At 36.7% G+C, this 72,089-nt stretch overlaps 4 protein-coding genes across 16 annotated transcripts in view; all 4 read left to right on the forward strand.

Moving 5' to 3' along the window:
- The first annotated feature begins 1,595 nt into the window (after positions 1-1,595).
- LOC148845370 (cytochrome b561 and DOMON domain-containing protein At3g61750-like) lies at positions 1,596-27,749 on the forward strand. Of its 7 annotated transcripts, none has more exons than XM_088952775.1 (6): positions 1,596-2,448; positions 2,962-3,028; positions 5,773-6,070; positions 6,645-7,038; positions 25,769-26,055; positions 27,339-27,749. In XM_088952775.1, exons 3-6 carry the CDS (start codon positions 5,894-5,896, stop codon positions 27,600-27,602), a joined length of 1,122 nt encoding a protein of 373 aa, XP_088808901.1. In that variant the 5' UTR covers positions 1,596-2,448; positions 2,962-3,028; positions 5,773-5,893; the 3' UTR covers positions 27,603-27,749. The 7 variants fall into 7 exon arrangements, with proteins under 7 accessions (XP_088808901.1, XP_088808907.1, XP_088808905.1 ...); XM_088952781.1 differs by having other exon boundaries at positions 25,769-25,904; XM_088952776.1 differs by having other exon boundaries at positions 1,624-2,453.
- Positions 27,750-39,495: 11,746 nt separating this feature from the next.
- LOC148845371 (disease resistance protein RPM1-like) lies at positions 39,496-51,872 on the forward strand. Of its 6 annotated transcripts, XM_088955703.1 has the most exons (7): positions 39,496-39,831; positions 39,933-40,387; positions 40,797-40,904; positions 41,004-41,092; positions 41,276-41,430; positions 48,157-51,327; positions 51,576-51,872. In XM_088955703.1, the coding sequence occupies exon 6, from the start codon at positions 48,526-48,528 to the stop codon at positions 51,265-51,267; it is 2,742 nt and encodes a 913-aa protein (XP_088811829.1). In that variant the 5' UTR covers positions 39,496-39,831; positions 39,933-40,387; positions 40,797-40,904; positions 41,004-41,092; positions 41,276-41,430; positions 48,157-48,525; the 3' UTR covers positions 51,268-51,327; positions 51,576-51,872. The 6 variants fall into 6 exon arrangements, with proteins under 6 accessions (XP_088811829.1, XP_088811826.1, XP_088811827.1 ...); XM_088955700.1 differs by having other exon boundaries at positions 39,933-40,904; XM_088955701.1 differs by lacking the exon at positions 41,276-41,430 and having other exon boundaries at positions 39,933-40,904; positions 48,157-48,347; positions 48,471-51,327.
- Positions 51,873-55,365: 3,493 nt separating this feature from the next.
- On the forward strand, positions 55,366-57,057 carry LOC148845372 (disease resistance protein RPM1-like). Its single transcript, XM_088955868.1, has one exon. It carries the CDS (start codon positions 55,366-55,368, stop codon positions 57,055-57,057), a length of 1,692 nt encoding a protein of 563 aa, XP_088811994.1.
- A 13,882-nt stretch (positions 57,058-70,939) lies between these two features.
- LOC148845373 (disease resistance protein RPM1-like) overlaps positions 70,940-72,089 on the forward strand; it is a 9,174-nt gene continuing 8,024 nt past the window's right edge. For both annotated transcript variants that reach the window (XM_088953363.1, XM_088953364.1), the window contains exon 1: positions 70,940-71,045. The gene's annotated coding sequence lies outside the window, so the exon portion shown is untranslated. The remainder of the gene's footprint in view (positions 71,046-72,089) is intronic.

A 72,089-nucleotide genomic window follows, 5' to 3' on the forward strand; every position in this document is an offset into this window, starting at 1 on the left:
GAAGCTATGCTAAGATAATAATTTTTTAAATATAAACAAATATAAAAAACTACAAATGTGTCAACATTTAAATATAAACAATTATTTTTATTAATCAAAATTTTAAATATAAACAAATATTTTTATTAGTCAAATTTAAAAAATAGTATAACAAACAATAATTATTTTTATTGATAATGAAATGAAATGATTAATCTAAAACTAACCAAAATGAAATTATTTTCTTGTTTGATGAAGATCAATAGTTCAATTTTGGGCCAAATGTGTCAACCTTTGATGTCATAATCAAATAATAAAAATTAATAAAATATAAACACACAAAAATGAAAAATACATAAATTTTACAAGAAAAAACATTTGGGCACATATACAATATCGTATATTTACCATATTAAACAAAAAACATTTTTACACACATAGAAACAAAAAACATTATAGAAAAAATTGAATAAATCTATAATTCTATATTTACAGTATTACTATTAAAAATATGAATAAGATTGTGAAACTTTCTTCTGACTAAAATATTTTTTTTTATTTTAATCCCCATTTAATTATTAGGTTTAAAATATAATTTGATCTATTAATTTTCACCTTATTCAATTCCTTCTCTTTAAATTTTACATTTTTTTTTGATAAATGAACAAAAGAAAATACACTAAGAAAATAAAACATTACAAAAAGAATAGTCCAATCAAATAGGTAGGCCTATCAATGATACCCAAAACTTTGCAGCATAATATGAGGTGTTTACTAATCGGATTTAGATTTTGCTATTTGCATTCAATTAATAATAAAAAACAAAAAATATAAAAACAAAAAAGATAAAAAATACATGAATTTTGTATAAATTTTAGATATATTCACATGTAAAGTACATGCACACCTACTAATATATATAATATACCAAGATAGGGTTATTAGGCTCATAGATAAGTTCACTATGCTGGAGCTCAACTTAGCAAATCAACCTATATACCAGACTCGAACTTATCTCAAAGCTCGACCTTTTCATAAACTGAACTCGAATAAATGATAGAAAGTTTCAGTTTTCACCCCTATTTGTGTATTGATATTATTCAATAGACGGACGTTGGAGATTGGGACGTGCCTGTGAGGTCGGTGTGAGGTACGCTCGTGAGTAAATCCCAACACCGAACATGGAGCAACTGAAGTGATGGAGACTGTCGTCAACGGCCAACCTCCTTCTTTGCCCTGCGACAATAACCGTTTTGTCAACCAAAAAAAGGGATAATAACCGTTTTTTTAAGCCATGAGACCCTAATCGTTCAACCAGAAGCTTTTATAACAAAAATTATAAAATGTCTTAAATACTCTTAAAATTAATCTTAATTACTAAATTACCCCTATCACTCTGGCTAATACACACGACAAAGAGGGGAAGGGAGGCTGGGAGGGGCCGAACCGCCGAAGGGAGGATTGGAGGAACCCTCCTATTTAACCGGTAAAACCGAACCCATCGATAGTATTGAAAAGTAAAAAAAATAAATTAATTAATTAATAAAAACGTAGGAAAAAGGCGGTTTTCTTCTCCACGAGGCTGCGAGCGCAGGGGGGGGGGTCTTATTCTTCTCGACCGGAACGAACGCCCATCGCCATTACCGACGAGCGATCACCCCCATTTCTCTCTCTCTCTCTCTCTCTCTCTCTCTCTCTCCCCTTCTTAGTATTCTTTCCATACTCTGTTTTCTCCAACCGAAACAAGGTGACGAACCAGCTCACCGCCGGTCTCTCCCTCCTTTTCTTCGTCATCCCCTCTCTTCTCCTTCTCTCCTTTTTCTTCCTTCGTCTTTTATTCTCTCTTTCTCCATTCTCTTCCCTTTTGACCGAACGAATCAGAGGAGGTAACAACCAGTCACCGTCGGCATCTCTGCCCTGTTTTCCCTTCCTTTCTTCTGTTCCTTTCTCTTTCATCTCCTACTCTTTTCTTCTTCCTTTCGCTTTCCCTCTTTCTTTCTCTTTCTCCTCCCTCTCCATTTCTTCTCCTTTGGTCTCTTCTTCTCCTTCTACCATTTCTCGGCTCCTTTGTCTCCTCTCTCCTCTCTCTCCTCTCCTTCTCTCCTTCTCTCTCTCTCTCTCTCTCCCTCTCTCTCTCTCTCTCTCTCTCTCTCTCTCTCGTTTCAGTTCGTCTCTGCCATCAATCAGGACTGAGACCATCATCACCGAACATAACCCCTGCTTCGGTTTCATTGCTGTTTCATTGAAACCAATCCAAACCCGACCTGCCCGTCCGTGTCTTGGTTGGATGCCAGTTCCTTGCGCACTGATCAAGTTCGTACGTAAAACCCAAACTATTGCAGTCCTGTGGTGTCTCTCACCCAGCCATAGACGAAAAGGCAACATGAAGGGGTGTATCAGCCACCCTATCTTTCTTTTTTGTGGAAGCCTCCTCCAACGAATCGACTAGTTGGTTCTTTTTTCACTCTAGTTCGGTATTCCTTATCCTAATATCCTTCTATTCCTAGTTATCTCATTTTATTTTATTTTATTTTATTTTATTTGAAAAGAGGTAAAGTATCAATTCATTAAAAAAGACAAGAAAAAAGACCCATGTACAACCAGAGGCTGTACAATGGGAGAATGCATGATACATAAGACCATTATCCCATTTGTGTTTACAAAAAGGTTTTCCAACTGAAGGCAAGAAGCCAAGAACCAAAGAGAATACTCTCTACGGATAGCTGTGCAGATGACCAGGATAACAGCTTCCCAACTATTTTCTGCCACAATTCCTCCTCTTGACAGCATTTGCTTCGGAAGAGCCTTGAGTTTCTTTCCTGCCATATCGACCAGAAAACTGCTCCTGGGACCAATTGCCATAGGATTTTCGCTTTCTTGTTTAGACCTTTAATCCACCAACCTTTTACAAAAGCTTCCACTGATGCTGGGCAGCAACTTTTGATGGCAAAAATTCTGAAAAATTTCACCTAAATGTTGTAGGTGAAACTGCAATGCAGCAGCAGGTGGTCACCTGATTCTTCTATTCTGTTCCATAATACACATTCAGGTGAGTCAATCATCATTCCCCTCCTAATCGAATTTTCTTTTGTAAGAATCTTGTTCAGATAGGCAGACCAAACAAAGCAAGCCCCTTTAGACTTGTCTAGATTACATACCAAGGAAAATCCTGTTCGTCCTCTGGAGCCACACCCTTCTGTCCTCTGAGTTAAAATCAATTTGCATGCTGTACAGCTTCTGGAGTGGCCTTCCAAAAGGTTCAATCTCCCAATCATTGAAAGCTCTTATAAACTGTGAGCTCCAGACATGATCCCCATTCTGGAACTGCACACAGTCAGCCACTTTTGCCTCCTTATCAACTGCGACTGCAAAGACTTCTGGGAAATCATCCTTCAACAAATTGCTTCCACACCAGCAATCCATCCAGGATCTAATCCTGGTTCCTTTCCCTACTTCAAAACTTGACTTCCTTGCTAAAAAAACTGTAGCTCTTTTCTATTCCTTTCCAAACCAAGCAACCAAACGACTGATTTTTTTTTTTCTCCTGGATCCTACCCCTCGTTTTTTTGTACCATACTTTGCTTGAACTACTCTTTTCCACAGACAACTCCCTTGTTGTTCAGACCTCCAGAACCACTTACCAAGCAATTCTAAGTTTAATTCTCTAAGTCTTCTTATACCCAATCCCCCATTCTTCTTTTGTTTAAACACCTTTCCCCAGTGCACCAAATGAACTTTTTTACCATCCTTCCAGCCTCTCCATAAGAATTCTCCCATTCTTCTCTCAATTTGAGAGACCATCCCTACTGGATTGGTAAAGTGTTAATAAGTAGACAGGTAAAGAAGACAGAACACTCTTTATTAGAGTGAGCTTACCCCATTTGATAGTTACCTAGCTTTCCATCCAGCCAGCCTTTTCTCAATCCTTTCCACAATTAGTTCCCATTTGATAGTTCTCTCATTTTATTTGAATCTGTTTTTATTGAATATAGATTCATGGTTTCCATGTCTTCTTTGTTTTTCTTTCATATCAGTTTATTCAAAATTTTACAAAGTTGTTGAATTTCACTTATGTGATATCTTGAGTACATTCGTCTTGTTAATATATGGCAAAACTGAGATTAGATTAGTATGACCATGCCTTCTTATGTCTAGACCAGGTTAATGTAATTATTGGGTTGAGTTAATAGTGAGTTATATAATTTTCTAGGTTGCATAAATATCTAGAATAGATTAATATGGTTAAATCCTCATCTTAATCCATTTTGTCATACATGATGAGTTGTACAGATTATTGAAGTAGGTTATTCCTAGTTTATGCCCTCTTTTCATATCCCCCCTGAATCCCTTTAATATGATTTGTCCATGGTTGCATTTCATTTTATTTTATGCAATTTTCTTTTAGAAGTTGACATGAGTTATCTAAATTAGGGTAGTTAATCCTCATCTTTCTCAGAATTTAATTAAACTTAGTTTAGTCTGATAGGTTTCCCAAGTTATTTTGTCCTATTCCACTCTGTATTTCTACAGGCCATTTGAACAAGCAGATTAACTAACCCTCCTCCTTTTCCTTTTATATTTTTTTTTAGATTTATTTTATATGCTGACTATTTTATTGATTTATATACTACCAATTATTACAGTAAACTAATTTCCTTAACCCCCTTTTTTATTTTATTTTGAGATTTAGCAATTGTACTTTGTCCCTGCCTTAATGGTTTTGTTTTATATAGCATTTGATCATCATTAGTATTTTTTTTGAAGGTAAATAAAAAAATGTTAAAACAAAACAGAAAGTACAAGAAAGGTGACCAGCAGTCACTAAAGAGAAGAGAAAGCAAAACTACTTCCTCCACAACCTGACTCCAAACTTTCACACACTATTGACAGCAAACCTAAAAAACAAACTCCCTTCTTCTATCATAAACCTAAAATAGAAACAAATACAACCCGAACCCCCGATTCCTACTGACCATAAAATTACTACCCCCTGACTAACAGTAAAACCAAGCTTTAAATTGACAAGATTCCACCACAACAAAAAGGACTCAACTCCACTATTTAGTCTTATCAACAACTTGAACAGCAACGTCTCTGCTTCTCTTTAAGTATTTCTTTGATCTTTTAACCTTCTTGATGGGACCCACACCAAATAAGCCCCCTTTCAGCCTTGTGAAATCTTGGAAAACTGCATCAGTTGAGTATTTTTCTGCTTTCTGAAGTGTCTTACATCATTAGGAAATTTCTCAAAATCTCTAACCTTCTTAGGACTTGCATTGATTCTCTCCATCTCCAAAACCACATGCTTCTTAAAGATCTTCTCTGCCTCTTCTCACCTTCCTCATTATCAATATTTTTTGCCCCTTCAAATGATCGAAATCCCTTGAGAGACTTATCCACCCCTGCATTGACCCATCATTAGTATAAACAAGTGCACTTAATCCTCATTGGCATGCCACTTCCTCATTCTTGTATTTATGGCCTATCCATATTCTTTGTGGCTACTTTGGCTGATATGTTGTGAATCAATATAGAATCTATTAATCCATATCAATATTTTACTTCATATGCTCTTGTCCATATCTACTTTCATTTTTATTTTTTTTACTTTCTATTTTAAGTCTCATCAAATCTCATTTACCACTATTCTCAATATGATTACATATCACTTTTTATGTAATCACTGTGCCTATTAGTACAAGCTATTTGATTTGGTATCCTTTTTTATATTAATAATTCTCATATTGGCTCTTTAAAACAATTCCTAGAGCATCAGTATTCTTAATTTTGCAGGTTGCTAAGATGGAAAAACAACAGCTATTAGTTGTGTTTACAATTCTTGCTTGATTTATATGGGAATGGGATGAAACATTGCAAGGAATGAAAAATCTTTGCACAAAAACAATCTGATCCAATGCCAGTGCTTGTATTCATAGTGTTGGGTCTCTTTGCTGTGGCGACTTCTGTTGAAGAGGACCCACTGTTGCTATCGGATGCTTGTGGTCGAGATATAAGTACCCTTCTTCCTCCTCCTTATAGCAATTCTTCTTTCTTTACCTGCGCATCTGTTTGGAATACTTTCATTTTGAGAGTAAGTCTTATTTTCCTTCCAAATTTAGTTTCCTATTGGTTTTCATGGTGCTAAGATGAAAACTTTTGAATTTCTCCAGCATTTATTTTGAGAAGTCCAATCCATCACAATTTCTTGGAGCATAGGACATTGAATTTATATCTCTAGATGCATTATGAATGGTTTGATCATTAGGTTGTTGTTTTTTTCAATTATTATTTTGTCAAATATCCCCATCCCCGCCAGCCAATTTCTTGTTTAAGTAGAGAACTGATTGTAGTATTTTTCTGGTTTACATGCTACAAAAGTATTTCGCCATATTTTATGCACTATGCAAAGAATCCGTGGTTGGAGATAACTTTAGGAGTTAAATGAACTGAATTTTAACCCATTCAATTTGTGCGCTCAAGCATTACATAATGACTTGTAACTGTCTTAATATGTACACCACTACACTGTCAAAGTTTTAGCTAATAATACAAAAGTTATTGTCCATCCAGTTGAATGGTTCGTAGCAAGGAAGCAAAGCATTTTTTGCTCTTGCCAATAAAAAAGTTATATTTCTGATATATTTATTTTGTCTGTTCTGTTGCAGCATTCTCAGAGCGATAACATCCTGACTATTATAGTATCTGCTGTATATACTAGCGGGTGGATTGGATTGGGATTTTCTAAGGATGGAATGATGGTTGGTTCAAGTGCAATGGTGGGTTGGATTGATGAATTTGGTCGAGCAATATGCAAACAGTACTACCTGCAGGGCTTAACCCAATCTGAAGTCATACCAGACAAGGGAGAGTTGCATCTTACTGATGTTCCAACTGTTGCCATTCTTCATGGAGCCACCGTTTACATGGCGTTTCAACTGAAGCTTGCAGGTCGTCTTTCTCGTCAACAAATACTACTGGCTTTTGGTAGTGAATATCCAGTCCAGAACCAGCTATGTCATCATGATGATAAAACAACCATTGTATTCGACTTCTCTGCAGGTTTTTTCTTTCCTTGTGCTTTCTCAAGAAAAGGCGCTGTTTATTATATGTTTTTGGTATCATGTGAAATTTTTATATGTGGTATGCTGATCAATATAGTTAGGATATAAGGGAACAGTTCAGTTATCATGCTTTCAATGTGGCACTATGGTATACAAATGCATTGGGCCCAAGAGCAACATGTGAAAGATGGAATTGCTTTGGTGGCATCAACCTTTTGATTTGGAACTTTCTATGTGTTTTATCTAATCAACATAGTTAGGATATAAAGGAATGCTTCAGTTAACATACTTTCTGTAGAGTGAGTTAGCATGTTATTTATGTTGCTGTTAGCATGTTAGTAGTGTTAGAAAGTTAGTTATTTCATTTACGTTAGCTGCTGTTTATTTGACCCAAAGCACCTGGCCCAGATGGCTTCACAATGGCATTTTATCAGGACTGCTGGGATGTGGTAAAAGAAGATCTTATCGAGGTGTTTCAGGGGTATGCAGATACGAAAAGGGTAAGCCTTGGAGTTAATGCCACCTTCTTAGCCCTAATCCCAAAAAAGATAGATACGAAGGACCCTAAGGAGTACAGGCCGATTAGTCTAGTTACAAGCGTCTATAAAATTCTGGCCAAAGTGTTGTCCTTAAGAATTTGAGTAGTACTACCCTCCATCATTAGTCAAGCACAAGGTGCTTTCGTGCAGGGAAGGCAAATAACAAATCAGATCCTAATAGCAAATGAGTGTGTGGATGACATGAGAAAGTCAGGGAATCAAGGTTTTGTATGTAAGTTAGACTTGGAGAAGGCTTATGATCTTGTGGACTGGAGTTTTTTATTAGAGGTCTTTGGGTGCTGTGGTTTTGGAGATAGATGGTGCAACTGGGTAAAGGGTTGTATTAGCTCCTGTCATTACTCAGTCTTGGTGAATGGGGTGGTCAAAGATTTTTTTCCCTGCCTGTAGAGGCCTTAGACAAGGTGACCCTCTCTCCCCATTTCTTTTCACCTTAGTTGCAGATGTTTTCAGTAGATTAATCTCTAAGGCAGACAGGGAAGAGGAAGCGAGTGGTTGAAAGATAGGAAGGAATAACATTAGGGTAACCCACCTACACTTTGCTAATGATATCACAATTTTTTGTGAAGGGGGTGACAAGAAAAAAGTGAGGAATCTTAGAGCATTGATACAACACTTTGAGGAGGTATCAAATTTGACAATAAACATGGAGAAAAGTTGTGTGGTAGGTATGAATATGAATGAGGGGATCATTTAGACTATGGCAGATTGCTTAGGTTGTCCCGTCACTACTTGGCCTCTACAGTACTTAGGTCTCCCTCTAGGGGCTAATCTAAAAGAGAGTAGTTTCTAGACCCCAGCGTTGGAAAAGTTTGAGAAAAGATTAACTTCTTGGAAAAAGAACTACATCTCTATAGGGGGTAGAGTGACTTTATTAAGAGCTACTCTAGCAAATCTACCGGTCTATTTTCTCTCCGTTTTCAGGATTCTTAATAGGGAAGCTAAGAAGTTGGAAAGATTAATGAGAAATTTCCTTTGGGAGCTAGGGGAGGAAAAGAAAGACCACCTAATTAATTGGGAAATGGTTTGTAAGAGTAAAGAGGAAGGTAGCTTGGAACTAGGAAGGTTAACTCTCAAGAACAAAGCTCTCTTAGGAAAGTGGTTGTGGAGATGGCCTAGAGAAAGGGAGAGGTTGTGGCATAAAATGGTAGCTAGGATACATGGTAGACTAGAAATTGGTTGGGGTGTGGGTGTATCACGTCAAGCTACGTTGGCTTCCCCATGGAAAGCAATCCAGAGTATCCTCCCTTAGTTTCTCAACTTTATCAGGTATGATGTTAATTCTGGTACATCTGTTTTATTTTGGGAAGACACTTGCGTGGGTAATGTTGCCCTAAAGGACCAATTTCCCTCTCTTTATTCCATTTCCCTTTACAAGGAAAAGGTTATTTCTCTTTTTCTCCCATCTCGTTTTTCACCCCCCTCCTTAAGTTGGGACTTTGGCTTCCGGAGAGGCTTGAGGGATGACGAACTTAACAGTGTTCCAGATCTGTTGTCCCTTCTTGGTTGTGTCTTCTTGGACCCCCGTAGTTTGGATGTGGGGTTATGGTTCCCTCACCCAAAAGGTTACTTTACTTGTGCTTCCTTTTTCAAATCCCTTTGTTCTTCCCAGGGACAGTGGGGTTTTCCAACCAAGGAGATTTGGTCTAGACCGGTTCCAACTAAAGTTATTATTTTCTGTTGGGAGGCATTTTATAGAAAGATTAGTACCCTGGACTGTTTGCAGAGGAAAAGGCCTTCTTTGTGTTTGTCCCCTAACTGGTGTGTACTTTGCAGGGCTAGTGGTGAGGATTGCTCTCACTTACTTGTATCTTGTTCCTTTTGTAGTGCTATTTGGAGTTGGATTTTCTCTTTGTTTGGGTGCAGGTGGAATCTGTCCACAGATTTAAATCAGCTATTCGATCCTTCATTTTTTTGTGGCCTACAAAAAAAGGAAAAATAATGTGGAGATGTATTAGAGCAGCCACCTTGTGGACAATATGGGAAGAAAGGAATGCAAGGGTAATTAAGGAGGAAAGAAGCACTCAAGCTGTTGAGGACTGTATATTAACTAGGGCCATTCATTGGTTGAGAACTATGGACCTATTTTTATATGTTCTCCTTTGATGATTTTTGGAGAAGCTGGTTAGCGGTGGCTAACAGCCATACAAGGAAGGACAGGAATTCTGTTGTGTGGATGCCTCCACCTGAAGGATGGGTAAAGCTGAATTTTGATGGAAGCAGCCAAGGAAGCCCAGGCCCTTCCCGGATAGGAGGGGAGCTGAGAGATAATGAAAGCAAAATATTAGCATTGTTTTCAAGCCTGTGGGAATAGGAGACTCCAATAGAGCTGAGTTATTAGCGGCAGTACAAGGTATTCAGATTGCAGAACAGTTAGGAGTCCAGCACTTGGTAGTTGAAGGGGACTCTGAGATTGTTGTGGGATGGCAGATAGAACCAGCTTCAGCTATGCGGCGACATAGAGGTATGCTAAGGAAAGTCAACTGGATCACAAAAGACATGGCTGTTACCTTTCATTGGGTGAGAAGATCAGCAAATGCCTTAGCGGATGGGTTAGCTAAGCAAGGGGCCTCAAGGGAACATTTATTTTGGGCTGCTTTTTAATTTTAGTTCTGGTTAATTCTGGTCAATTCTGCTTTAGTTTGATGTAATATTTGTTAGAAGAGGTAACTACTCATGCTCCTCTTGGGTCTACTGTATTGCCTCATATTTCTGTTTTAATAAATTATATTCGTTCATCAAAAAAAAAATATATTGTAAGTCTACTATGTTTTAAGTATTAATATAAATAGCAACTGAGTGGGGCAGCAATCATCAACTGACCCACTTTTTTTTTGAAATCTCCTCTCTACGATTGCTCTCTTCTTCTTCTTCTTCTTCTCTCTCTCTCTCTCTCTCTCCTTTCTCTTCTATTTTCTGAATTTTCTCTTGTTGAATTCTCATCTACAGTAGGACTGATTAGTCTATACAACACAAGTTGGTATCAGAGCCAACCTAGGGTTTCTCGTATGAGTCCAATCAGGTCGACTGCATGAGAACTTCCTAGGGTTGGAAGTTTTAGCAAAATAGTCCACCAGCTGGTTCTTGGAGATCACTGATAGAGTGCAGCAGCTTTTCAAGAAGTTGTAGAGCCTTGGAATGTGTTCGGTGATCAGGAAGAATCAGAAGAAAGGAAAGATTTTCAAGAGTAGGTTCCAAACAAGGATTGGAAGTGGCGGTCAGGCTTTTCTGAGTAAGTCTCAGTTTATTTTTGAGATTCAGCCACCAGAAGTTGGTTTGAGTGATCTGGAAGGAGCGGCTGGTTTTCTCTTAATTTTTCTGGACTTTCTTTAAGGTTTTTTCAAACCTACGACCAGCTCTAGTTGGTTAAACCCTAACATCCTGACTGTTATTGAGTTTTGGTTAACAGTTAGGTTTGTTTTAGTATTCAGATTGACTGCTAATTACTTTTGAGAACTTGTTGGATCTGTTTCAACATTTCTGGGTGTTTGCTATACCTTTTTCAGCAGTCTAAGTGGGCTGTCAGCAATTTCTGGGTGATAATTCCTTGATAGAGATGACAGAAACTGAGTTAAAAACCCAAGGGGAAGGTGTGTTGGGAGATGGAAACATGACCGAAAATAATTTTCAGATTATTAATGTCAAATTTGATGGATCAAATTACTTGGAATGGGCTCAGTCAGCTATGATGGCTATTGGTGAAAGAGGAAAATTAGGTTATATGATGGGGGATGTAAAGAAACCAGCCAAGGAAAACCCATTATATGCCAAATGGGTTCAGGAGAACTATTTGGTCATGACTTGGTTGTGCAATTCCATGCAGTCTCATATTAGCTGAAATTACTTGTGGGCCAAAACTGCTAAGGAAATTTGGGACATCATGAAGAAACCTATTCCCAGCCACTTAATGTTGTTAGGTTCTATGAGTTGAATTGTGGAGTCAATAATCTTAAGCAGAGAGAGAAATCAGTCTCAGTTTACTTCTCTACTTTGAAGTCTTTGTGGCATGAAATTGATCACTTAGAGACAATTGAGTGGGAAAGTCAAAAGGATGCACAAACATACAGAAAACAGGTTGAAACCAATAGAGTTTTTGAATTCCTAGTTGGTTTGAATCCAGAATATGATATTATGAGGCAACAACTTCTCACCAGGGAGAGTGTGACCTTGTCTCAGTCCTATTCCTCAGTGCACATTGAAGAAAGTAGGAGAAAGGTTATGCTACAATATCAACCTATGGAATCAGCCCTAGCAGCAGTGAAACCAAAGTTTGGGGGTGACAAGGAAAGGGACATGAAGAAAGAAGAAAAGAGGGAAGTAATTGTGATCATTGTGTTAGCGTAGGGGGGTATTTCTGTCTTTATACCTTGATTGATGTTGCTGATCTGTAATGTTGTGTTGAAACATGTGCTCTTAACTTAAGTAAGGGCACATGGGTCTTTTCAGTTATGTTTTAATAATAATATAAATACTTACTGGCCGACTGGGAGAAGTCATGTTGACTCTTTCAGTTTGAACCAGAATTCTCTCTTCTCTCTTTCTCTCTCTCTCTCTCTTTCTCTCTCTCTCTCTCTTTCTCTATCACTCTTTCTTCTTCTACACAACTAAACTCAGTCAGGCCGAACTCTAAGGCAGACCTGAATTCTAACATGGTATCAGAGCAGGTTAAATCTGCCTAGATTTCTACTTGCCTAGGGTTCATTCTCTGTGCACCCTATCTAGGGTTTTCCTCTTTTTTTTTTTTTTTTTTTCTGTGTTCGATTGGAGATAAGGGAAAGGGCTGAAAAGGAGTGATCGCCCTCTTCCCTTGGGGGTCTCTATGCCTCCAGTCAGGTCGTATGTGGTCGGTTGCTGTGATTTCTGAGATCGCCCTCTCCTAGTAGAGGAAGAATGGAGGGCCGAACTGTGTGTGGCTGTTGTATGTGGACTGCTCTCCTGCTCGCATGGGTGTTACTTCAGTGATAAGGTAAGAGATTTCAGTTCTTGATATCTGATGTAACCGTTTTCGGCCACGTACCAATGTTTTGTGATGTAAAATTTTTTGGCAAAGTACCTCGTTATTCGACCCGGTGGTGGCGTACCTTAGTGACCAGCTACTTGGTGGCGAACTGCCTGGTGGCGAACTGCTTTGGTGGCGAACTCCCTGGTGGCGAACTGCCTGGGGGCGAACTGCCTTGGTGGCGAACTGCCTGGGGGCGAACTCCCTGGTGGCGAACTGCCTGGGGGCGAACTGCCTTGGTGGCGAACTGCCTCGGGGCGAACTGCCTTGGTGGCGAACTGCCTGGTGGCGAACTCCCTGGTGGCGAACTGCCTGCGGGCGAACTGCCTTGGTGGCAAACTGCCTTGGTGGCGAACTGCCTGGGGGCGAACTGCCTGGGGGCGAACTCCCTGGTGGCGAACTGCTTGGGGGAGAACTGCCTTGGTGGCGAACTGCCTTGGTGGCGAACTGCCTGGTGGCGAACTCTCTACTAGGTGGTCGATGCCTTAGAGAATGTTGGAGCTCCCTGGTGCGGCGCAATCCGACTACCCTCAGCATGAGGTGGTCTTCTTTCCTTTGTAGGCTGCGGGAGATGAGGGACCTGCGAGAACTTCATCTTTTCCTTCTCTTTGTAGGTGGCGGGAGCTGAGAGACCTGTGAGAACTCCATCTTTTCCTCCTCTTTGTAGGTGGCGGGAGCTAAGGGACCTCCGAGAACTCCATCTTTTCCTCCTCCTTGTAGGTGGCGGGAGTTGAGGGACCTCCGAGAACTCCATCTCTTCCTCCTCCTTGTAGGTGGGGGGAGCTGAGGGACTTCCGAGAACTGCATCTTTTCCTCCTCTTTGTAGGCGGCGGGAGCTGAAGGACCTGCGAGAACTGAATCAGAGGTCCCGGGGGTACTTTCCCGGTGGGGGCTCTCCGATGCTTAAGTTAGCACTCTTATTGTAGAGAGCTTTGAAGATAATATGAGAGAGCTAGAGAGCAGGGTTACTTCCCTTTCTTTTCCCTCCCCTTCCCCTTTGGGGGGTGAGGTCTTTATATACCGGAGTCTTCGCGGGTTAGGTGGGTGAAAAGCCTCCAAACGGTAAGACTCGTTGCATCCGGTCAGAACCGGGGTACGGTGGTGAACTCCTCGAGGTCGTCAGGCTGGCGCTTGTGTCAGGCGGCCAGGTCGGCGCCTGGGCCGGGTTGTCAAGAGGAGTGCCTGCGTCAGTCGGCGGGTCAGTGTTTAGGCCAGGTTGTCAGGTCGGCGCCTGTGTCAGTCGGCGGGACAGTGCCTAGATCAGGTCGTCAAGCTGGCGCCTGTGTCAGTCGGCGGGTCAGTGTCTAGATCAGGTCATCAAGCTGACGCCTTGGCCGGATCATGCGCTTGGCTGGTCCAGGTCGGCCAGGTCGCGCAGGCCGTGCACAGTTCGTGCAGGCCGCGCGCTAGGCCGCGCGCAGTTCGCGCAGGCTGCGCGCGCGCCGCGCAGGCGCACGTCAGGCCGCGCGCACGTCGCGCCAGGCCGGCCAGACAGGTGCCCGGGTGGGTCACCAACTTCGTAAGTTTGTTGGCTGGGTGTTTTCCTAGTTGTCACGAGGTGCCACGTGTCACAATTTTACTGGAGGGCCAAATCTGCCCTCATCAATATCTATTATGGATTAAATAGGAGGTGTGTTTCAAACCATTTGCTAGTGTTTTGGCCAGTAAGTGCTAGGGTTTATGCTGGTTTCTTTGTGCGTGTTGAAGGAAGTGATATGATCATATAGTGGTGAGATTTCAGGTAGTTGTAGGAGCAGGGTTTGTGGTGTAAAGAGCACACATTCCAGCAACAATTAGCGCTGCAATCAGTGTGACAGGTGTGACCTAGTGGTGTGTAGTGTGCAGATCTCAGTGATAATAGAATTCACCAAGTGTGCAGAATTGGTGATAACATAATGGGAGACAGTAATGATTATAAACCTAGTGTGATGGTGCCTACAAACTACCTGAATGTTCAGATGACCTCCATTAAGTTAAATGGAGAGAATTATGTGCCTTGGGCTAAATCCGTTGAAGTCTTTCTAAAGGCAAAGAAGAAGGTAAAACATATCAGAGAGGAGAAACCTTCCTCTGACTCTCACGAGTATGAAGATTGGGAGCAAGAGGACGCTCAGATCATCACATGGTTGTGGAACAGTATGGAACCCAGGATTAGTGTGAACTTCATGTTCCTTGATACTGCCAAAGACGTGTGGGACCATGCGAAAAAATTGTATTCGGGGTAGGACAATACAACCAGAGTTTATCAGCTTTATCGAGAGTACTTTAATCTGCAACAGGGCAATCAGAGTCTTGAGGAGTACTATGCCAACATGAGGAACATACGTAATGAGTTGAATGTCTATCATCCTCTCACTTCTAATGCCAAGATTCAACAACAACAGAGAGAGCAGCTTGATGTGACTAGATTTTTGGTGGGACCAAAGTCTGAATATGAACCAGTACGGGCTCAGATATTAGGGGGATCAACTCTTCTGTCCCTAAAAGAGGTATTTGCTCAACTTCGGAGGATTTCTATCGGATCTACTGAGAACTTTAATATCTCAGATAGATCTGCCTTTGCTGCATCGAGAGGCCGTGGTGGTAGAGGTGGAGCTCGGGGAGCTCAGTCTGGCCGTGGTATTGGTAGTGGTTCTGCATATGGCCGAAGTGGCAATGGTGGGTCTACTTATAATCGTGGTGGTGGTTGTACTGGGAGCAGAGATTTAGGGGGAGCCCGTGGTAGAGGACGTAGCTCAGGCCCGAGGAAGTGCACTCATTATGGTATGGATGGACATACCATCAACTGTTGTTATGATTTACATGGTCCTCCCTCAACCTGGGCCAATCATGTCGCGACCGGTGACTCAAGTTCCAGCTTTAAACAGGAGAATCATTCATCTGACCAGTTGCCTCCTACATCCACAGATGGTTCCATAAAGGAGATGGTGAGTGTTCCCCGTGATGAATATGAGAGGTTTATCCAATCACAGCAGAACACGACGACTTTTGCTCACTCAGGTATGGCTTGCCTGGCATCTACACCCAATCCCTGGATCATTGACTCTGGAGCCTCCAATCACATGACTAGAACTCCAGGTGTGTTTTCCTCCTTATCTCATTGCTCAACATCACAATCTGTCACCCTTGCTAATGGTTCCACATCCTCAATTTGTGGTGTTGGTAATGTTGACCTAGATCCTGTATCCCTCTCATCAGTTCTGTATGTTCCTAAATTGCCTTTTAACCTTATGTCTGTTAGTAAGCTGACCAAATCACTTAACTGCTCCATTACCTTTTATCCTTCTATGTGTGTCTTTCAGGATCTCAAGACGGGGATGAAGATTGGTGGAGGGCATGAAGCAGGTGGATTGCATTATCTTGACGGTGGTGGTGGTAGAACTTCAACAGCTCTCCAGTCATCTCTTTCTCCTCTCCAATGGCACTGCCGATTTGGTCATCCGTCGCTCAAAGTCTTGAAGTCCTTGGTTCCGTCCTTGAGTCAGCTTTCTGTTTTGGATTGTGAGTCGTGTCAGTTTGGGAAACACCATTGTGTTCCCTTTACTTCTAGGGTTGATAACTGTGTGTCGAGTCCTTTTTCTTTAGTTCATTCAGATGTTTGGGGTCCTTATAAAGTAATGTCATATAATGGATACAGATATTTTGTCATTTTTGTGGATGATTTTTCAAGGATGACGTGGCTCTATTTAATGAAAGAAAGAAGTGAATTGTTTACCATTTTCCAAAAATTTTATGCTGAAATTCGTAACCAATTTGGTACCCACATCAAAATTTTTCGTTCTGATAATGGCCGCGAATATTTATCCTCATCATTTGAGGAATACTTGGACCAACATGGCATTATACATCAGACCCCGTGTACCTACACCCCACAACAAAATGGAGTGGCTGAGAGAAAGAATCGCCATCTCCTTGAAATAGCAAGATCCCTAATGCATCGCATGCATGTTCCCAAACCTTTTTGGAGTGATGCAGTGCTTACCTCTTGTTTTTTGATTAATCGGATGCCCACGTTCATCATTGATGGTCAGTCTCCGTTTCAGGTCTTGTTTCCCTCTCTGTCTCCGTTCTCTTACGCCGAGAGTTTTTGGGTGTGTCTGTTTTGTCCATAATCTGGGTCCTGGGAACGACAAGTTTGATGCCCGTTCTCTCAAGTGCATCTTCCTTGGCTATTCTTGGACCCAGAAAGGGTATAGGTGTTATCATCCTGGTTCTTGACGGTCCTTTGTGTGTGCTGATGTCAGTTTCTTTGAGTCTACTCCGTTCTTTTTGGGGTCTGGTGATGCTTCTTCCTCCTCATCACTTCCTCCCCTTCCACTTCCCGTTGTCGATCCTCCTCCCTTTGTTCCAGTTGTGACCAAATCCTTGCCTCCGGTGCCACCACCTGTTGACCGCCCACCTATCCGTCATGTGTATACACATCGCCCACATGCAACGGCTACTACTCCTTCGACTACATCTCCGTCGACGGATCCGGCACCAGAACCCCACTTGGCATTTGAGATTGATCTACTCATTGCTTTGCGGAAAGGTAAACGTACTTGCACCCTTCATCCCATTTCTAATTATGTTTCTCTTACTCACCTTTCCGCTTCCCATCGCCAATTTGTTACCTTGTTATCATCAGTTATTGTTCCTAAAGATGTCCAGGAAGCCCTTGCCTCTCCAGGGTGGTGTCGTGCCATGGAAGAAGAACTCTTAGCCCTTCATCATAATCATACTTGGGACCTCACTGCTCTTCCTCCTGGGAAGCAAGCTTTTGGTTGTAAGTGGGTTTATACGGTTAAGTATCTGCCTGATGGTAGTGTTGAACGCCTAAAAGCGCGATTAGTTGCAAAAGGGTACTCCCAAACCTATGGCATTGACTACACAGAGACCTTCTCACTGGTTGCTAAGATAGGGTCAGTTTGTGTTGTGATCTCTCTTGCAGCCATGTATGAGTGGCCACTATATCAGTTTGATATCAAGAATGCCTTTTTGCATGATGACTTACTCGAGGAGGTCTACATGGAGCAACCTCTAGGGTTTGTTGCTCAGGGGGAGGATGGTAAGGTGTGCAGACTAAGGAAGGCTATATATGGGCTTAAACAATCTCCTCGAGCATGGTTTGGTAGGTTCAGTGAGGTGTTCAAGAAGTTTGGCATGAAACATTGCAAAGTTGACCATTCTGTATTTAGTCATGACTCTCCGGGAGGAAAAATATTGTTGGTGGTGTATGTAGATGATATTATTATTACTGGGAATGATAACATTAGTATTGATAGGTTGAAGACTTATTTGCAGGATCACTTTCAGACAAAGGATCTGGGTAAACTGAAATACTTCTTGGGGATAGAGGTAGCGAGATCCAAGTATGGGATTAACCTGTGCTAGAGGAAGTATGTGCTTGATTTGCTGGAAGAAACAGGCTTGTTGGGTGCCAAACAAGCTGAAACACCCATGGACACAAATACCAAGCTAAGCAGTGATATGGGTGAAGTGTTTGAAGACCCTGGTAGATACCGACGACTTGTGGGCAAACTGAACTACCTAAACATTACCAGACCAGACATCTCATTTGCAGTTAGTGTGGTAAGCCAGTTCATGCAAAAACCTCTGACTCCTTATTGGAATGCGGTTCTGAGAATTGTGAAGTATCTAAAAGGGGCCCCAGGTCGCGGTCTGATATACAAGAGTGGGGGAAAACTTGAAATAGAAGGGTATTCTGATGTTGATTGGGCCGGTTCTATGTCTGATAGGCAGTCTACTACAGGCTATTGCACGTTTCTGGGAGGTAACCTGGTGACATGGAAAAGTAAGAAGCAGACGGTTGTGGCAAGAAGCAGTGCAGAGGCAGAATATAGGGCTATGGTGCATACCGCTTGTGAATTAGTGTGGCTAAGGAACGTTCTACAAGAAGTAGGGTACAACATTAACACTCCAATGAAGCTCTATTGTGATAATCAGGCTGCAGTTCATATCTCCTCTAGTCCTGTGTTTCATGAAAGAACCAAGCACATTGAGGTTGACTGTCACTTTGTGAGGGAGAAGGTGCTGAATGGAGAGCTAGACACTACACATGTTAATACAGGAAATCAGTGGGCTGACTTATTTACAAAAGGCTTGAGTCGGGGAAGAGTGGACTACATATGTAACAAGCTGGGAGTATATGATATATACTCACCAGCTTGAGGGGGAGTGTTAGCGTAGGGGTACTTCTGTCTTTATACCTTGATTGGTGTTGCTGATCTGTAATGTTGTGTTGAAACATGTGCTCTTAACTTAAGTAAGGGCACATAGGTCTTTTCAGTTATGTTTTAATAATAATATAAATACTTACTGGCCGACTGGGAGAAGTCATGTTGACTCTTTCAGTTCGAACCAGAATTCTCTCCTCTCTTTCTCTCTCTCTCTTTCTCTCTTTCTCTATCACTCTTTCTTCTTCTACATAACTGAACTCAGTCAGGCCGAACTCTAAGGCAGACCTGAACTCTAACACATTGCAAGAAATTGAAAAGCACACAAGGGGCACTTGTTGGAAGTTTGTATCCACATCTATTTAGCAAATTTCAGAAACAAAAAGGGGAATGCTAATGTGGAAATTGCTACTAATAGTGTATCATCCTCGAGCACAAGAGCCACATCTCTAGACACTTTAGATGTTGTTCGAGCTGCTCTAACTCAGTTGGAAAGTGAAGTTGGCACTTTAGCCCCATCTCGGTTACCTGCTACAACATCGGCTACTCCTACTTCAACATTCACTCATTCAGGTACAAGAGCTTCAACATATCATGCTTTAGCCCCAGGTAACAATGAACCTTGTTGGGTTATACATTCAGTTGCATCTGACCATATAACTGGCTTATCCTCATTGCTTATTACTTATTGCTTATCTTCTGGTAGAGACAAAGTGTCTATTGCCGATGGCTTCGTTGTTCCTTTCTTTGGAAAGGAAGACATTAGACTGTCTATTGGGCATTTCCTTGTCCTTAATTTTGCATGTTTCTAAACCTAATACTAACCTACTTTCAGTTAGTAGCATTACTAAAAATCAAAACTTCTCAGTGACTTCCTTTCCTGATCGATGTGTTTTTCAGGATTTGAAGACAAGGAAGGTGATTGGGATTGGCCTTGAGACGAATGGAATTTATTTGCTCGGAGGGCATTCACATGGGGAAGATAAAGAAGTGGGGAGGTCATTAGTTTTTTAGTCAATGAGTTAGGTTATGCTTTGGATGTACTTCATCAACTGAGTTTCTTCACGGGTCCTAGACATGAAAATTCCATTTAACCTATTATATCCCGATAAGGACCTATTTACTATTCCCCTTAAGACCTTTGGATGTACTTGCTCAAATTCTTGGGCCTCATCGCTCTAAATTTGATTCTAAAGCCTCAAAATGTATTTTTCTTGGGTATGCACAAAATCAAAAAGGATATTACTGCTATGAACCTATTTTTGGGAAATGTTTTGTGTCTATGGATGTCATGTTCTTTGAGGATGTATCCTATTATTCGTATAGTTTCTTTTGAGGGGGAGAGTAGTGAGATGTGGTCACGTTCATCAGAAATTCCATTACCTGTCCCAATCACTGAAGGGGAGTGTAGTGAAGAGGATTGCCAAAGATGTCGGGATTTGAGGGTGTATCACAGGCAGTGGAGGCATGTTGGTTTCAGGCATCAACAGTCCAGGCCAACTCCAATTTCCTTTGTGGCTCCAGATCCAGGTACCGCAGTCCCTTTATCTTCTACTACAGATGAGATACTCCCCATACCTCCCATTGTTGAGCCTTTTACTCCTTTGGATGATCTTGATCTTCTAATTGCAGTTCGTAAAGGGAAGTGTCATTGTACCTCATCTACAGTTCATTGTATTTCTCAGTTTCTGTCTTATGATCATTTATCCCCATCCTATAAGTCTTTTTTGGCTTCTATTATTGATATTCCCATTCCCAAAACAGTGCAAGAAGCTTTTTCAGTACTTGAGTGGAAGGATGCAATGCAGGTAGAGATGAATGCTCTTGTAAAGAACAATACATGGGAGTTAGTTGAGCAACCTGAAGGAACAAAAACCGATTGGGTGCAAATGGGTGTTTACAGTGAAACATAATGCTGATGGCATAGACTATTTGGAGACTTTTGTACTAGTGGCCAAGATGAATACCATCAGAGTTTTACTATCCCTTGCAGCAAATTTCTCATGGACATTGTTTTAGATGGATGCCAAAAATGCCTTCCTCAATGGTGATTTGCAGGAGGAGGTGTATATGGAGTTACCTCCTAGATTCTACAATATATAAGTAGGGGAGAAGGTCTGTTGGCTGAATAAAGCCTTATATGGATTGAAACAGTTTCCAAGAGCATGGTTTGACAAATTTAGACAAGCCGTTGAAAAGTTTGGCTATGTTCAAGCTCAATTAGATCACACCCTTTTCATTAAGAGAAAGGATTTCTCCTTAACCCCACTTGCTGCATATGTGGATGATATTGTGGTGATAGGAGTGATACATGTGAGATTGACTCTCTTAAGCATTTGCTTCACCAAGAATTTGAGGTCAAAGATGGGATTTCTTGGGCATTGAGGTAGCATAGTCTAAACATGGGATTTTTGTTTCCCAAAGAAAGTATGTTCTCGACCTTTTGCAAGAAGTTGGAAAACTAGGTGTTAAACCTGCTCACACACCTATTGAACAAAATCATAAGATAAGTGTAGATGGGGGAGAGCCCCTTGAAGACAAGGCTATGTTTCAACGATTGGTTGGAAATTCCTTTATCTTTGCCTCACACAAACGAACATTTCTTATGCAGTTAGTGTTGTTAGCCAGTATATGCATTTCCCTAGAACCACTCATCTTCTTGTAGTTGAGAAGATCCTTGCTTATCTGAAGAGATGTCTAGGCAGGGGAATACTCTTCAAAGATAATGGCCACATGAAAATAAAAGTCTACACAGATGCTAATTGGGTTGGGTGTGTTGATGATAGGAGATCCACCTCTAGGTATTGTGCTTTTGTAAGAGGAGATCTTGTCTCTTGGAGAATCAAAAAGCAAAGTGTTGTTGCTTGTTCCAGTGTTGAAGCTGGATATAGGGCAATGGCGAATGGTGTGGTTGAAGTATTATTGTTGAAATCCCTTTTTGAGGAACTAGCACTACTTATGAGAGGCCCCTAATGCTATATTGTGATAATCAGGCTGCTATTAACATCGCCCATTATCCAGTTCAACATGACATAAATAAACATATTGAAGTGGATTGACACTTTATCAAAAAGAGTTGCTTCTCAAGAAGTGTGTCTTCCATATATTTCCTCTGACATGCAGCTTGTTGATCTCTTCACTAAGACAGTGCCAAAGACCAAGTTGGAAACAAATGTACGCAAGTTGGGAATGATTAATATCTACTCCCAACTTGAGGGCTAGTGTAGAGTTAGTTAGCATGTTATTTATGTTGTTGTTAGCATGTTAGTAGTGTTAGAGAGTTAGTTAGCATGTTATATATATATATATAAGGCCTGTTTACCCCCTGAAACAGGTCAAACCCCAAAACAGTCCATATAATAGCGTATCATTGGATCACCGATACAATATGGATTGGCTGATATGGGCCAATACGTTGCGAAATTTTGATCCTTGATTATAATTACATATTTGAAGTGCTGTAAGCATGCCAATCTTTGAAAATGAAAAGGGAAACCTTTTTACCACATCCTGGGACACTTGAAAATTTGCTCCTCTGTGATGAATACTTGGATGTGTGTAGCTTAACATCTGGAAAAAAAAAAAAAAAGTGGAGTAGAACTCTTAGATAGATAACTTTGTTAAGCATTATACATGTAATCCTGTTGTGCTTGAAGAGTGAAGTTAGCTGTTTGTAAAAAAGAAATTACCTCAGTCAAATTCTGCACCCTCTACACACCCTTATACAAGAAAAAAACAACACCCCTGACCTTCCCACATTCTTTTTTACATTATGTTGTCCATTTGTGGCTGCCCGTGCCCCTTATCTGTCCCCAAGCAACTGGTTTCTGTGATTCTAGCAACCCACTTGTCTAGGCATCACAACTGCTAACCATTTGCTGACCTCTTTACCTGTTATTGTTAGGCTGATGATCTAACTCCATAAGGCTTCTTAGTTCTTACCTCTCTAAATATGAATCTGTATTGCCAAGTACCAGATCCTTCATTTACGTGACCATTATATAGTGATTTTTGAATCTCCTTCCACAATCTCATCTTTGTTTTCAGCTTTCCCAAATCTCATCTTGAAGCACAGCTAATAGCTTTGCCCAAACTAAGTTTGCAAAACCTATTGGACCGAGTGGAGTGCAATTATAGTACTTAAAAGGACTATTATCTTTTTTTGTTGCTTCTTTTTTTCCTTGTACATGATGTAAGAGCAGCTCAGTTCTAGTCCTTAGAGAATGTTGAATGGTCTTCTTTGATCAGAAATTTATGGCTGTTGGTGGTTGTAATGGATTCTTGAAGGAACAAGAAAGAAAATAGGGATAGAAAGAAGAGAGAAAATACCTAGAATCACTCATGAGGCACCTAGAAACCTAGAATCACTCTAGGGTATGGGAATCACTCACCATAATTATCATAAGCTAAAGAAAACTCAATAAACTTCATTGCTCTTTGTGTAAATGTACTTACATATTTTTAGATCCCAAAGCCATACAATCCTAGGGGTCAAACTATTAGACTCATAATAGTCCTAAGAGTCAAACTGTTAGACTCAATAATCCTAGTAGGGTTCAAACTAAGCTGTCATATCCTATTTCAAATTCAAAGAAGACTCAAGAACTCAAATCCTACTTAGAACGGCGACAACCTCTCGCTCCCCATCGGTGGAAGGATAACGAGTCAGTGCTCCAATGAGCCACTCATTGCCTTGGGGGCCGAGCCCAATCTGACGACCACTTTTTACAAAATCTCTCTCAAAAAAAAATCTAATCCTACTTATGCAATGACTGGAATTTTAAACATAAACGAACTATAAATTGACGATCAAACCCTATTATTGGACCCTATAGAAAAATTGTAAAATGGCAAAATTATTCTCAGTGTCCAGAAATACATGAATTTTCACAAAATTCCAAATTTGACTCTTGAGCTCCTACATCATTCTCCCCTAGTTCAAAAAAACTCTTCCTTGAGTTTTGAACTACTTGAGGATGAAAAGTTGGTATGCCCCAATGGAAAAAGGAGTAGGACTTTCCACAACCACATGCTTGGACTGTACAGTAGAGGCCACACACATAACTAGAAAAGGATCTTGCTTTTTTTTTTCTTTCTTTTATCAACAACTAGAAAAGGAGCTTGAAAGAAATGTATTTCTAAAACACTGCCTTCCATAACCATCTTTGTAAATCATCAATAACATTGGCTTCTTGAGCACTTAAATCATCAACCTGCCAAAACCTCAACTGCAACATTTGGAACTTTTCCTTCAATCTCTATCTTAGGAATTACCATCTCTGTATTGTGCTACCCTTGGGTATTCAACAAACTCTAGGACTTCTTCCATTATTGGCGTTGGTGGAACTTGTGCCATGCGAAGTTGTAATTCTTGAATTAGTTCTAGTTGAACTTGTAAGGTAAAGCTAGTTACTTCCTTCAATCTCTATCTTAGGAATGGCCATCTCTATGTTCTGCTCCCCTTGGTTCTTCAGTAAACTCTAGGACTTCTTTCATTGTTGGCATTGCTACATCCGTCAAAGTTTTAATGTTATTTGGTTCTATCTTAATGGTGTCCAATGGATCCCTTTCTCCACCATTAGTTGAGGGCAGGTTCAAAGATGATGCCACCAACTTCCACCCCTAGCCATGTCACTGGCTGGAAAGGGCAGGTTCAAGGTCTTCACACAATGTATTACGCTAATCATGACCAGCTCGAATATAACCTCTTTTGCCCTCCAACAACTATAGCATTTCTTTCCTCCTATATTCTTCACAAGCTCGCTGCCCTTGTACATCTCCATTGGATCTTTCCCTTTCTCTTAATAGGAGAGAAGAATGACTCTGAGAAAAGGTTTTGCACCTCAATCCACTTCCTTGCAATCAAATAGTGAGAAGAAAGCCTCCAAAATACTAGATATGAGAGAATAAGAGATTAGTAGATGATAAATAATTTCACCATTTGCATTACACAAGGGCATTTATGTGGTGTTAGACACCGCTTACGTCATTTCTTTAGGATTATCTCAGAGGTATTGCTCTTCAAGTGAAAAATCTCCAAGCAAAGTTCTTATTTTGGGTGGAATTGGACCCCACAACACTTTCCCACAAGAAAGGCCAAGTGAGGAGGTAGAGATTGAGGGGCTGTTTGATAACAGATGAAGGTGCTGAACTGAAAAACTTATTACTTTGTCTTTTAGTAAGTTTCTAAGGGGGTTGTGGACTCCTTAATGGCTGAAACTGAAATTGGGTAGATCACAGTACCCTTAAAAGTTTTATTTATTTAATTATTTTAACAACTAAAGACAAAGAAATAAGTCTTTCAGTTCTGAAGCTTTGCTGTTATCAAACAGCTTCTGCATTGGTTTCTGAAATAGGAACAAGTATACGGACTAGAAGAATTTAGAATCCAAATTCAGAACTCATTGTCTCCTTCAACAAGAGACCCCCCCCCCCCCGGGCTTCAACTAGTGCTATGCATCTTCATTCTTCTTAATATAAAAGATTTTTATTAAAAGCAAAGAAAAATGAGATTCCCTTCCCTTCCTCCTCATCCCCCTCCTTGTGTTTGGGAGGCTTACGCCTCTTACATCTGAACTATGCCTCATGCCTCTAGGTAGTGGAATGCCTCACGTCATGCATCTGTGTTTTAAAACATTGGGGTAGACTGGATATGGTCCTAATCTTTGGCTATTTGTTTTTTCTCCTGCACAAAGTATCTGTTTACTCAACCCTATGCTGTTTTCACACTTACCAGCCCAACAATTTACCATTGTACCAAGTGGAAATTATATGAATCTGGTTTACTTCATTTCTAAATATTATAGTGTCAGAACACTACTGCCATTATGTTAGTTGTAACTTGACATCCGCTGATTATTATTTTTCTGGAGGTCATTTTGTATGTTTTGTTTATGTGTTTGAGCCAAAAGCCTGTAAAAAATAACATACAGTGCTCAATGAAAATTTTCTATCATGTGCAAAATAATGCCTATTAATATAACTGTTTTCTTGAAGGCTACATGGCTAATGCTCCCATAAGCATTGACGATATGAAAAAGAATCATGGAGCACTGGGTATAATTGCATGGGGTGTGCTCCTTCCTGCTGGGGCAATTGCTGCAAGATATTTTAGACACCTGAATCCTAATTGGTATTATGCTCATATCTTTATTCAGTCGATGGGATTTATTATTGGACTTTCTGGAGTTTTGTCTGGGGTTCAACTACATGGAAAAATGCATGTAGATATACCAATACACAGAGGCATTGGATTATTTCTTCTTCTGCTTACTATGCTTCAGGTTCACAAATTCTCCCTTACCTAACATTTATTCTTGTATCCTGGAAAAACCCTGTCCATATGGGTGAAGCTGTTATGCAAGTTTCTGGGGTTCATGGCCCTTCCTTTTGCAAAATAAAATAAAATAAAATAATTGATAGATGTTTTAAATTGAAATTGATTCTATGTGAATTTTCATAGCAGATTGTTATCCAAAGATGTTAACCTTAAGAATATTTAAACTAAATTCCATTCTAGACATAAATTAAGGTTCTTAGAAGTAAAAATGATAACGAAGTGAATTCATGATGAATTCACTATATAAATTTAGTTTATAAATAAGGGGGTGTTTTAAATTGAAATTGATTCTATCAATTATCAAAAAAAAAATGAAATTGGTTTTGTTTCAATTTTCATATACCATTAACAAATTGTTATCCAAAGATGTTAACCTTCTTAAGAAGATTTAAACTAAATTCCATTATGGACATAAAGCTACAAAAATTAAGTTTTTCTTAGAAGTAAAAATAATAACAAAGTGAATTCATCATTTCATGCCATTTCAACTTTTGTAGTCCGTAGGCATATTGTTGGGCAAAAATTTTGGTCTTTTAGCATTTTAATTAAGATGGTACGCCTGGCACCCTATCATTCTTTGATCACTTTCTTTCTTCTTCCTCCTCTCCTTCCAAAATTGCCAAGTCGTCCTCTGGTCCTTCAATCAATTAGTAGCATGCATGCTATGTATATTCTTTCTGATTGTGGAAGCATCCTCAAAAATTACACGGTGCTGCCACCCCTCCAAATTGGTCTTGGGTACGTGTTCCCCATTTTCTCTGCTGAATTCCCCTTTTAAAAGTCTATGCAATGTTTTATTATTATTTCTTTTGTAATAACTTTTAAACTAGTCTATTTTGCCAGGTTTCTCCTCCATGTTTAATTATATACTGATTCAAAGTGTCCATGACACTCCTGAAGATAATTTTCCTCTGCTGCACTGATATATGCTGCATATCTATTAAAGACATGGGCCAGCAATTTCACAAATTCATTCAAAAAAAATTGTAGGTTGAATTAAACAGGAAACTATGTTTTCAATAGACTTCAAACACAGACACACAAGTGGAAAATGATTCTAGATGTAATCTGTTTCATTTGAGTCGATGCATACAAATGAAAATGCATGTTAATATTACATACTTTTATAAATTAAAACCAAATCCACATCTTTGTATATCTGGGATTTGATTATAGAGATTATATTATATTTCTAACCTAAATGTATATTCCACTTGGGTGCATCAGGTAATGGCATTCTTTCTACGCCCTAGTAAGGACAGCAAGTTTCGTAGATGCTGGAATTGCTACCATCATGTGGCTGGGAGGCTCACTTTATTCCTTGGAGCCCTGAATATTGCCCTGGGAATTCAAGATGGAAGTGCGGATTATTGCTGGAGCATAGCTTATGGGTTTATTCTTGCAATGGTTCTTATCACAGTTAGTGCACTAGAAGTATTACTGTGGACAAGAAGATGTGAGAGAAAAACTGAACCTCCAGCCTCCAAATGAATTCAATTTCATAGGCAATGATCATCGACTTAAAAGAGTCATCTCCTTGTTTTGTTTTCCTTCTACAGTTCTACATTTATCACAGATGAGCATTTCTTAACGGTTTTACATTGTTGAAATATACCAACAACTTCAGGTCTCCATTAATCTTGTGTTCAAAGAAAAAGTTATCAAGGGAAATTGTTCCTTGCAGCCTTTGGTTTTCTTAACAAGGCCATGCCATGTGGAGTGGATTTTGGTTTCAAATGATTTTGTTCACAAGCCCAAGAACACATTCTTGCAGTGGCTTGCCAACCTTGGTGTGGATGGTGTACAGTGAGGTGGGATCTGCTCCTCACACAGGGCGCCTCACAACGACCTCACAGGCATATCCCACCGTGCATTGAGAACATCTCCCGTAAATAATAACACCTAAGTATGGGAGATGTTTTCAATGCACAGTGGGTGCCTGTGACTCAACTGTCTGTCCTCTGCCAATGTATGTATATATTGTTTATATTAATCTATCTACTACGGGGCCGTGCCAATGAAGGTTTTTGATTGGTTTATATCTGAAACATAAAAAGTTAAAAACAGTATAAACAAAGGTTTTTGATAGGACCTCTTGGATCATTATGGCAATGGTAATGATAGTCGCCTTCTGTCAATCTCTTGATTTTGATTTTTCATAGGATCTCTTGGACTGCATGTTCAAAGGTCATAACATTTGGTTCTTAGTCCGTAGAAAGTTGGTGGAGGCTATATATATTGACCTCAGTTATAAATTTGTATGACCACTGTGTCTGCAACTTTCGAATGGTCTCGTATGTTTGTTGGACATACGTGGTGGGAAATCCAATTATTAATAAAACATGAAAAAAAGCACCCCCTCAATTTCAATGCTTGCAAGTCGCAAACATTCTATGTTTCTTTTGCATTCATTTGGTTTTGTCCTTGTGTGCTCATGGGTCAATTGTAACCCAGCCTTTAGTTTGGAGAATTGGGAAGTTGAGTTGGGTAAAATTGGTTTGGGCAGGATTATTCCACTAGTATAAGGATAAAAATATCGGGTGTATTGTATTGGTATTGATGGACCTGAAACACATGGATACATTGATACCGAAAAGGTTTGAAGGTTTTAAAAATGAGAGCATGTGCACCCCATGACCCAATCCATCCATGCATTGGGAACATCTCCCAAGGAGTGTTTGTGTGGCGCCCACACCGGGGAGCCACACATAGAGAATATCTCATCCTCTTATATAGTATTATGCAGGGGGAGATGTTCCCAATTCATGGGGATAGTGTGTTGTGGGTAGACATGGGCAGAGTTCTCGTGAGTAGGAGATCCGGAGTCTTAAAAAAGGGTACTCCCCATATCAATTAGCACTAGTACCCACTTGAGGGTATCAGGTTTGGGTATATCAGTATTTTGATCCTTGTTTGATGGGCCTGGACCTGCTGCACTTGTTTATGCTCGTGCAACTAAATTCAGTCCAGAAAGTGCAAAAAAAAAAAATGTTAATTCAGTTCAAGTGTCAAGTCTCCCTATAGGCTATACTACCTAGGCCCAAGCCCTAAACTAGTGTCGGGGTTTAAATCAGGATGAGTTTGGGCCAACAAACCAGCTTTTACCTTAAATTGGATTGGGTGATAATCTAGATTATATATATATAGTCACCATTGCCTCTCCTTGCTCCAAAGCCCACTTTCTAATTCTCTGTTTTATTTGAAATTTTTTATTTTTTATATTTTCACATAATTACCCATTAAACCAATAAGGAAATAGCATACACTTAACTATTTCTAACAACCACAAAGAAATAGGGATTTGCTTTTCTAAAGTTCAGTCAAGTAGCACCATTTTTCCCCACTTTCTCATATATTGTCTCTAATTTCTATTTATCTCATAATTTATCTCTAACTCCTATTTATCTCATAAGTTATCTCTAATTTAGAAGATTCTCTCCTAAACTATCTCCAATTCCTATTTATCCTCTCCCCCACTTTTATCTACATCTATCTAACGTAAATTTCAATTAAAAAGGTTTCAGAATTATTTAAATATTATAAAAAATTATATATTAACTTTAGAATATTTATTCAAACACAAAAATTAATTATACTAGATTTAATAATATTATTAATAATTCTATATTTTTACAAAAATTCATCATGAAATTATGTAGTAACAATATAAATTAAAATTTTATGAATTACTCAATTTAAATGTTATTCAAATAATAAAAATGTAACATTAAAAATAAAACTTTTTTAAATATTTCAATAACTAAATATCTTAAATAACAAAACATTAAAATAGATAAATAATTATATAACAAAATATTTAATATTATGTAATAACTTTAAAATAAATAAAATTCAAATAATGAAAATTTTTAAATATTTTACATATTATTTAAATATTTAATTAATGAAACATTTAACATAACCAAATTTTAAATAGTTAAAATAGAAAAATTATGTAATAAATTTAAAAAATTTCTTAAACATGGAAAAATAATTGTAATAGATTTCATAATATTCATATGAATGATGATTTAATATTGTACAAAATTAATAATGAATTATGTAATAATAGTACTAATTATAATTTTATAGCTTATTAAGTCAATAAATAATTAATATTTTAAAATTTTAAATAACAATATTATTTAAATAACTAAATAATATTGTAAATTACTAATTTCGCTTATATCAATTAATAATTATAAAAAAATAACTTTCAAAAAAAATAATATTGATTAGTAATAATTTTACAATAAATGTATATTCAATATACAATTATATATATTAAAATTAATATTTATTGTATTTTCAGTAATTATTTATTGTATTTTTTGATAAATATATATTCAATAATTATTTATAAATTTAATTTTGTCTTTTTATTTAATATAAAATTGTCAATAATCATTGGAGATTAAACAACTATTATTTAACTTTTGAAATTTGATTTATTGTATTTATTGTATTTTTGTTATAAATTTGTTTTTAGTAATTATGCATTCTTTTTCAATTATTGATTGATATTAATTAGAGATTAAGCTGTTATTTGAGATTGCACTACTTATTGACTAATTTAATATTTTTTCCAGTATTTATTGTATATTTTTAATTATTGTATTTTTATTAAATATATATTGTATTTTCATTATAAATTTATTTTTAATAATTGTGCATTTGTACTATAAAATTTCAATAGTTATTGGAGATCAAACTATTGTTATTTATTAGAGATTAGACTATTAATTTAGTTGAAATTAGGAGCATTCAAGGATTGGTTCAGTTTGGTTGTAGATTGTTTTGCCAATCAAATCGACTTGGTAAGGTCGGGAGTTTGTTACCCAAAATTGACTAACCATTAGTGAAAACCTACCAACTTGGCTTATATCGGTTTGGATCTATTTTCTTTTTTGTTTATTTGTTCAAAATATTTAAATATAAAATTAAATTAAAATTTAATAAATTACAGTGGTATTATTAAAAATAAATTAAAAATTAAATTTATGATATAAAATATTTTAGATTAAGAAACATGAGAGTTTTCTCACTTTCCCATATTAAAAAATATATTTAAAATATAAATTACTAATATATCTATGGTTAGTTGGTTCAGTTTTGGTTAATTTACAAATGGCCAAACCAAAACTGACCTAACTTGGTCGGGTTGAAAAATTACTAAACCAAAGCTGGTTGGAAATACTAGAAAACCAACTAACTCGGGTAAGTTCCATCTAATTGGTCTTTAAAAAGTTAAAATATAAAACAATTATATACTCTTATGTATTTCTATTGCTGAGATTTTGCTTAACAAAGCCCGTGCATTGCACAGATCCCCACTATATACATATATATATATATATATTAAATAGTATTTCTATATTTTTAGTTTAATTTGTTAATTAGACTGCGTTTCTTTGCGATAAATACCTCGGTTCGGGTTTGTGAGCATTGGGTTGCCATACAAAAATTGCATCATTTAGGGGGGGGGGATGTATTTTCTGGGACATTTGTATTGTGATATCCATTTTTCGGATAAAGATTTGTGCTCTTTGAAAATCGATGTAAACAGGCTTATTGATTGTCTCATCGAGAGAGAGAGATGACTTTGATGCATTTGACCAAATTCAACGTAATGGAGCATTGGTAATTGGATCATTTCATGTTTGCACCCATCCAATCCACCAAACACTAGCAAATTTGTACACATCTTTACATCAATTTAAAGCGAACAAAAAGAGTACAAAATTGAGTTACAACTGCAAACCTACTTTGCATTCTTGAACCGAATAGAGGGTATTTATGCATAGGACATATTTGTGTTTGTATCGCAAACAAGTGCAGCCTTACGTGCATATCCAAATCCATTGGAATGAATCTCTTCATAGAAGATGTGAACTCTGATGAGATTTAATTCCTCTTCCTGAACAGGCAACCCCACCACTTCCATCTATCTATTTGTCTAATTAAAAGCTTCTCTTTGATCAGGTGGTTCGAACCCAAATCAGATCTGATGAACCAGAAAGTATATTATAATTGAACCCGGGTGGTTATACCAATCAGACCAGGCCGGGATGACTATCGACGCATGTGACTGGGGAAAGAATATCTTGATCTGGGCCTCTTTATCCATTCATCACCACTTCAAATATGTAGAAATGATGTGTGATTATCACGGTCTGTTTGGTTCAACGTGTTCCATCAGTGTTAAGATTTTTAACGTATTTGCTAAATATATAGAGTCAGACCGGTATTGCCATTTACTTTTTTATTTTTTGGAAAATTCAGCATTTTTTTATCTAACAAGCATCAAAGAGGTCATCTCCTAAATCCCTCATAGTTTGGGGCAAGCTTCAATATCCACACTCCCCTGATCCAATTTCAGGAAAAGTAGGGAACAGAGTTTCATTGAAACGCCACTGGACTTTTTAGTAACCATTGGCAGCCATGGAAATGACCGGTCAAGACTCACCTATGATCGGACAGTCAATGCCATAGACAATCATATCGGCCTCTCTTCCTTTGTTCTTCATTTTCATATTTGTTCTGTCTGTCATATTATAATTTTATTTCTTATTATCATCCCATCGAGGCTTTTATTCATTTTTTTGTACATAGATTGATGATAGAATTCTAATTCATTTTGTCTAGATCTCTGTTGCTTGGGTTCGTCTCATGTAGGATTTTCCACCAACAATTTCTACACCATTACCAGTTGTACAGCCTTGGAATTTGAATCTCCACTAACCACCGACAGTCATGGGCATGTATAATGGAGATTCACCTATGTAATGAAGCTATGGGCAAGATACCTTCTTCTTTGTTTTTCTTCTGGTATGGAAGCCTAATCTGTGATTGGTCAGGCAGTGCCATATTTGGTGTTCAGAACTTCAGATAGACAAGTGGCCTCTCTTATTTCTTTATTTATTTATTTTTTATTTTCTCTCTCTCTACTTGGGTATAAGTAAGAGTCCAAAGTTGAGCATTATCTAATGTAGTTAGGCTTATTAACTTAATGGATGTTTTTGAAATCAATAATCAAGAAAAGTTTTATCAATTTTGATTTTTGATTTTAATATCTTTGTTGTCTGTATTTTTTTTTTTTTTTGAGAAAAAAGTCAACTTTATTCAATTTGTTCTTATGATCACTGTTACAGTGACGTGTATAGAACCTACTCGCCATGAATACCTTTTGTCAAATTTGATTGCTTGGTTGTTTCTGAATCTTATACAATTAACAGGCTTACATAGGGGTGGGTTAAGTTCACTTAGTGGATTATTAGGTTGGATCTCAACCAAGTTGCAGGCTTAAAAAGGGGTGGAAATAGTTCTGTCCAAACCCAGCCTTACAATTCCCCTCATTTTTTGAAATAAAAAAAGAAAGAAATATGAACAAATTGTTTTCAAAGATGATTGAATTCTCATCTTTGATGGACAGGATATGTAAAAGTGTAAATGGTCTGCCTTTTGGTTTTCAATGTTGTTGCCGAGAGTCAAGTATCAACATTTGGAGAGGGTAAGGCACTTGTATCTACATTTCACTTCTCTTAATTAAATAAAATATTTGATTTAAGTATAAGTATAATTCAGTTCAACTTTAGGTCCATTCATAGTTGGAACCCAGAGTCTCAAAAATCTCAGCAAATGGATTTATAATTAATCAACCACTAATTCAAGAATCCATATAATTTGATCAAATTCTTGACAGAGCTAATAACAAGTACAGAAAAATGCTTCAAAAATTTTTTGAAACAAGGAAATCATGGTGTTAGACAAAAATTAACGCCAGATGAATGTTTTTCTCTTTAGAATCTTATTGTTGTTATACAGTAATTTATTTTAAATGAATGCTTTGTACATGTGAATAATTTTAGTAAAAAAATATATGTACAGACTCTAACCATTTCAGATATACAGTAAAGTATTTTAATTGCATGAAACACATATATCTCTCTTTTCTTGAAAAACCTTCTCACTTCAGAAATGGATTTTTTTCCTGCTTTTAGCCACTCTCTCCTTCACCGTCGTCCGGGAACCGTAGACTCCCAACGACTCCTAATGGAAGAGGGAGAAAGGGATAATGGAAAAGAATAAAGAAAGATGGGAAAATAAGAAAAACAGATAGGGGAGAAGAAATGTTGCCGCCGCTGCACTTCTGGACTGAGGTGGAAGAGGAAGGTGAACAGTTGCCCCTCTGGCTGATATCTTTCTCATATCTTTCATTTGCTCTCGGTTTATCTCCTTCTCTCCTTCGTTCTCTTTTCCGTTTTCATTTTCGCAGTCGATCAACAAAAAACGACCCCCCTATTCCATTCCAACTGCCTTCCTCTGTTCTTGCATGCTGCTACAATCTTTCAGCCGCAAGTAGAGCTTTGAGGTAGGGATGCTTTGTCTTCTCTTGTGTTGGATTTGCCGTTGTCAGTGTAGGTTTTTGGGATAACATGCGCCATGCACATGATAGCAAAATCCAATTTTTATTTTTTATTTGAAATTAGTTATTTATAATTTTTTATTTGTTTTTCAGGAAATCTCGTGTGAAGAGAAGATAAAGCTTGCGCCATGCGCCGATATCCCACCCGACAAGTACTCCAGGCAGAAATACGGTCAGAAACCAATCAAGGGGATGGCCAGCCAGAAAGCACGTTGAGCGGGCCCCAGATGATCTGACGATGTTGATCGTGATATGCGAGGGTGTGCGGTAGCACCGCACTTACAGTTAGAAGTAATTTGTAAAGGGTCCGTTTGGGAGGGAGGTTGAGCCGAAGATTCAGCTAAGCTGTTCGATAAGCTATTCAAATTTCAAAGAGGCTTTAGCGGAGAGCCCACGTCGAAAAACCAGAAGCCGTTGATGGCCGAAACTTTCTGGTGCTCTCGGGGGCAAAATATAAAATATTGCTTTTTGTTTTCGGGGGAAAAGAGAAAAGAGCGAGGGCGGCGCTCTTTGTTGGAACGTTACCAAACGCGCTGCCTAGAAAGATGGAAAACAGGTGGGGCCCATTCCTTTTGGAAGTAGCATTTATTGCTTAGGTCAAAAGTCAAGCAAAGAAAATTCAAATCCGTGAAAGGATCTTTTCTCAACTTTTAAGCATTTGAACTTTTATTATACGGAAGTTTGCATGAATGTTTTTTACGTGAATAATTTCGGTAAAAAAAATATATTTTTTCATTACATGTAAGACACGTGTCTATCATTCTTCTCTCCTAATCACTTCACACATGCATTAACGTATTTTAATTGCATAAACTACCCGATCAATATCACAATATCATATTTTTGAAAATTTAATTACCATAGAAGGGCATAAATAAACGTTCCATATTATGATTATTTTTGTTTTGATTTGGTTCTTTTCTCATCTGACCTTAGTTCTTTTGTTTTGGTTTGTAGCATATTTAATTATGTGTGGTAGAGGTGGCTTACCTTTAGTTGTCCCTTTTAATTGTCAATAAGTGGAAGCTTATTTAAGCATTTTATATTTCTCATTTGATTTGCTTATTAATTTTGCAGAATGGAAAAGGCTGTAGGTTATTTTCCCTTAATTCGGTTACCGGCTGGTTGAGTTACACTTTGTTCTTTGTAAATGACGAGGGATCTGGTTAATAGGGTTGATCATCACTTTGACTCATGTATCTAATGAATCATGTAGATGTTGGAATAGGACGATTGGTAAACCTAATCTCAGCTTTTTTTTCTTTTTTATTTTCTCTATTAGATAATTTTTGTTCTGTTTTAAGTTATCACGCAATCTTCATATCTAGATGTAATTCCTGATTAAATTGACTCATTATGTCATAGTTTTATTTATTTATTTATTTTTATTTTTTACGTTATTGTTAATCCCTTCTAAATAGGAGCTTCCTTGCTTCCCTCTTTATCTTTCCTCCCTCCCTCTCTTGCTAGGGTTTTAGCTGGCTACGATGGAGGTTCTCACTTCCTGGTGACTATTCAGAGGGCCATACTCCTTTCTTTGTAGTTTTCCTGAGTCTTCACCCCCATCGATTAGTTCTGATTTGTTCTCTTGTGTTTTGCAAGTGGTGGAGGCAGTGGCGACGCCTGGCTTCGATTGGATTCTGTCACCTCTTACGAATTTTCCCTATGACGATCTGTCCCTTGCGTGTTTTGACTTGTGAGTCTTCTGACCACCCCACTGAAATCAAAGAATTCCACACCTCTTCAATTGACCTTTATCGCTTAGTTATCGGGTTCCTTCCTTTTTTATCTTCCCTTTCTCTCCTTTTTTGGTTTACACTTGTTGTGGTGGAAGTTGCCCTTCCTTCTTTTTCAAAAATGCAGTTGGGTTCTTCTATCTCTGCTTCATCTCAACTACCCTCTTTGTTGTATGATTTTCTTTTGTTGAATTAATGCGGCATTTTTTTATCCAAGTCTGTAAATTTCGTCTGCAAATTTTATGAGTTCTGAATCGATAAAAATGGCACAAGGCTATGGAGTTGATCTCTACTTCGACCCTGCACTAGAAAATCAGGACTTGAAGGCTTGAAACGTCCTTGCTCATCATCACATCAGTACCCAGCTTATTGAGATGGACTCTCGACCACACATTACTCTTTTCTCTAGCCCTACCCTCGATCCTCCAAAACTGGAAATTGTCATGAAGAACTTTGCTTCGAAGCAAGAACCATTGCCTTTGTCATTTTCTATTATCGTAAGTGCTCCCTTGAGGATAATTTCATATGTTGAAGACATGCATTATTCCACAAAACTTGTTGTTGGTAAATGATGAGGGCGGATTTGGCCTTTCATACCGTCATACATGGTATCTTGGACCGATTAGAAGATCTCCTAAAAATCTCGGATGTAGTGTAGGGAACCCATACCAAATAAAACCTATATAAAAGCATCAATGCGAGGTATGCATCAAAGCAATTTCATCGGGTTATCCACTCCGGTCTCTCTAATCTTTGTTTTGAAGTTTCATCTAACTCGCCACGTGAACATGCCAAGGCAACCTTCCAGCTATGAGCTCCTAGATGGTGCATCATCAGTTCACAAGATTAGTTGGTTCCATTATGATACATATAAAATTTGTATTTCTTTTGGGAATTATTTGTATTTCTGTGCTCATGCATATAAAATTTGTATTTCTTGTCTTTGTTATGTAATATATATTTTTGATAGATTAGTTGGTTCATTACATTAGAGATCCCGATTCGGATCCCACAACTACAGCTTCTATTGTTCTTTTTATATTCTCTCACTTACTCCTCTCGCTCTCGCTAGTATCATTTATAAAAGTGACAACATTTAAAATATAAGTAAATGAACAAAATATATATACAAATAATTGGCATTTATGAACATTAAGGGGGTGTTTGGCATTTATTTACTACCACATCCTTTCGTTCAAAGGGGTTACATACCGGGGATAGCCCATACCCCAAACCCATAGACCTCCCCAGCCCAATTATATTGCAGGCAGGACTCGATCCCAAGTCTCCATTACAACCAGCAGGAGACCTTATAACCAACCGCCAATTGGTGCCTTGCAATGTCACATCAGCAACATCATATGATTTTTGTTGAAATAATAGTTTTTCTTTTTTATTTTTAACATAAAATCGTACAGATTGACAAACACCCTATAATTAAGTAATATCGTTTCTTTTCACTATCGTTTGATCCATATAAGAAGGATTCAAGATGCAGGCTTTCCTGTATGGTGTTATATGATTCAACTTTTGAGTAATTGAAACTCTTCAAAAAATAATAATTCAACTGATCCTTACATTTCATTTGTTTGTTGTAAATTTTGATTTACAATTACTTTTCATTTGGCTTTGATCTTGTTTTGTGTCTGAGTAAAAAAATTCATAAGCACAATGATATGATCTTCATTTTGTATGAAATAGATAAAAAATTAAGTCTTGATGCCGATGGTTTTTTAATTTTTCAAGAAGTAAGTAGGAAGTAAAATTGTGTGACTCCACTTTACTTGAGAAAGAATAAAGAAAAATCAGTCTGTTTCATTTTGGGTAGTTGACGGTTCTGTGTTATAGCCTCATGGATTGAATTTAAATCCAATTTAAATTAGAATATTGCTTGAACATTCGTTCCGATTATATGGGGTAATAAATTAACTAAATCACTGATTGGTGTACAGTAGTACGATCTGATGAAGAAAGTGGTAACCAATCATTATTATTAACGGTGTTTATATTTGGAAATTTAGGCTTTGTTTCTAATCCTTCATTCATTTCTTGGATTTAGGGATCCAAACGGATTTGAATCAGGGTATATCTATATCCAATTTGATACCATAAACCATAAATTAAATCTAAAGATTCGATTAGATTTCATAAATATTGAATTGAATTCAAATCTAATAAGGATATTGGATATCTGAATCTCATATGGTCTGGTTCAATTTTAAATTTTTAACAAATTATTATAAGGAAAAAATATATAACAGCTTAAATAAGAAAAAATACTTCAACTTTATATATATATATATATATATATATATATGTTTTTTATAAAAAATTACAAAAAAATGCAGTATAAATAACATATTTATGAATAAATAAATAACATATATTGTGGATCCCTTTCGGATCGGATAGGGAGTGATCTGAATTCAATCCGATTTTTAATCAGACTCTATTATTCAATTCAAAATGGGGATATCCAAATCCAACAAAATAAAATCGTACTTCAGACCTAAGTGTATACCTCTTGAATGGATTAACTACCTTTTAAATTTTGAACATTTTAGATGATGTTTGGTACTGTTGCCAATTTCTCTAATGAGATTTCTCATAAATCACCAATTTCTAAAATCACTAATTTCTCATAAACTAGAAAAATTGTTTGTTTGGTACCACTGATGCCATGTCAGTCATTTTATGAGAAATCCACAATAAATTTATTTGATAGTAATTATCAGTAGTGATTTTTACTTTATAGGAACTATCTCCATTATTCACATCAGATGTCATAATTGTTTTCTAAGCAATTGGCGAATTTCTATCACATGTGTTCATCAAAATTGTTTGGTTTCCTTTTTTTCTCAAAACAAAAACGAATGTTAGCCTCATATATTAAATCCCCTTTGTAGGGGTTATTGGTAAATTAGAAGGCTGTAATTTCAGATTTTGAGGGGGAGTACAGTCTATTTATCCCTTTATTATTATTATTTTGTTCTGTGGAGGTGTGGCTATAGCAAAATCTATAAAATAAGGGAAAATTCTTATAAGTACCCTGTAATTTAGGTCGAGTGCCAATTTGATATCTAATATCTTTGGTAACTTAATTTTCAATTTGCGACAATTTGATACCCGACGTTAGATTTCCGTTTGTTAAAAGACTCATATGCAATTAAAAATTTAAAAATACCAAAATTATCCTTTACCCTTTTTACTTCCCTAATCCCTTGTTATCTTCGTTCTGGGTTGAGCGAACGAAAGAGAATTCCTGTTGTCTTTGTTCTAGGTTGAAAAAAGGAAAGAGGAGAACCCTGTTGTTTTAATTTTGGGTTGAACGGACCAAAGAGGAGAAGAGAGGCCGGCGAACGAAAGAGGAGAACCCCGGTTGTCTTCATTTCCTAGCACTTTCATTCCACAAAAACAACGCACGTAGCTCGGTTATGGACTATGGCGGTTCATAATACCTCTTCATCATTGGCATATCAGCTCCAATGAAAGAGGAGAAAAGGTGAAGCCCAAAATGAAGAATGCTTCTCAGTTGGAACTTCTTGAGAAGACCTTCACTGTATGCCAAAATTTTGAAATTTTCTGGTTCCTTTTAGTTTGGTATGTTTGCGTTTTCTGATTTCTTAGGGTTTCGATTTATTGGGTTTGGATGCGAACCAGTGGAGACGTATCCGTCGGAGTCTCCGCGAGCGGAGCTATCGGCGAAGCTGGGGCTGATGGATCGGCAGTTGCAGATGTGGTTTTGTCACAGGAGGTTGAAAGATAGGAAGGTTGCGCCGGTGAAGTGAGAGGAAGGATGCGCCGGTGTCAGGTGGGGTTGGAGATGAAATGATGGTGGGTGGTGAGCTAGGTAATGAACCTAGGTCGGGGTTAGGTTCGGGGTCCAGTCCATTTGGCCAGGGTGAGCCGAGGAAGGTTGTTGCCCGAGCATCATCCGTTGTGCCGAGCATGAACTCCTCAACGACGAGGAGGTACTGAAATAGAGGAGTTGCAGGGGTGAAACGGCGGAGGGCTAAGTTCAGCAGCTCTGCCGCCACTCTACTTCTCTGTGATCCTTGAATAAGCATTTGGTATTCATTTAACCCTCGGGCGAGTGGCGATCAAATTGTTTTGAGGCAAGTGGTAGTATGTGGAAATTTATACGAGAATCAACTTTCACCATATAACCCCTTTTTTATTTTTATTGTTATGTGTTCTCAATTATTATGCTGAGGTTAATGACCCTGGTTTTTATTTTTCGAGTCTTCTTAAGGTCAATTCTTTTTTTAATATGACCCTTACCTTGTTTTTAATACGACCCTTACCTTGTTTTTATTTATTTTCTAAGCTGTCTTAAGGTCATTTTTATTTTTCTTAAGGTTTTAAGACGACCCTTGGTTTGTTTTTATTTATTTTCTAAGCCGCCGTAAGGTCAACTCCTTTTTTCTTTAGTCCCAATCTTTTTTTCCAGGTAGAGGGATGACCACCTCAAATTTTATTAACCATTATCAACTCTCGACGCCTAATATACACACATTCATGAAGAGGGAGATCTCCATCCTCATCGCAAAAGCAGCCAAGAGAAGATTCCCATATGTAGAAACAAGAATCAGAGTACAAGCTTTCAAATTCAACAATTTCCTGCAGCTGCAGGTATTTGTATCTTTCTATTTCTTTTGAATCTGTTATCCGCATGTTCAGCTAAATCAGGAATCTCCATGATTACTGTTTTTTTTTTTTCTAATTTATTAGGTTTAATTAAAATGATTTCGGATCCCTACAAGTTTATCATTGGAGTCTGGTGTAAAAGAGGTCAGCATGATTGGGTGGCTTCTAACCAAGTAAGTTGTACTACTTTTGTTCTCCATTATTATCAAAATTTGGTAGCAAAACTACAAACTTGATGATTTTGATCATATTCTAAGTGCTTTTTTGGGAGGACGGAAGCGCATGCAGCAGCTTCCGACTTTCTGAGATGGGTTCCAAATGAACAGCCTATAACATATATTTGGTGGAAAATCCAGAGAGCTCAGTTGGCTGTCAATCAGCTATTTGAAGCAGTCAAGATCTGCAACCCACAAAAATGCTACCTATATTAAAGAATACAGTCACTACAGTGGCACACCACAATTAATGTGCGGATGTAATGTCTTTGTGGACAGGTGTTGGTAGCGTTCAGGTGGGTATAATGAGTTTCAATTGAGGGATTGTCCATTTGAATAGTATATTTGGAGTATTTCAAAGTAGTTGAACCAATTTAGCTGAATTACATTTTTCTCATTCCCGTCATGTATTCGACCTCCCTGAACTGATAGAATTAGCCAATTAAAGATGGGGATTGCATCGGCAGGGCAGGGACGGGGATGGGAATTAATAAGGATCTCTGACCAGGGTTATTTAATTCTGGCCCCAACCAAAGTTTCAGCCTTCCAGCCAAATGGGGCTGATAGGCAGGTTCATTTAATTCTGGCTACCCATTAAGAGTGATTGTGTGTTCACCATTGGCCCTATTTGTACTGAACACTGATATGTTCGCTCATGATATAAATAACTCAGCCCAATATACATGATTTTGTCTTCAGCCAATCTACCTACCATCTGCTATACCAACCATGTGCCTTGGGACTCACCATCTATTTACAGCAGGCAGGTTGCCCAATGCTGCCTGCTAAAATTATTATTTGGTAGGTAGAGAACCGATTCTTTTAGTGCTGGATGTGCTGCTATCCACAAGATACTACATCCATGCATCAGGAACATCAATCACTTCATAAATCTGGACTCATGTTTTTAACCCATCGTCCATCATTGACCTGGTTGGTTTCATAAGTAATCCTGACACTGTTAAGGGGGTGTTTGGTATATACTCGTATTGGGTTGTGTTTCATTTTAGGTTGATCATACAATTTGTGAGAATTGTGTATTGTCACATCATATATGAATGTCATTTCAATTATTAAAATGTATAATATCAAATTTAACGTTTTAGGTAAAAATAGCAATTTATATTAACCCTACAAAGACTTTGAGAAAACATTTCAGATAGAAAATCTCTCTCACAAATTTATATTGACCATTGTAAAATACAACACAATACAACACCACTTTTTACCGAACACCCCCTGTGTCACCATCACAATTCTGGCTCCAATTCTCCCACCAACCTCCAACTAGGGGTGGATTCGAGCTGAGCTATTCAGCTTGGCTCACCAAGGCAAAACGAGGCTCGAACTTGAGCTCAGTTCAAGGTAGAATCTCGAGCTCGAATTTGGCTCAAGTCAAAAGGTCATAAGCTCAAGCTTGGCTCGGTTCAAGCTTGACTTGAGAAAAATGTTTTATAAAAATAAAAATTATATATATAAAAATATTTTTTATTTGATATTTAAAAAATAAAGAATTATAATAAATAATTATTATTATATATAAAAATAAAAACATTATATATAATACTTTTATTATATATTATTTTCTATATTTTTATATATTATTTGCTAGTTTCTTTCATTTTTTTAATTTTTTTTGTCATTACTATTATGATATTACAAGTTGAAACATTGAATGAATGTTTGAATCGTAGACCTGTTTATTTGCAAGGAAAAACAGTTCAGACTGTGGCAGGGTTAAAAAAAAAAACATTGTAGAAAGAAAAATAAGACATTATATTAAAGTTTATGGGCCCCATGTGTGTGCTTGTCCAGGACCATGCTTGGGCTATGCCCCGGTGTTATAGATGCTAAGCCAGACTAGGCCCGGTCCTGGCCCACAATCACCCTATTCTAGATTCTAAAAATCACCCAAGCACACAAGAAAAAAAAAAAAGCCATTTACTATGTTTTTGTAGTAAAAAGAGTCATTTACTAAAGTGACGTTTGATAAATATGAAATTTCAGATCTGAAAAGTTGAAAAGGTATTTTTTGTGTCTGAAATTTGAAAAGAAGCATAGATGCTTTTCTACCTTTTAGAGGCTTTGAATCCATAAGTTTGTTTGCGTTGGATCAACACTTTACCATCTAAAATTTACTGACTTTACTATTTTACCCCTATAATATACTATTTGGAAATGTTGAGTTAAATTTGCATTATCTCATAAAAAATATTTTTCAACCTCAAAATAATATTGAAACAATACAAATAAAAATAATAAGTTAATAATTAATAATTAATAAATGAAGCAATCAAAATAAAAAAATAATTAATGACTACAAAATATTAAAATAATTAATAATTTACACAAATAAAATTAATGAAATAATTAAAAATTAGTAGTTAATAAAAATAATTAATAATTAATAAATAAATAAGTAAAAGTAATAAAAATAATTAATGTTTAAAAAATATTAAAATAATTTATTATTATTATTAATTATAATTACAATTATAATTATTATTATTATTATTATTTTAATATTATTACTCACCCAACCACCGCTGCTGCAAGTTGCAGCGGTGGTGGTGGTGGCAGGAAGACAGGAGCGAGAGAGAGAGAGCTACAAAACCCCATCTTTGGTCGCCCTATCTTTCTCTCTTCCTTCTTCTTTCCTCAGTATTTTTTTTTGTTCTTTCTTCTTCATCTTCATAGATTCATTGGAATACACTATTCAATATTATGCACTCACCCCTTCCTCTTGACAACGGCGGCGAACCAATAGTAGGTCTCCATTCGTTTTCTTTCACTTTTCCTCTCTTTCCTCTTCTTCTTCCTCCTGGCATTTTCCTCCTCTTCTTCTGTTTTTCATCATCGTCGTTGCAAGTGTTGTAGTGAAGGATTCAAACTCAATAGCGGCTACCCATCTCCAGGCCATTTCTCCCCTCCTTTCTCTCTGACATCTCTCGCTAACCCTTTCACTCTCTCCCTCTTCCATTTGCCTATCAGATCTCTCTCTCCCTTGCACCTCTTTCTTCTCCCTGTTTCTGTTCACCCATCAGATTCCATTGTAGTTGCAATGCTCCAAAGTAGGATGTAGATCCCTTGTTCTCCGTCTTCTCTGCCAGCTAGGTAGACCCGAACAACAATGACTGTTCATTGGAAATCATTTCTCAGTTTTAAACCAGAATCCCACCGGAAGGCCGACATCCAACATGGGGCATCCTCTTCTTAGGTGCCGAGACTCGCACAAGAATCTTCTCACTGGTGGTGGGAAGTGGGAAAATAGGGAGAGAGAGAGAGAGAGAGAGAGAGAGAGAGAGAGAGAGAGAGTCGACGCTATAACTTGTAACGGTGGTGGCAGGAAGACAGGGGAGAGAGCAAGAGAGAGAGAGAGAGAGGCATTCTTCCTCTCTAAGAAAACACGAAAATGATTAGATTTTTTGGATTTGGGGGTAATCAAGGGTAGCATACATCATTTTGAAAAAATTAGAAGGGTAGATTCAACAATGCATTGGCTTTGAAACATGTCTGAGCTCGTTAAGAGTCGGCCCAAGGTCTATAGTTTTCAGATTTGAAAATAAGATTCAGATCAAGTTTAAGAGCAGAAACCAAACAAGTGTGAGGATCTAAAAAAGCAATGTTTTCATATTCAAACATCTGAAAAGTGCAATCAAACACCCCCTAAGACATCATCTGTAGTTTTACATAAATATTATGGTAAATTGTTGAAATCTCTTTGAAATTTTTGACCATTGCTGAAACCTTCCCTGAAGTTTGGTAATTGCAATCACCTCCCTTTAACGTCGTGATTTTTTTTTATTAAAACAGAAGGGATTACACAAGGCAAGGGCTAGCATGTCCCCAAGCATTACAAAAAGAAGTGAACTCTAAGCCTATCAGAAGCTCATTAACAGATAAATAACGATCACAAATTATTTAATGAGATAATCAATCTGTCACTTGAATAGCTTCGCAATAAACATGACAATACCTAACATTATGATTCATCCGCATGCCTAGACGATTACACTCTTCAATGACGTTCCTTAATCTCAACAGGAGGGCACCTTTTTGAAGCAGATAATCGATGACGAGCTTGGAATCACCCTCAATAGTAATAGGTAGATCATGAAAGATGAGAGAAAAATTGTGGGCTTCCCAAGCTGCCCATGCTTTGGCAAGGTTAATAGTTATTACGCCAATAGAATATACTTTTATACTCAAGACCTTACCAAAATGGTCCCTAGCAATGCATGCTAGAGAACAGAGCCATTTAACCCACAAGAGGCATTTGCACATAGAATAAAAATAGACGGTGAGAGAGGATTCCAGTCTAATGCCCCTAGTAGAAGTAAACTCCTGGGTAGGTGAGACATTAATCAAAATCTGAAAAGGAATAATTTTGCTTCACTCCATAACCCATTTTATTTATTAGTAATGGAATCCAAATTTGGTCACCACTTTCTCAACAAAATCCCATTCAATCTTGTCATAAGCCTTTTTTCATATCAACTTTACAAGCTAATAATACACCCGAACATCCTTTCTTTTTCTTGATAGAATAAAACATCTCGTGAGAAATGAGAACTATTACATAGACTGATAGGATGAAAACCATTAACCATTTTAGAGTTATTGATTTTGGGAATTAATGAAATGATGTTTTATTAATCACTCTATTCATTTTTCCAGAATGGAAGAAAACTTTGACCGTCTTGCAGACAGAATTGCCAATTATAGATCAGAAATTTTGTAAAGAAAAGGGCATTTAAACCATCGGGACCAAGAGCCTTAAGACCAAGAATGATAAGAAGAGTATCAAGAATCTCTTTTTTAGTTACATTTTTAATTAGGTTATCATTGATATCATCTATGATACATTGATTAGTATCATTAATAACTTAATCAAAAGGAAGATTAATAAGGTAGCCATTAGGAAATTCCTGCCTCCAATTATCATTAATTAAAATCTAATATAATCGTTCCTTAGTAAAAGAATTTTTCCAAGTAAATTGCTTACCCCTCATGTCCAAATCAAAAGGATTACATTAACTAATAAAGCTATTAAACTCACGTGTTTGACTAGGGAGAACACTCCTTCCCCCACTTTTATTACAACTATCTCTAAACAAATTAAAATCACCAATAAGGCACACACTCCGTCTATGCTATCAACAATTTCTTTAATCCATGAATAATCCTATCATTAGATAAAATAACATTTAGAATACATTGTCTTGAGTCCCATAATATCTAGAGACCCCGAGAAAAACCCAGAGTTAACAACAAAATAACTATCAAAAGGAAGAGACTCAATAATTTTTTTTGCTCGACTAGGATTGACTCTAGTTTCCATAAGAAAATAGACACCCGGTTTATGAGATCTAGTGATTTCAAGTACATGGCATCTGAGGCAGGGCAGACTAGTCCCTCTAACGTTCCAAATCACAATCCACATTTCCAATTGGATTTGCAACTGGACCCATATTGTCCTTTTATCTGCAAGATCTGAACCCCTGTTGTATTGATCAGTCAACACTTGATCATCATTAATTTCATTATCTTGGTTGTTCTCCCAAGCTTCATTCTCCTCCATTCCCATATTGCCCCTGAGCTTTATGATATGGTTACAAGTAGACCCCCTCTACTAGAATCCTCTAACAAAAGGCATGGAAATGTTCAAAGTACCCATGCAGTTATTATTGAGGTTGGTTTTTAAAAGAAAAAAAAAAAAACAATCTAAACTTCATAAACAAAAAAAAAAAAAAGAGAGAATTTAAAGTTGCAGCTTTACCTTTAGGTGATTGATATGAAGAGAAAAATTGAAAAATAAATCAACTTCAAAAGAGAGATTGAAAAAGTTTGGGCTAGTGCTTCATAGGAAGAGAAGATTTGGAAAATAAACATTTTGGTCAAAAGTAACTGAATGGGTATTTTGGACATTTTCATGCCTTTTTTAGAGGATTCTAACAAAGGGGGTCTACTTGCAACTATGTCCAAAAGTTCAAGGGAGGTGATTGGAATTACCAAACCTCAGGGGAAGTTTTAGCAATTTACCCAATATGTAGTTAGTGTATTATTAAGACATTCTCTCTACACTCCTCTACCATTTTACCTAATGCACCTTCCATTGGGAACCATTCGTATGTCCATTTGGTAATTAGTTCTTTTATCAAAAAAATATCTATAAAATCTCTTATACATATCATCCTTTTAGAAACAAAACCTCCCTGTCTTTCCCACATTATTTTATTCCAAAAATAAAACAAAAAGTACTAAAAAACTTAAAAGAAGCAAAAAAGCAGAAAAAAATAAGTGAAATAGACATTAATAGAAAACAGTTTTTGTCTATAATTATATATTTTTATTTTGTGCTACCTTCTTTTATTTTCTACTAATTTATTCTTTCTGTATTTTTACCTATTATTTTATATTTTACTTTTTATCTCTAACTATTTCAAATCAACATTTTGTTTTTTTTTCTCTTTTAATTATTTTAGTCAAACAGATGTTATGATAAAAAATGTCATTTTACACTTCCATGTAAAAGAACCAGCAATGAGTAAATTGGTTGCAAAAATGAAACCAAAAAGTATGCTCATGACATGACAACCAAAAAAAAGGGTAAATTATATATAGGTGCCCTGTGGGATGAATTGACTTTGCTGCAGTTGGTTTGCCTTCGAAGGAAGAAGATGAATAGTAAAAAAAGAGAATAAAAACATGGACATTTTTGTAGTTTTACCACTCATAATAGTGTTAGTTTAGCGGAGTTGGACTTAAATGTATATTTCTGAAACTTCATTTGAGAGTTCAGGCCCTAAAATCCAAAGTACAGGTTGGACTTAAATGTATATTTCTTATTTAATATTTGTATCAAATGGGATTTTTGGCATTTGTGTCATTATTTTGTCAAAATAATATAATAACAATAAAATAGAATACAACAACTTGTTTTTATATTGGATATTTTCTCCTCAAATTCCATTTCTGTGGAGCTTGGTATCTAATTTTTGGTATTTATGGATTTATAACAGATCCCACCATCCATTTGATAAGAGGCTCAACTCAAGTAGTAGTCTGTACACCGCACTTGTCCATATATATGAAAGCCATGCAGTCATCAATGAGAAAGAAGTTGACTAAAAGTGACAATTCCATCACTTTGTTAGACGTCCTGTTAATTTCATCCACTTAGAGAGATGATGCGACCGATCCATGTTTCATGGTTGTCCCTAATTCAAAATCTTCTTGTTTGACAAAGTTCAATAATTTCCATATGCAAGTAAGCTGCATTGCCTTTAGCCCATGTCCTTCCTAATGGAGTCTTCCTCCTCCACGTCAATGGCAGACTAGAAGCATTTCTTTGACAACAAATTACCAGAGAGAGAGAGAGAGGTCAGGTCATGGAGTTGGGTGCAGTGGCCTTTGTACTCGACAACTTGCGCTTGGTGGTGGGAGAAGTAGAGCTGATACGAGGCATTCACGGGCATGTCATAAATCTCAATGATGAATTAGAGAGTATTCAAGAAGAGTTAAGCGAAGCGTACACAAAGCAAGAGGGCAACAAAAGATTGAAGACATGGATAAAACGGGTTGGGACTTTAGCTTATGATATCGAAAATGTTTTAGACAAGTACAAGCTTTATGCCACCCCACAGTCTCATAAGCTCCCTCGGTTTCTTGGGAACTTGATATCTTTCCATTCCATGGCCAAACAGATAGAAGATATTCAGAAAGAACTCAAGGAAAAAAGAAAAAGATACAGAGAGATCATCTCAAGTCAATCCCCAGTTGGTTATACTACCTCTATTGAAACACGACAGTTTCCCAAAGTGGCTTCCTATCTCTGTGATGAATCTCAGATTGTGGGCTTTGACAAACCAGAACGCCAGCTGATTTCCTTGTTAAAGGAACCAGGACTAACGACTACTGTTATCTCTGTGGTTGGGATGGGTGGTTTGGGGAAGACAACCCTTGTCAGAAAGGTGTACAAATTGTTAAAAGGAACCTTTGAATGCCAGGCTTGGGTCACAGTGGGGCAATCATACAGAAAAACAGAGATCGTTAGGCACTTGCTATCCCAATTTTCCCCATCATCAAGATGGGGAAATACAGAAGCTGAACAACATATGATCCATTCAACAAACTCATCTGGACTAATGGCCAAGGTGAGGGATTATTTGCAGCATAAAAGGTACCTGGTTGTTTTTGATGATATTTGGGGCCCAGATATTTGGGAATACTTCAGATGTATGTTGCCAAATGATGAATGTGGTAGTAGAATAATTGTTACAACGCGTAGAAATGATGTTGCCAATTCTTGTATAGGATCCTGTGGTCATGTCTATAATCTCCAACCCCTATCTCCCAAGGATGCACAGGAGCTCCTGTGCAAGAGGGCCTTCTCATCAACCTTTGCAGAATGCCCTTCAGAACAGAAGGTGTGGGCTGAAAAAACTGTGACAAGGTGTGAAAGGTTGCCTCTTGCAATTGATCAAATAGGTAAACTAGTGCTAAGTAACAAAAGCAAAACCAAGTTTGATTGGGGAAAGCTGGATGATACTCTTGGATTTGAGCTAGCAAGGAATGAACATCTTTCATGTATTACCAAACTATTATCTCTTAGTTTCAATAATCTGTCCTCCTACCATTATACCTATTGTCTCTTGTACCTTGGCATTTTTCCAAGGGGTTATAGTGTTAGTTGTAGAAGGTTGATTCGGTTATGGATAGCTGAGGGGTTCATAGAACAAACGAGTGGCAGAACATTTGAAGAAGTTGCAGAGGATTACCTCAATTATCTTATCGAGAGGTACTTGGTACATGTCGAGGAGACAGAGATTGATGGACGACCCAGGACTTGCAGGCTTCATTATTTGATGAATGACATCATAGTTTCAAGGGCTGAAGATGAAAACTTTCTTAAAATCTTGAAAGTGTCAAACACAAATATGGAAAACCAAGTCCGCCGCTTATCTGTTCATGATGGTTATTGCAGGAATTTAACTAACAATTGGGGCCCCTACCCATATGTTCGAACCTTTTTTAGGTTTTCAATGGACGGATCATCTTCATCCTCCTTTAGCCACGGAGTTATTTCAAACTTTAGGTTCTTGAAGGTTTTGGATTTGGAGAATGCACCTTTGGATACTTTTCCTAATGGAATTGATGATCTACTTCTGTTAAGGTATCTAAGTTTGAGGAATACCAGGGTCAAAAATCTGCCCAAGTCGATTGGTAAGCTTGTAAACCTTGAAACTTTGGATCTTAAGCATACATTCATCACTCAATTGCCCTCTAAAATTGCCCATCTTCATCGGCTACGCCATCTTTTAGTCTATCGGTACGACTTTCAAAACTATGCATCTTTCGATTGTGTAAGAGGTGTTGGTGTGCATGAGAAAATTGGTGGCTTAACTGCTTTACAGAAGCTAGCTTTTGTAAAAGCAAGCAAGCACACTGGAATTGTCCAAGACTTGAAAAATTTGACCCAACTAAGGAAATTGGGGATTGTTGAGCTGGAAGGAGAAAGTGGGAAAGATTTGTGTCTCTCCATTGAGAAGATGCAGAGCCTTCATAGTTTAAGCATATCATCACAAAGAATGGAGGAACGTCTTCATCTACAGACTATGTCTAATCCCCCTATCCATCTTCAACGTTTATATCTGAAGGGGCGCCTTCAAAGCATGCCCAGATGGATTTCAGAACTTCACGACCTGGTCAGGATACGCCTGAAGTGGTCAAAGTTAAAGGATAATCCCATTGAAGCCCTTCAAGATTTGCCTAGCCTAATGGAGCTTCAGTTGCTTGATGCTTACATTGGAGATCAGTTGGACTTCATGCAAAAGAAATTTAAGAAACTTAAGATACTGGAATTTGAACAACTGTGTCAATTGCGTACGGTGACAATGCACAAAGGCACATTGCCCAACCTTCAGAAACTAGTTATAAGATGCTGTCCAATGTTAAGAGCAGTGCCTAGAGGAATTTACAACCTTACCCAACTGAAGGAACTTGAATTGCAGGATATGGATGAAACATTCATAAATGGTATTCGAAAGAACAGAGGTGAATGCCGTTGGGTGGTCAATCACATCCCAAAAATTGGTTCTTACTCTCATGGTTGTTGGACAGATCTTTCATGATTCCTCTTTCAATATAATTCCTCCTGCACTGCTACTATCTATATCTTTGCAGAAGTACTGGTGAGCATTAAACACACTTTCTTTTTGTTTCTATTCTAGTTATTCATTTTATTTTTCTCCTTACTAGATTTTTTTTTTCTTCTATATGGTCAACTAATGAACCACCACTTTTCACATATTCATTAATGAATATATATTGATATGATTGAGTTCTCATCTGCAGTGTTTCATGAGAAGGGACCATATGGTTGAACACATAATTGCATGTTCTAGGTTATTCAAGGATCCTAATTGCTTTTGTCTTGTAGGGTCCTAGCAGAGAAGAAATTACAGCGAGCATCTTCATCCATAATTATTCTCAACTCAGTGTCGCAATCCTAATCTTGTATATGATCATTTGGGATGTTTTGGGAGGAGCAAGGCAATGCTTTGATATGGCTGATTCTGTTCTACTCACTATTGCCTTTTATGCTTTGATGTACTGTGTTTTAGTGGATATGTCCATGGTCTTTGGAGTCCCAAGAGGGTATGTAATTTGATAAAGGCAATTAACAATTCAGTATTGTTAATTATATGTTCAAAGATGATTTCCAAATTTTCATGGATCCCACCATCCAAAGATTTTCCTGGCTCCTTCCATCCAAAATTATGAAGAATACTATAAACAGTAGGGGTGGATTCGAGCCAAACCGAGTTGAATAGTATGAAGCTCAAGCTAGAACATTGAGTTCGAGTTTGGCTAGGCTTGAGCTTGATTTGAGAAAAAATATTTTATAAAAATAAAAAACTATATATAAAATTTTTTATTTGATATTTAAAAAATTAATAATTATAATAATTAAGAATTATAATATTTTTATTATATATATATATATATATATATTTGAGCTCGGCTCGCATAGCTCGAATAGCTCATGAAGAACTCGGTTTGTGGCCACCCCTAATCAATGGACTTTGGAAGTCTAACATTGGATTCAATTACCCCAAGACTTGGATTATTTGTTTACATTGTAAGATCGGATTCAAATTTTACAATCTGCATCCGATTAATAATTGGATTGGATGTAGATTTAAGTCCATCTCAGTAGATTAAAATCCAAATCTGATTATATAATATAGATATTAATTATAATTTATAAAATATAAAAATATTATATAAGTTAAACAGTAATTAATTTTTAAATTATTTTATATTAAAAAATGAAGTAGAGTTTAATTAAATCTGAATCTGATAGGATTTGAATCTGATCTCAGATCTTTAAATGTGAACAAATTTTGGATTAGATTCGGATTTCAGTTTTCATTAATTGGATCCGATTTGGCTGTTGCTGAATCCGATCCATTTATAGCCCTATCCAGGATTTTTTTTTTCCGAAGGCAAAGCCAAAATCCATTAATCACCATAAAAAAAATTACATCCAATTGGAGATCGATGACCTAAGGAATACGAGAGTATCAGACCAGGTCATGAAACGGTTATACTTAGCAGCATATTATGGAGTATGGACTACTCTATTACAAATTTGAGATGTATAATAAAGAGAGCAATTCTGAAACAGAGACGACAATAAGAGATAACAGTGTGAAGGTGCCAAAGGAGAATCCCGATTGGACTTAATGAGATGAGTGACAAACCTCGCATCACTTTCAAGGACTATTGAAGAAATGGACAAGTATTGGGCTAATTTCAGGCCTTACAGAACATAATTTTATGAAAACATTTTTACAAAAGTACTTTATGAATACTTTTGTAAAAGTATTTTCGTAAAAGTTCTTTTGTAAAAGTACTTTTATAAAAGTATTTTATAAAAGTACTTTCTTAAAAGTGCTTTTATAAAAGTACTTTCTTAAAAGTGTTTTCAAATGGTATATTTTGAAATTTTGAAAGAAAATGAATGACAAAATAATCACAAATGCTTATTTAAGTGCTTATTAGAGAAAAAGACTACCAAATGTCAAATATAAAATGATTAAGTGCTTATTTTTTAAAATAAGCACTTGAAAAAGTTGGGTGCCAAATGCAAATAAGTGCTTATTTGAATAAGCACTTATTTTTAACTTAAGCATTCCCAAACAATGCCTTAGCGGGTTGGTGGCGCCATCATCCCTACAACTTATGTGACTTGGAATGGTTTCATCTTTCATAGAACTTGTCAACTACCTCCTATATTGCTTCACTTAACAACAAAAACTCGATCAAAAGATGATTACAATTTTAGGAAAAAAATGTGTTAGAGAATAAAGTTCTATTCAAAGGCCTAACACAACAGTTTAAGCATTTAGGTTGAACAGTTCCTTGACAAGGTATCAAAGCCTGTTTGACCAAGTGGTGTAGTATTCAGTCCTTATCATCTCCATTATAATTAATTAAATTTCAACACAATGTATGAGTGGGCATATACTTGCCCATGCTCCAAGAATAATAGACTTATGTGCAGTATAGGCAAGTATAGGCCCACCCCTTTTAATGTTTTTTAATGATTATCCCTTTTAATTATTTAGGGAGCAGGTATATATGTGACAGCTGACCTAGTTGCATATAATTTAAAGGGTAAATTACTTGTAATGCTGAGGATTTTGGTCAAACACTAATTAGAGACCTCTAGCTCCTTAAGTATTTCTTATTTACTTACTCCTTGTAGTTTGTTATCAAGTTACTTATTCCACCCCTCCACTAAAATGTTGTCAGTTTTAGCAACGGAAATTAATGCCCACATAATGTTATTTAAAACTTGTTGATACCTTCTTGCAGATAATATTAACTCATTTATACTTCTTAGTCAGACAAATGTTTCCTGCTTACGGTTAAGGTGGGAATGAAAAGTTTAAATGGGTTCAAAAATGAAAAGAAAATAAAATTTAAGATGGTAAAACTGTATTTAATTAGTATTTATAAATGATAATTTTGGAGTCAAAAGCAATACTTCCTAGTTAGGGCCACTTTTGTAAAATATCTGCTTGCATCTCAAACTCAATGTAATAGAGGGAAGAAACAGAGGTTGCTGTAATAGAGGGAAGAGACATGGCAGAGGTTGTTGTGAGTTTTCTGCTGAACAGGCTTAGTCACTTGGTAGAGGAAGAGGTTAAATTGCTTGGAGGAGTGCAAAACGAAGTTGCATACATCACAAATGAATTGCAAAGCATAGGAGCCTTCCTACGAGATGCTGATTCAAGGGAAGAAACAGAGGAAAGAGTTAAAGCTTGGGTGAAGCAAGTGAGGGATGTGGCTTATGATATGGAAGATCTTCTTGATGAGTTCATGTTTTGCCTTGCTAGAAAAGAACGACGGCATGAGCTCTGCTATTTCCTCTTCAAATCTTTCCATTTCGTGGAGACCCTGAAAGCACAACATAGATTTGCTAATCAAATGCAACAGATCAAAGAAAGAGTGCGCGACATCTCGGACAGAAGCCAAAGATATGGATTCAGAAGCCAAGAACAAGGCTCGAGTTCGAGTTCTCTAGCCAATAGATGGCATGATCTTCGTGGTGATGCTCTCCTACTAGAAGAAGCTGATCTGGTGGGGATTGAAAAACCCAAGGAAAAGATAATTGGGTGGCTTCTGTAAAACAACTTGATGCTTAGAGTAAGAGGCATGGGTGGATCTGGAAAGACAACAATGGTCAAGAGAGTCTATGATGATCAAAGGGTAAAGACGCATTTTGAGTCCCATGGATTACTGTTTCACAATCATTTAAGACTAACGAGGTGCTAAGAGACATGATAGGACAACTCTTTGAAGAATGCAACCAATCAATTCCTGGAGGAGTAGAAGCAATGAAAGAAACCAGACTCAAGCTGATACTCAAAGAATTTTTTAAGCAAAGAAGGTATGTTCTTGTTTTTGATGATATATGGAGCAATCAAGCATGGGAATCTGTTAAATATGCTTGCCCTGATGGCAAGCATGGGAGTCGAATAATCATCACAACACATTCAGATGATATAGCTTCATCTTGCATCAAACCTTATGGTCATCTGTATCATCTCAAACTTTGTCTCCAGAAGAGTCATGGACTCTATTTTGTGAGAAAGCATTTGGGTCAAAAAAATGAGCCTGATCTAACTCACCAATTACAGGAGATCTAAAGAAGTATCATGAGAAGATGCGAAGGGCTATCGCTTGCAATTGTCGCAATCGGTGGCCTTTTGTCAACAAAATTGAAGAATGTGATAGAATGGCAAATGGTGTATCACAATCTTGGCATTGAATTAGAAAGCAATGACAAGCTAAGAAGCATGAAGAAGATATTGTCTCTTAGTTATGATGATCTTCCATACCATCTTAAATCCTGTATTCTGTATTTAGGCGTTTTCCCCGAGGATGAATTGATTGAACCCATGAGACTGATTCGATTGTGGATGGCAGAAGGATTCATTCAAGGAGATGAGCAAGGAAGAACCATAGAGGAGATTGGAGAGGTATACTTCTATGACCTCATAAATAGGAACTTGATCCAAATATTGAATAGAACCACTGATGGGAGAGTTAGAACATGTCGAATCCACAGTGTGATGAAGGAAATTGTTCTTTCCAAAGCAAGAGAAGAGAACTTTGGAGAAATAGTTGTTGATGAGTTGAATACTCAGTTGTATGATAAAGTTCGACGTCTATCGATTCATAATGGCTGTGAAAAGATACTAGAAAAGAAGAGATTCGCTCAACTTCATTCTCTGTTCATGTTTCAGGCAAACATTCCATCCATTTCATTTTCCTATGCGCGCTTCTATGGATTTAGACTACTCAAAGTGTTGGAGTTGAGAGACACTCCATTAGAAGTGTTTCCAGAAGTTGTAAATCTATTCCATTTAAGGTATTTAAGTTTTAGAGGAACCAAGGTGAAAAGGATTCCAGTTTCCATTGGAAATCTTGAAAACCTGCAGACTTTGGATCTTAGGTATGCCCCTATATCCAAGCTACCCATTGGGATCCTAAAGCTACAAAAGCTACGCCATCTTCTAGTTCATCAATACAACAGAAAAGCGTACATCAAATTTCATCATCCAGGATTCAGGGCACCAAGAGGAATCGAGAATTTGGAAACCCTTCAAAGCCTATGCTTTATAGAGGCTAACCAAGGCAGCCATATGATTAAAGAGTTGGGGAGATTGAGACAATTAAGAAGACTGGGGATCCTAAAAATTAGAAGAGAAAATGAGATTGATCTATGCTCCTCCCTAGAGAAAATAACTAACCTTCGCTCCTTATTTCTAACTGCAGCAGAAGAGGATGAGATGCTTGACCTACATTTTCTATCTTCTCCACCTCCTTTTCTTCAGAGGTTGTACATAAAAGGGCGTCTAGAGAAACAACCAGACTGGATTCCTTCACTTCATAACTTGGTGAAATTGTACTTCAGTTGGTCAAGAATGCGAGATGATCCACTTGAAGCACTTGAAGCTTTGCCTAATCTGATGAAGCTTTGGCTTCTTCACGCTTATGAAGGGGAAGAATTATGTTTTCATGCAGGAGGGTTTCAAAAGCTTCAGTTTCTAATGCTTGATCAGTTGGAAGAATTGAGATTAGTGAGAGTGGAGGAGGGAGCAATGCCTTGTCTTCAAAGGTTGTGTATTTGGAGTTGCCGGCTTCTAAAGGTGGTACCATTGGGCATTGAATGTTTCACTAACCTCAAAGAGCTCAATCTTTCCGATATGTCAAATGAATTTAAGATTATGCTGCTTTCGGAAGACTATTGGAGAGTTGCAAAAATTCAACTTGTCAATTTTTACTTTTGGGAAAATGGAGGTTGGAAGCGCGACCATGTTCATACAGTCAGCTCATCAATTTAATAAGAAGATCACCCCAGACAAGAGGAGATGCAACTGTCTTAGTTTTCAGGATAGGCAAATCAAGGCCCAGAGAAGCATGAGCTATGCCTTACGGTTCGTAGTAGTGTGCAGGTCTATATTACAAAGTTGGCTTGGGCTCCCCATGTTTCCACTCAACATCTATAGCTATCAAACTGGTAGCATTACGTCTCTCTCTCTCTCTTCTCTCTCTCTCTCTCTCTCTCTCTCTTTCCACATTCAGCAGCTAATCTAGAAATTCAACTAACATTGATGGGTTCTATCGGCTGTATTCTCAGTTTGTTTGCCGTATGAATTTCAGTGCTGTAGATGGGCTCTGTGAGAATGGTTGTGATGGGCTCTATCCCATTTCATATTCTAATGCAAATGCACGTGAGTGCAAACAGGTTGAAAGCAAATTCTAGGTTATTTCTTTGAGAGTGAACACTGGTGTGAGTTACGGGGACAACCTAGATTGGCCCAAATTAGCATTTTTACACTATAAGCCCAACCTGTACTTGCCTAAGTTGCACCCCTAGTTTGAGTTCCATGTATATGAAAGAAACACCGGTATATTGACACAAGATTGATTATAGGGAGGAAAAGTACCAATCAGCCCAGCTCAGAATTTACTAGCCACGAAGTACAGGGGGAATGCATCCTGACCGTGAATTGATGCCAAATTCACGGACAGGATGTGGTTTATAGGGGGAAGAGGGCTAATTGTAGGGGGTGGCTGGAATTCAGAATTCTGCATCATGTGTATTCGTAATTTTCCCTTGATTATATCGGTTAAAGGTTCATAATTTAACTATGGATGGTGCACCAAATGTATAGACTGGGGGGATACAGGTAGGGGTGTCAATTAGACTGGGTTTGGTCTAATCCGGTCCAGTCCAATGCCAGTCCATTATAAATGGACCTGGTCCAATCCATTCCAATAAATATTTTGGACCGGTCCAGAGACTGTCCCATCTGTTCAAATCCTTTTTAATTTAGATTTGTTTCAACTCAAATCTGGTCCGTTGACACCTATATTCTTATCTTCTATCTATGGACCAAATATTGGCTCAATCTAATATAAATTCATTATGGACGAACCAGGTCCAATCCAATATATCATATTGGTCCATTCAATCCATCCAAATTCAATGTCTTATTGGTCCATCTAATCCGTCCAAATAGATTTTGATTTGGACAGAGTCCAACCCAAAACCAGTTCATTGACATTCCTAGATACAAGCACCAATCAAGCTAGGGGAACACCAATACTAAAGGGAGGGGGGATTACATGTTGGGATGATGTCTGGATTTGTTGCACTAAAAAGGAGATTCCGGTTGAGTTTAGATCTGGACCCCACGATGGGGTGCCCCACAACGTCCCACAGCACATCCCTGCTTTGTATCGATAATATCTCCCGATGATGATATCATCGGGTCTGATATTATCATTGGGAGATATTCACAATACAAGGCAAGGATGCATTGTGGGACATTGTGTGGCACCCCACAATGGGGTGCAGATGTGAACTCATCCTGGTTGTCGATGACCCAATAGACAAGATGGTCGCATTATACCACCTTCATTGTGCAAGTGAGCCTCACTTGCACCTTATTCTGCCCATGGTTCAAAGTATCAATATCTCATACATTGAGCTATAACCAATTACAGCTCCCCAGTCCCCACCCACACACAAGAATTAACCACCTTATGCTAAATTCATGTCAAATTCGTCATCATCTTCAACCTGATGATCGAATGGTTACAACAGTCTTGACAATCAAATTATTTCTGCAATTTTAACAACATGATCATTAGATTAAACTTGTTTAATCCAACAAAGCAGGGGCGAAGCTAGGGGTGACCCGGGGGCCATGACCCCCCATGGTTTGACAAAAAGCATTAGTGTGTGCTATGAGGATTGGAAAGAAGGAGGGTCAGTTGGGCTTTGGTCCCCCCATTGGTTTGACCAAATATACGGTTAACAGTTGATTCATTTTTAACCTGTATTACTATTACCTATTATTTGCAAAACAAAAGAATAATAGAAAGAAAATTAAAAAGAAAAAAGAAAAAACATAACTAAACCAAAACTCAACCAAAGAACTCAATCCCAATACCCAGTGCTCAGAACCACTTGGAATCCGTTTGAACATTGGCCAGAAGAAAAACCTGGCTTGCACATGTTACAAGTCTAAAGAACCAGAATTTTTTTCTTTGTTTTTGTTCACTGTTCAGATTTTTCTTGGAAGATTGAACACAGACCAGCAGCCAACAATGTCTAGAAGAATCAAATTCCAAAAAGGTCTAGAAATAACAAATTGTTTAATACCTGAATTGAATGAATTTGATTATTTGTTTATTTAAACTAACAAATTGTTAATAATTTTGAATTTTATAAGAGGTTTGATTATTATGCGGAAAAGACATGATACAAAGAAACTTATAACCAATCAACCAAAATCATAAAAATGGTAACTAATCAGGTGGGTTTTCATCTCATGGGGGCTTTGATTGGTTTCTATCATCATAGATTTTCCCCTTTTAATGTCTTGAATTGAATACAACGATTGGTAGACTACATGGTAAGTAAATTATAAAAGTTTTTTTTTAATTTGAATATCTTCCAATTTTTTAAGTTATTTAACTTATTTTTATCATGTAACTGAGTGATTAAAGGGGTCTAAGACTGATTTTGTCTTTTTTCCTAAATTTTCATTGTTAATTTGTCATTCAATATGTTGGAAGTTTGTATACCAAACAGAAAAAGATTTTACATTATATATTTGATATACAACTTATAAATTCTTAGGATATTTTTTGTGTTTTCTCTTTTTACTTAGGGTAAATTTCTTAAACTATCGTTATGGTCTATCTAATTGACGAAGTACTCTTACTGTTTGAAAATTGACTAATGCTACCCCTACTGTTTCTGACAATCGACTAAGCCTTAGAGAGAAATAGCATATTGATGAAGTGTACCCTTAGAGAGAAATAGCGGAAAAAAGAATGAGAGATAGGAAGAGGAGAGGGAAAAAGAGGTGGCGGGAGAGAGAAGTACCAAATCCACCGTTGCATCTTGCAACGGCGGTGGTGAAACAGAGGATGTGAAACAAAGTGAGAGAACATGGCCTTCTGCATTAGCTCATTCATCTCTGGCTTGTTTCCGTAGTTTGAGGACACCAGCTCACTATTCGCCTTCACGAACGACCCCTCTTCGGATCCACCATCGCCTCTTACTGCAAAACATACACGACATAGGATAGACCCTCGTTAGTGACCAAGGTTTTTCCAATCTCCATTAGGGAATACTCGTGCTTTGAGGAGCCGTTAGAAATTTGTTGGAGGTTTTCGGGATCACTTGTAGTTTTGGCAAAGAGAATGAGAGGAAGATGGAGAGATCCGAATAGGAGGGTAAAATAGTCTTTTTATATCTTCTTTGATGGACGTTAATGACTAAGAAGGATTAGTCAATTGTTAGAAACAGTAGGGGTATGGTTAGTCAATTAGCTAAACCATAAGGGTAGTTTATGAAATGTACCCTTTTACTTATTGGTTTATTTTTTATTACTAGTAAACATGTACATGCATTTGCATGTGACAATATCTCCAAGATAAAACTATTTACAATTCATGGGCAGTTTTTGAACAGTTATAAGTGGACAGTTTCTTAACTATTACAAGTGGGCAGTTTTTAAAGTTAGAGTAAAGGACATATATGCTCTCTTTTATGCCCATTAGGGCTGTTCACGGGTCGGGTTGGGTCGGTTTACTGGGGTTTTTCCAACCGACCCGACCTAGTTGGGTTACCTGAGATGGAAACCGAAACCGACCCAGTGTTAAGCAAAACCGACTTGGTCGATTTGAGTCGAGTTGGGTCGGTTTCGATTTTGCTCTTGTACACAAAGGACATATATATATATATATATATATATATATATATATATATATATATATATATATATAAACAAAAATATACATACAAATATATTGGAATATATATTTTCTAGAAATATATATCTCACATATTTCAGAATATATATTTTTTAGATATAGATTTTTTCAGATATTTCAGTTTTTATGTAAACTGAAATATATTTATTTAATAGTTTTAAATATAAAATATATTTAAATTAAAATCGAAATATATATTTAAATAGATTAGGTTTTTCATACAAAACTGAAGTTTTTTGTGCAAATAAATCATCATTAACTGGATTTTTTTCAAAGCTCAAATTTAAACAAAACACAAATAAAATATATCAACTTGTAACATGCATTAAATTAAAAAAAATAAATAAAAAAATACTAACCTTTGAATGAATAAAGTTGAGACTTCGAGAATGAGACTTGAGCTTGAGTTGAGAGAATGAGAACTTTGAGAATATGGGAGTTGGGAGAGCCAAGTTCAAATGATGTCTTGAAGTTGAGACTTGAGAAGTTGAAATTTTAAATTTTTTATTCTTGAGTTGAGAGTCAAATTGTATTAGAGAATAGAGGTTGTGCTTGAGTTGAGGGGCTAAGGCCTAAGGGGAGCGGACCAAATTAGAATTAGAATAGAAGACAAAAGTTATCAAGAAAATAGAAAAGTCAAACTGTTTTATAGAAAGAAGGCTGAAATTTGTATATTTCAAGAAACTTTCTAAGTTCTAATCTAAGTAAAAAATGACACCTAATTCTAATTGTAATTGCCTAATTGGTTGCCTATTTGGTGTAAAAGACTATAGAAACTAGGATAAAGACAACTTAGTTAAGTAGGAACTAGAAGACTAGGTTAGGTTGTAATTAGGAATTAGGATAGAGGCAACTTAGTTAAGTAGGAACTAAGTCGGTTCGGTTCGGGTTGGTTTCAGTTTTCACACAAGAAAAATGAAACCGACCCGAACCATCGGTTTATGAATTTGTACAACCCAAAAAGGACCGGTGCTTATGAAAACCCGGCCAACTCGGGTTGGGTCGGTCCGGATTGATCGGTTTGGTCGGATTGGGCCTTCTTATGAACAGCCCTAATGCCCGTTGTATGCTGCTTAGATAAGGGATAAAAATGTCAAATGAAAATTCCAGAAAAAAAGGGACATTTGCTTTTTTATAGGTAGTATAGATTTTTCCTTGATAAAGAACTTAAAAATCAACAATGATAATGAGGGACCAATTTTAAAATAGACAGCATTAGCAATAAATGGGCCCTATATGTTCAACAAAAGTTTCAAATGGGACCTTTGAATAGGCACATGCCACAACCTACCCAATGCACACAAGCACTAGCACAACCGTGCTAGCACCCTTGCCCATTGCCTAGCTCAGCTACTTGAAGTTGCCCATTGCTCAGCCCACCCACTTGCATTCGGCCACTCGCCTGGCCAACCCCCTGCCCAGCCCACCCAACTTGGCCTAACTACCCCCGTGTAATTAACAGGGCAAAAAAACGAGGAAGTCCAATATAAAAAAAAAAGAAAAATATACAAAACATTAAAAAACAATTGAAAAACACTCAATCAAAATTGTAAAATCTCTTATTACTTAACATTTTGGTAAGGAAACAATTTGATTATTTTCAATAGATCATCTGAAATCAATAAAACGAAAAATATCTAAAGAAAATAAATGAATAAACAGAATAAAAAATTAGAATTAGTTACAAAATTCAAATTAGAATTATTGAACTAATTCAATAAGCAACAAGACCATAGAGTTTTGAATTAAGAGCTAAGGTGTGAAGTTGAAAGCATAATAAAATAATTCAATAAGCAACAATATATGATAGAATTTTGATATTTAGAATCATGTATTAGATTTTATTTTATTCTTAGCATTTTTATGAAAGTTGGAATTTGTGTTTAAATAATTATATTAACTTTTGGCCCCTTTAAGAAAAAATTCTGGCTTCGCCCCTCCAACAAAATAATTAAGTTGTTGGCCTAATAAAAGTAAGTTCTAAGAATGGTTTTGATAAGCTTGTATCTACTGAATTATTGTTTAATATAAAAAGGGAAGAAAATAAAAATCTATGGATGAAAATCATCAAAAATACAAAGACGAAGAAGAGGAAAAGATTCTATAAGAATATAAATTCTAATGTAAATAATAAGTAAAAGTGTATAAATCAAAAACAATTGGGGGGATGAAGATGAAGCTTGCATGGAACATTTATAAACATGTGTTGTGTGTACAAAGATAATATGCATGAAACAAGACGGAATCATCCAAGACAGTAGTGCATTAATGCAAGCCACTCATAGATAAGGGTGTCAATGGACTGGTTTTGGACCGGGCCCTGTCCGGTCTAAAATCAAATTAGATGGATTGGACGGATCAACAAGGCATATTGGATTGGACCAATCTGGTCCAAAATATTTATTAGATTGGATTGGACCTGGTCCGTCTGTAATAAATTTATATTGAATTGGGTTGGATTAAACTAATATGAGGTCCATTGATATAAGACAAGAAATAGGTATTAATGGACTAGGTTTGGGTTGAAATCAATCTAAATTAAAACAAATTTGAACAGATTGGATGGTCCAAACATTGAATTAGACGGATCCAAAATGATTCAAAATATTCATTGAATTATATTAGACCTGATACATTAATAATGAACTCATGTCGGACTGGATTGAATTAGACCAAATCCGGTCCAATTGAAACCCCTAATCATAGAGTCATTGGCTTTACCTCCTTCCTTGTGGGAAAACAATGGCGCATGGATGCACTACACATGGTTGATGGTGGAGAAAACGCTACCTGGGACCAAAGTTGCAAAACAACTCAACAATCCCAATGATTTTTGAACATAAGGCATTAGTGTGACATGATATTTTGTCTTTTTCATCAAACACTAACGTGTTAAAAAATCGATCATTAGAATGTTCCTACCACCTTGGTTGGTGTAGACTTGTAGGTAATGTTTTCTTTAATCAATGGATCCACACCATTGGTGAATGATGAATGGTGATCCTTTTCTTTTCCTTTTCCTTTTCCACCGTCACATCAACAAACCGACTATAGACCGGAATGTAATGGGAGTGATCTCCATCATCACAGACCCATATAAAGAAAGAGCAACTAAGATATGTTGATGATGTTGGTGCTTTAAGATTCTCAAACTCTAATGCAAATAAATGGCCTAGCCTATGCCCCTTTCTTTTCACCTTCCTAGTGTACTGATTTTGAATCAAACAACCATCATAAGAAAAAGTAAGTATATATCCTTCATCAACAAGTTAACCAACAAAGATTAGATTAGTAATAAGATTAGGTACAAGAAAGGTTTTGGTAAGAGGAAAGGAAGAGTAGATGACAGCTTAAGGGAAATGTCATTGCTACCAATGATATTTAGTTTTTCACAATTGGCAATAATGCTATGTCTATGATGGGATTTAGGAATGCTATATGAGGGTTTATAATAAGCTCTTGTCATATGATTAATTGCTCCAGAATCAATGATCTAAATATGAAACTAAGAACAGTAACCAAAAAACTCACCAGACATGCCAATGCCAATAAAAGCAGAGGAAATAGCAAATGATACTAGTTGTGGAATTTCATCCATAGATGTAGGAGATACATAAGATTCATCCTTAGTAGAAGAATCACCCTTGGAAGAGGAAGCATTAGTGTCTTATCCCTCAGTCACTTGATATGCACGTGGTTGGTTCTTCTTCTGGGCACTTTTAGATGGTCTAACTGGATAGTCTGGGATGATGTAACCATGCTGCTTACAACAGGTGCAGGCACTCTTTTTCTTACAATGTGAAGCAATGTGCCCAAACCCCTTGCACTCATAACACTATATTTTGGAGAAGTCCTTAGCACCAAATTTCTTGTTTCCATGAACAATAAAAGCTATATCAGCCCCAGAGTCAATTAATTTTCCATCAAAACATGCCACAATAAAAAGTCTAGTCTCCTTCCTTAGCAATTCACCCTTCACTGAATCCAGATCTAGAATAGTCCCTCTACTCAGTATGTTGGACCTTATTATCTCATATTCAGGCCCAAGTCTCATAAGGAACTGATTCACTTTTCTTTTCTCAAAGTGTTGCAAGAGATACTTGACACATTCTACAGGATTTGAAGAATCTGTATTGATAAGTTCATACTCTTCCCACAAATCAATAAAACCAGCATAATATACTTGAATCTTCTTATCTCCCTAGTAGTAGGAAAAGAAATTTGATTCAACCTAATACTATCTGGACACATTGGATTGATGGTACATGTTTTTCAAATATGCATACATCTCATAAGTTGTATGAGTCATTCTCATGAGGACAACAATATGAAAAACAATTGAATTGAATATCCAAGAGACTAATTTCCCATTGTCCAACTTCCATTGTACATATCCTTTGATATCAGCTTTATCTGGCTGAGTAATATTTCCATCCAAATATTCCTTTATGCCTTTCCCTTCAATAAAGAAGTTGAAAAGGAACTTCTACATACTGTAGTTAGTTCCATCAAACTTTATGGGAATGATATCAGCCTTCTCAAACATTTTGAAACACACTCATAGTCCAAAATAGGTTAACAAACTTCAAGAGGGGGTCATAGTCCAAAAAAAACTAGTGATTAATCACCCAACTAAGATTAGTAGCAAATCAACAACAATACTGAAATAATATTCCACCAAAAAAAACAAAGGTTTTACTGCAAAAATCTCAAAAATAAAAAGGGTTGTATCAATCTTAGTCCTAATATGGTAAGTTTCAGGACTATCAACAACAAGATGGGATTGAAACCCTATCAAAATCAATCCAAATTTCAAGGCAGAATGATGAATAGATAAGGAAGGCCTGGATGACACCAACTACAAAGTTCTAGGCTAATTGAATAAGCCAATTTTAGAAAAGATGAAAATCTGACCTATTGGACATCTTTTCCAAAAAAAAAAAAAGATATCAACTTCATTTGATCCGAAACAACACTTAAAAAACTTCAACTAGGATTTGAAAGTGATCGAAATACTCCTTAAACAGTCAATTAATCACCCAGAACTCAAATAAATCAGCAACTGAAGGATATAGCCCGCTCTAATACCGTGTTAGTCTTTTAGGTTAAGAAAACTCCAAGAGTTTCAAGAGTCAAACTAAATGCATGACCCCCTCCCCCAAAGAGCCTATATATCTTATTAGTTATAAGTATTTACAAAGAGACCCTTGAAAGGCTAAAGATAAAAAGGAATAATTACAAAAAGGCTCTTGGAGTGCAAAGATAAGAAAGAAAATAAATACAATGGTACAATAGGGACCATAGAACTACAATACATCAGATATCTCTACATCATATACATTAAACACACTTTAAACTGACTATAAAAACTATAAGTGAAAGGATTTGAACCTTAGTCATTAGTCAGTAATGATCATAAGTATACTATTATAGTGTATTATAGTTACTTGTCATAAACATATGCACTTTAATTCTTAAATAAATTTTATCTTCTTAAGGAATGTTGGGTAATAAATGCTAAAATTGATTATTAAAATTTATATACTAATAAAAAATAATACAATCTATATTGATTTTATGAAAATTAATACATTAAAATTTTAATTTTTACATCAATTTTCAGTGGTTAGTAAATGTGTTCCCATGTGTCACAATGTATATAAACCATTATTTGAACTTTCTAGTGTTGTGTATCTTGCTTTTTCGTCTGTATCCATGTGTATCCAGAGTATCCCAATACGTATCTTAAAATTACCTTATTAATACATCTTGCATTTCCAATAAATTGAACCTTGCTCTCGAGAACCATTAGACATATAGAAAGCATGTGTCTTTAGAAGGAAAAGTCCACCATCTATATCAGGCATGTGAATAGTCTAGGTCCATCAACCCTATTAGCAAATAACATTTTTTTTCTTAAATGCAACTTAATTACCATGACGATTATTTTGTATATAGAGAGACAATTAAAAAATTATCAAAGCAAACAATTGAACTGCTTATCCATTCAATTAACATGCTAAGAGATGTTTAAAACCCATCAACCATTTTAAGTGGGCATTCTATAATATGAATTGTTTTTCTTGTTACCGGTTCAAAAATGAATCAAAACTATCTTATTTGAAAACGGATTGTTTCTTAAAACAAAAATACAAGAAATATGTTCTTGGTTGTATATGCATTTTTTTTTTCAAAACCGAAACCAAAAACATGTTCTTGAATTCGGTTTCAAAGACTTGTTTCTATCTGATTATTAAACATCATGCTCCATAATTTCTATACTAGAAAATTTGTTTTTGTTTTAAAAACAAATATTTTGTTGCTTCCAAAAATATATATTGTTTTTCGAAATAAAATTGTCAATATGGTTTTCCTTTGAAAACAAAAACAGAATTTAAGAACATGTTTTTTTTTTTTTCTGATGTGATTTCAAAAACAAATGAAAACAAAAACATTTGTGTTGTAGAACACCCTCTTAATTGCTAAATAATTACCTGGTGATCCAATAAATTGAAGAAATTATTAGCATGAGAGAAGGTTTATGACATGAAGAATTCTAATCATATGGGTCACAGTGTTTAGCCCCTGTTTTAGAGTGATTATTGGATAACTAAGTGCTTATTAATAAGTGTTTATCCTTATAAACACTTATGAGTGTTTGGTGCAAAAAGTACTTCTTTCAAATGGGATAGTATAGGTATTTTGAAAATTGCATCATAGGCCAAGACGAGATTGGCTTCAGTCAGTGCAAGGCTCATTCGAACACTATTCGAACAGTCTTTACAGCCTCCATACCTCTGTGCTTTATTTCATGGAGAGATATTTCTAATGCAAGGCTATGATGGCTGTTTGAATGGGCTTTGCACCGACTGGATGGTTTTGGCCAAGACGAATTAAAAACATGAAAAATAAAACAAAATTTTGAACTTATTCGAAATGTACTTATTTCTTAAAAAGTACTTACTCAAACTTATTTCCCAGGGTCCCTTTGGTTCACAATTCTTGTGTCAGCCTTTCAAAAATGAAACTTGGGGTAAAATCAATATTTTGTTTTGATTAATTTGATTGAAAGGATGTTAGAATAAAAAGCACCATTTAAGAAAAAAAAATTGATAAGTGGTTACAAATAAAAAGCGGTGTCTTTTGTAATTAAATTTAATAAATACGCGAAAGTACAGGGATAATTGTAAATGACCCCTGTTTAATTCATGGGCCTGAGGTTGATTGAAAGCCAGAGTATCTCTGGGTGCATGTGTCGATGTTAAGGAACTCCTTTCATGCTGTCATTATTCAGACTTAGAGTTTCATTTAATAAATCAATTATGAAGGATTCCCTGCAACAGGTAAGACCCATGTGAAACAATAACTTTTACGCTGCATTTGGAAAGATGAAAATAAGTGTGAATGCAAATATATAGTGTATAAATTGTAAAGTTGGATTAGTTTTGTATTGATAATTTTATTTTCTTATCAAACAGATTTTTAGCTATAATGGATGCAAACATGAATTTCAATAAAACATATGCTTTTTAATCAAAAGTCTACTTGAATGCAAATTTACTTCTTTTTTATTGATATACTTTTACATCTTATTGTCAATGTAAATATGCATTGGTCTGTCATTTGTCAATGCATAAATATAATGTTGCTAAAAACAGGCAAAAGTGAACTAGAGTGCAAATTTACCCTGAATTGGGATTTACACTCCATTTGCATCATTTCCAAATGCGGCCTTAGGGTTTTATTTCTTCAACTTCAAGTGCATAGAAAATCTTTTGGATTAAAATATTTGAATTAGATATTTGTCCTTGAAATGAAAGATTATTTTGGTTTTCTTTTTCATGTTATTTACATAGAAATATTAGCATAGGTGAAGAAATGAGCTTTTACACAATTAACATGGTGTTTGGAAGTGTGGATGTTTTTTGGGACCGATTTTCAAGAAAAAACACCCATGCTTCCAAGACCCGTTTTTCAAAAAAAAAAAAAAAAAAAAGAAGCTTCTGCCACATAGGCAGTGAGCAACACTATGCTGTTTGGTAAGGTGATTTTCATCACCGTTTTTCATGTATGTGCTGATAGGTAAGCACTACATAGGATACACATCAGTCAACCGTTGGGGGAAACGATTCACCGATGCATGAAACGCCAAATTTGATGTTTCATGCATCGGCGGGGTCCTGATTTTCGAGGCATGCCCGATTTTTTTAATAATCGGATGAACCAAACAATAAGATACAAAGACATTTGTTGAAATGCCTATATGGATCCAACGTGGCACTGTTTTTTTGAAAAATGGCTATGGTAACATCCCCTAAAATTGAAAGTGAAGTGTTTGTTTCTTTTGAAAAATCTTAAGTCTATTTTAGGACAACCATTGAAGTGCTTGGTCTAAGGACCTTGTCAGTTTGTTCTCTTTCCTCCTCTCTTTGGCAGTTTGCTTCTCCATGAATCCGGTCCAGAATTTTGTAGTTTCTTTTTCGAATTTTATGTATTGGGCTATAATTTAAAATCAACCACAAAAAAAATTGAATCAAATCACTCCGTTATAGAACATAGGCATCTTTAAATTAATCAATACTATTAATTTTTTAGATTTTGATGGAAAAAGAAAAGAAAAAGATGGACCCATAATCCGCGTAGAAGAGAACAGGTAGTTAATTGTTAGATGACATAAACTCCTTAGTGCCTGTTTGGGAGGGCTGTTCGGTTGTGGGTTCTGATGTTTCAGGGTGGGCTCCATCCCATGCTGAAAGACCAAAAGTCATGTTTGGTGAAAACCAAAAAGTCAGTCAACAAATGATTTTCGTTGAATCAGTTGAGTGACTCCCATGCCATGAAGCTACTTTGAGTAGCTTATCTGGAACTCATATGAGATAGGAATGGCGAGAGGGCGGGGAGCCCCCGTCTCTGTCCCCACTAATGGAGACAAGATTATCCCCATCCCTGTCCTCACGGGAATTCCCATCCCCATAGGAATTTTTACTCTCCGTGATTTTTTATAATTAATGTCAATTATTTTTTTTTGTTTTTTATTTTATTTATAAAATAAAAATAAAATAATTAAAAATTACAATCATATTAGAAAAGATTCAAACATATTTAACTGTATTATTTTTTAAAATATTAATATATAAGTGCATGTATAGATATATATGCATATATAAATATATGTGTATATGAATACATATATTAGTAAAGATCCCATAGGGTGGGGATCAAGGTCCTCACGGGGTGGGGAGTGTTCTCCCTGTCCCTGCCCCATCCCCACCAATGGGAATGAAAATTTCCCCATCCCCATCCCCATAGGGGGAAAATCGTCTCCATCCCCACCTCATTCGAATCGGATCTCCATGGAGACGTTTGAAATTTAAACTAACTTTCAAGTTTCAAATGTAGAACATTTAATGTGTGCTCACCAATACGGCTGGCTTTAGTTTTTTTCAAAACAAAAAACAAAGGCCATGTCAACAAATACGATAACTGGAAAACATTACCTTAATATGTAAAATCCACCCACATGTGATATATATAATATACTGTACAAGACCCAATAACACTTCACAATCACTCTTCTGCTATCAAATCTAATCTTAATTATGACAAGAATCAACTTATTATAAGATGAACGATTATTTCTCATCTTTAATTGATGAGTGGGTGAACCATATCCACTTTCTATTGTAAGATGTATGGCTTTAGTGTAGTGTGAATAGGGTATGAATAGAGAGACTGAGTAGGAAATCTGGGTTCTAGTAATTGCAGAGTCAAAGAGGCTGGTATAGTGCTTTATTGATTTAATTATGAAGGTTTGGAATTAAATTGTTTTTTATTTTTTTTATTTTTTTATTTTGTGGTTGTCCTTAAGTCAATTTGAAGTCAACTCCTGTTGCTTTTATATATACAGACTCTGAAAGAGAGAAAATCCCCATCCTCATTGTATAGGCAGCCAAGAGAAGATCCGGATGTGATTCCCATAGAGAGAAGCGGGAATAGGAAGCAGAGTGCAAGCTTTGAAGTTCAACAATTGCTGCAGGTATATATCTTCTTATTTCTTGGGAGACTGTCTTTTATATCGAGCTAAAGAAGGGGTTTGATGTTCTTAAGGCTCAGTTTGGAAGCAGTACAAATGCAAATATGTACAGCCTAAATACATACAAAATAATATAAAATATAAGGTTTTACACTTTATAAATTTGCATTTGTACTTCTTCCAAACTCAGCCTTCTACTAATTTGTTTGCGGTGAAAACCTAAGCCAGATACAAATTTTGCATCTGATTTAGTTTTGCATCTGTTTGTAATTATGATTAGCACTTCTATCTGATAAAAAATTTGTGGGTTTTTTTTTAATCTCATTTGAACCTATTGATAGTGTAAATTTTGCATCTCAAAAACTGACATCAAATTTGCAACACCATCCTCTTGCCTCAAGTCTTTCTTATATGAAGTAAGGGCTAGATCGTCTTTGCTTCCTACCTCATTCCCAAACAAATGACCCTCCTACAATTTTTTCTTCATACTAGTGGGGACCCGTGTGATGCACGGGTTTTGACAAGCAAGAATAAAATAATAGAAAAATCATATGCAATTTATTGGGTCTAAATTGTGTAAATTATGTTTTTCAATATTTCTATTATTTTATGATAATTTTTATAATTATTAATAATTTATGGTAAATAATGGTAATTTATTTGGTTATATTATTTGATAACTTCATGTTATTTCTAATAATTTAAGATAATTTATCAATAATTATTGGTAATTTGATGATAGGTCTTGGTAATTTTTTTTATAAATTTTTGGCAGAGTTCTACAATTTTATGATAACTTTGTGCTAAGTTTATGCTTTTGGTTATTTATACTAATTTATGATAAGTTCCGCTAATTTCTGGAAATAATGGTAATTTATGGTAAATGATGGTAATTTATTTTGGTTATTTTAACTAATTAATTTATTTCGTTTAAAATTTATTTTATTAATGTCTTGGATATTGCTACTAGTTTTTGTTAATTTCTGGAAATTTCTACTTTTATGATAATTTTTTATAATTATTGGCAATTTATGGTAAATAATAGTA

This window comes from Nelumbo lutea, chromosome 7 (genome assembly GCF_056320005.1).
Source record: "Nelumbo lutea isolate HS-2025 chromosome 7, American lotus-T2T, whole genome shotgun sequence".
NCBI lineage: Eukaryota > Viridiplantae > Streptophyta > Magnoliopsida > Proteales > Nelumbonaceae > Nelumbo > Nelumbo lutea.

What these genes read in the sequence shown, in the direction of transcription:
- LOC148845372 (XM_088955868.1), top strand. Translation starts at nt 55,366, where the DNA reads ATGAGAAGATGCGAAGGGCTATCGCTTGCAATTGTCGCAATCGGTGGC.
- LOC148845371 (XM_088955700.1), top strand. Translation starts at nt 48,526, where the DNA reads ATGGAGTTGGGTGCAGTGGCCTTTGTACTCGACAACTTGCGCTTGGTG.
- LOC148845370 (XM_088952775.1), top strand. Translation starts at nt 5,894, where the DNA reads ATGCCAGTGCTTGTATTCATAGTGTTGGGTCTCTTTGCTGTGGCGACT. An exon ending in TGTATTCGACTTCTCTGCAG is followed by an intron (nt 7,039 to 25,768) that starts GTTTTTTCTTTC and finishes GTTTTCTTGAAG; the next exon opens with GCTACATGGCTAATGCTCCC. An exon ending in TTCTGCTTACTATGCTTCAG is followed by an intron (nt 26,056 to 27,338) that starts GTTCACAAATTC and finishes TGGGTGCATCAG; the next exon opens with GTAATGGCATTCTTTCTACG.